The following is a 59,881-nucleotide window of genomic DNA, read 5'->3' on the forward strand; positions in this document are numbered from 1 at the left end:
AAGCACATGAATGAATCGTATTGATAAACGCTACGGCAGCTCGGTGCTGCTCGTATTTAGCTCCAGTGGAGCTGCTCAGTGGCCAGCAGGTCAGACTGGTTGTACTGGGCAGCTTCCAGGTGTGGATGTGTGTAACTGTGCGAATGTGGTCAGGGCGTTCCTGCAAAAAGAGAGCAGCGAAACCTTCCTGACTAAATAAAGGCTCAAAATAAATCGACTGTATGTGTAGAAATCGCTGGCGCTGTTTTTCAAAGAGATCAAACGGCTGAACGTCTGAACAATCACATCCCATTCCTTCCATCTCGGATGCTTCTTGGATGCATTTACACTTTTTGTGAGATCAGAAAGTTTTCTGATCCGCCCGAGACGCAGGAAGTGACTAAATGTAAACAGGGTCCAAGTAAATCAAATCTTCATTGGTTATAAACGAAGTCACGTATTATTTTATGTAAAATGTTAAAAACAGAAAAGGTTTGCTCTCAACAAACAGTTTGTTTTGGGATAGATCTTTGCATGAAAATGTCCATTATTGCTCTTAATAATCAATGACGCACACAAACATACGAACATGTAGTTTATATCACATTACGACATGTTTTCTACCCTTCAGTGACTAATGGATGTTTATTCATTCATTCAAGTTAATGTAAATTCAAACTGTCTCTATTTTTGAAACTTGTATTACTTTAGCTGTTTTTGTGGTTGTTGAATGAATTCTTGCGTTTGTGTACTGCAGCAAAAGCACTGTTGGAACAAACAAAGTGCTGATTATTTTCTAATTTTTTATCTAGTGTTTATAGTCGCTGCTCGCCTTGCAGGCGAATCTGATTCACACTCACTGTTCCTCTCCACGAAGACCTTGCCGACCGGCTGGCTGTGTCCGTGGGGAGCGGAGAACAGGGAATGCTGGGGGATGGGGGACTGGGCGTCTGTGACGATATCGTCGTCTTCGGCTCCCAGGTCATTGCTGTAGTGCTCCGTCGTCTTCGCCTTCCTGATGTGTGATATAAGAAAGAGGATTTTGTCCAAAGCTATTGACGTTTTTTAGCCACGCTGTGTGGCAACGGGACGGCAACATCGATGAAGACTGAAACATCTGAGGAAACGTGCTTCATCGTTCATGCTCCCCTCAGGATGAACTGTAATAACTCTGCTGATCCTCTGACTTTCCATCTAGCGCCACCATCAGGTCGACATGTTAATGTTTCAAATCATTAGTTTACATAATGCTCACCTCTTCCTTTTCGTCTTTCTGGTTACCGCGACAGGCATGTCGTCTCCGTCCATGACTGGCTCGTCCTCCATGTTACCGTTTGGCATGTCAGCATGCTCAGCTTCCTGATCTGCTTTGAAGATGAAGGTTTATTGTCATTATACAGTTTGATAAAACTTTGTCGCTTGTTAAAAGTCAGAACTACACTCCTCACCTACGCCTTTCTGAATAAAATACGCAGACGTGTTCACGAGGAAGAACGGAGCAACACAGCGACATGAAGCGCCTGAAACGCTCGCTGTAACCTGATTCTTTTAGAGGCTCTTTCTCAGTTTACCTTCTCGTTCATTGATGTCTCCATAATGTGTTTAAAGTAAACTCTAATCTTCAAAGTTATTTTCTCTAAATTTAAAGAGTTCTGGAAATTCTGCGTTGACGTACAGTCAAAGGACATCTCCAGTGTTTGGTCCAGACTGAAATATCTCGACAACCACCGGATGGATTACCGTGATATTTTCTGCGGACATTCATGTTCCACAGAGAAGGAATCCTAATGACCTGGTGATCCCCCGACGTAATCTAGCGCCACATTACTAACAAAACTATTCCCATCAGCCTCAGCTGCACTTTGTGTTTTGTACTAATTAGCTAATGTTAGCATGCTAACACGCTAAACTAAGCTGGTGAACATTACACCTGCTAAACATCAGCATGTTAGCATTGTCATTATGGCCATGTTAGCATGCTGATGCATTTAGCTATAAGCCTCAGTACAGCATCACAGTCGCTAGCACGGCTGCAGACATGGGCGAGGTTAGCATGGCTAGCGTGCTAACGACATCAGTCCACAAAGTTGTAAATGAAATGCAGTTTTATCAAACACTGTACTGTCATTAACGTCTGTCACTGTCCTCACACTCACTACAGCCAATCAGCAGCCTTGCATTATTTCACCGTGCAGTTATAAAACAAGAATATAAACAAATACTATTTCCTGAATGAGAGGTCAGGCCCACCCGCTCTCTCAATCAGTTCAACCAGACTGAACTCAGAAGAGAAGAAGCCACACAGACGTGAATTTTGGTCTGACTGCACCACGAGTCTCGTTGCATATTTTCCCCTCTTTCTTCCCCAGTTTGGATGCAAAATGTCCACTGCGGTCGTTGTCACTGCACTGAGCTACTCTGCACTGGGAACCCTTGTCGGCTTCCCACCAGCCAAGAAGGCCAGTTGTGTTGGAGCAGACAACAAAGCTGCAGGTACAGGTATGAGAATGAAACTCCCCCAGCTGGTCATCTAACAGCAAACGCGGGTTTCTCTCAGGTGGTGTAAAAGGTAGCATGAATGACGGTGCTACCGATAGTAGTCGCCTTCTTCTTTTTCTTCTTCTTCTGTGGTGCTGGGTCCTGCGGCTCTGGGGTCGAAGGGTCTCTGCTCTCAGAGTGGCTCCTATTGGTCACTTCCTCCATCTCCACCTCCACACCCACTGTAAAGGAACATAATAGAATAAAATAGAAGAGGACAGAATAGTGCCGTGTATAGACTCTGTCACGTCTTACCTTCTCCCTGCTCCTCTCCATCGTTGACCTCCTTCTTCGGCTTCTTCTTCTTGCTCTTGACGGTTGGCATGGTGACGTTTCTCTGCGAGAGAACAGTTCAAAATGGCCGTCGTGTGAATAAAATCAATGACGAGGAGCTTTCCGCATGTAGCGGACTATTTGCCTTTTGAGAGTTTTTTATTTAGGTTTTCTATTTAGGTCAGTTAATTAACGTTTAGCGGGGATGTTGCAGTGGCCGGATGGTGATGCCTGTTCAAGATAACTGGATTAGCCTGAGCTTTGGAGACAGGTGATGATGACACTTTTATCCAAAGCTTACTTACTTTGGGGTAATTCAGTGTCTTGCTCTTAACAGACCAAAGCTACAGTCTCACATGTTTTTACTGAGGTTTGTTTGTCCAGGTGAGAATAAACTTTGCTTAAAGAAAAACAAAGACGTCTTTGTCAGAGTTGCACAATTTTTTTTTACGTGCTGTCATCTGTGTTTAACGCTCTTGAGATGAGGCCAAAGACAAATTTCCAGCTCTTGGCTGGTAAAGCTACCAGAGAACATTAGAGCAATAGTTCCACATATTGGAAAATACACTTATATGCTTTCTTGCCGAGAGTTAGATGAGAAGACTGATACCGCTCTCATGTGAAGCTACAACCAGCAGCCAGTTAGCTTAGCATAAAGACTGGAAACAGGGGGAAACAGCTAGCACATAACCCCCCTGTAAAACCACTCACTACAATTAATGATCTTTAGAGGTGCTGTTAGGTGGAGTTTGTTACCTTTATACAGAGCCAGGTTAGCTGTTTCCCCTGTTTCCAGTCTTTATGCTAAGCTAAGCTAACTGGCTGCAGAATGCACCACAAGTGTGGTATCAATCTTCTCATCCGACTCTCAGCAAGAAAGCCAATGAGCTTATTTCTGACAGAGGTTAATATCTTCCCCCATATACGACCACATTTGTTTACATCCAAGTGACAAAGTCATATAGCGGCCGCATGACTTATGACGGGGGAAACGGAGGAAGTCAGCGACAAAGTCCACAAAGGGAGGAGGTTCTGGTGGATGGATGAATCAACTACACGTCGAACTTTAACACGGGAGAGCGTTGTTTGTTCAACACTGGAAATCATTTTATAGTCACATGTTCCATGCACCCTCCAATCACGTGTGTCCATGACCTGCAGTATCTCCCACAGTAGGCGGTCCATATAAACATTTGGCGCTCATTCGGTCTGCGTCCTCGCTGCTGCCCCGCTCCCTCCACCTCCCCAGCCTCCTCCTATACTGGCATTTAACTGTACATGAATTTTGAGTGCTTCTTTTAATAAATAGCTAAAACCTTGGCACGAATGTCCCGACTGAACTAACCTTAATGAAGTATTGATTTTAAGCAAAAACCACAATGTTTCCCTAAATCGAACTGTTTTTGTGCCTGACCAAACCCTAACCACAGCGCTGTCACATCCTGAAACACATTTATTTTCCAATGGGCTTTGGTCCTGCTGGCGAAAGTGATGGAAAAACAACTTATTTTGTTGTTTTTTGGAGAACTTTCCATGGCAACTGAACTCCATCCACTGAGGAAGACTGCAGTTAAAAATACCAGAAAAAGCTAATAAGTGAACCTTGAGTTTAGTTTTTTTCTGTCAAGAATGTTAAAAATGCTTTAACGCCTTTTCAGGATGATCCACCTAAATTACTATTTTTGACTATTAGACCAAGTTTAAGTTTTTAAGGATTTATTACACCGTTGGACTGCTTCGAAGGTAAGAAGGAAACTCTGATTATTTCTACAACAGCATATTCTTTCTGTAAATGACCACAATGACCGAAAAGATGATCGATCAATACATACATCAAATGTTCATATTCATCAAGGATGCACAGATTGTGAAATTCTGGGCCGATACCAATGTTTAAAATAACAATTTGGCAGAAAACCCGTGTTTTTCGTTGTTATTTATTCCCCTTTTGTGCCGAGGAAACAAAGAAACTTTCATTATAAAAAAATAACTGAACTGTTTTAAAGTCATTCAGCCCTTCATTACACAATCTTTCTCATATGAAAAAGATATATATATATTTTTAAATAACAGCTTCAAAAGCCTTTTTAGCTCCTATACAACTAAAATAACCAACACAACATTTAACCAGCGTAAAACTGATGCGACACAACAGACAAACATCACTGCCATCGGTGAATGTCATCCTGTTTGCTGATAGGCCGACTGCAGTCAACAAGGAGAATATCGGCTGATGTATCGGTGCATCCCTAATATTCATGTAACTTGTAGTGCTAGCAGTGATGCTGTGGCAGCATCCCACAGGAGCAACAGTGGATGGTAAAAGGCTGAAAAACACATTTTCATAAATCTTTTCACAGTTCTTAGTTAACACAGTTTCCCTTCAAACTGAATACATTTTATCACAAAGTACAAATCTCACCAAAATGCACAAAACGTGGAATGCTGCAGCATGAAAGACTGGCTGTTTAAACTCAGAGAAATGAAAGAAGACAAAATATTAATATTAAATGTGCTAAATTCTAACTTCACTTTGGCTCTGTTACTCTGGCTCGATGCTTTTTAAAGGACGACCTACTCAAAAGTCTTTGTTGTTCTAATCGTACAGCTTGTTTCTGTCATAAAGAGGAACTATTTCTGCACCAAGCGCATTCTTTAAACGGGTATTTACAGGTGTATTTCAGTGAATCAGTATCAGTGCTCACCTGTGCAGCTGACTCGGTCTGCGGCTGTGAAAAACACTACAGACAATCACCGCCTCCCCTTCTGTCTCTGATCTTATCAAGCTGAGGGGAAGTGTCTTAGGGTGAGCCTCAGTATGAAACTCACCCTCCTTCCCTTTATTTCTCTGTCTTCTGCTCTTGTTTAGTCCCGAAAGGTGGATTCAAAATGACTTCTGGACTTTAAAATCTTTAAATGGAAAACCTGAAGCATGAATCCAAAGTGAGGAGAAAAGCTAAAGCAGAAAGGAGGAACAGAGAGGGGGGGGAGGAGGCTCATTTGCAGGTTTGAGACTCGTCCCGGGGTTTAGACTGGCAGGTGGATCATGTGCTGAGCCCCGACAGCCTCTGGGAGCTTTGTGATTGGTTGATCAGCTGTGATGTCACCTGCTGGCAGAGCTACAAAGTAGCCATGGATGCTAATAATCCCTCAGCCTGCCTTTTCTTCAGCAGATCCAATCACTCTTCACTCTGCAGCTCAGTCATCGAGACACAAAATCAGGTCAGTCTGAGGTCGGACTCTTCTGTCTCCTGAACCGGACGTTACGGCAATAACAAAGAATTATTTGACTCGTGTCTTTTCTTTCATAAATAATGTTTTGGTGGTAAAATCAGAACTGATCCCTGAATGTTGTAGACATTCATGTAGTTTTTGGTTAAGAAATGTGATTGACTGTTCACTGGCCTCCACGTGAGAATTCATTATTGTTATTTGGACATTATTAGTACCTGTATTTAATCAGATACTCGCATCCGGATCAAGACCTCTTTTGCAAGACAGACCTGAGAACAGCAGAACAACAGCATCAGAAATAATCCCAAACATCTCTAAACAAGTTCGAAGTGGAAAGTTTAAATTCCTCCAATGGGGTGAGACCTTCGAGGTTTAATGTCCTTTGAAGTTTGTTCCATTTACAGTGTAAATGAACTAACTATGTGAGTTTGCTGGTCCTGCTCTGATGAACAGATGTTTTAAATCTGAGAAGAGACGTGATATAGTGAGGCAGCGTGAGTACAATACTGTCACTCCAACAGACTTATAATATCCTTTTTTATGCGGATGACAGTGTCTTTTATGTATTGGGCTCCTCTTCACCTCAAACTATATCAAGATTACTTTAATGTCTCTGCAGAATCAATACCTGAGCAGTCTGAGCGTGAGGAGCATCTGGCTCAGACACTACAGATCAAATGTGTTTCTTATGTCAGAATAAAGCACGTTTGTGTCTTGAGGACAGGAAATGATCTTACAGTCATCATGTCTGTCTTTGACCGTGCAGATTTCTCCACCTTAAAACACCTCGATGCAGTTTATCATTGTACTCTGTGTTTCAATTACAGGAGATAAATATCGTCACTGTGAAGCTACAGTCCGTCATCTGTATTTATAAAGGTCTCCTCAGTTCATCACTTCTCTTCTCACGTTTAAAACCAGCAGATCTCAGGCCTGTTTAACTCTCAGGTAAGTATCGAACCAGGACAGACTGCCTTCCACTACTTTGCACCTTATAAATAAAGTGAATTATAGAGGATTTAAAGCTTGAAGACTTTTAACTTTTAACTTCAAATCTATTCAGTGACGTCTGCAATCGTCTCTGATGCTGTTTGTGCTTTTCATTACGTCTGGCTGTTTGTTTTTCCTTCTCTCTGCTGAACTCAGGTCTCTCTCGCAGGTTATATATATATATAGTAGGAGACTTTTGTAGACCAAGTGATAGACTGTAGTGCTCTGTGGCAGAAACCGAGCAGGTGTGTTGGTTCTGTCTGAGGTTAACGGGTCAAAGGTAAAACCTTCACACCACAGAAACCAGGTCAACACAGCGAATCCTCCAACACACACACACACACTGTACATATGGAGCCCGCAGTTTGCAACTTGAATAATTATGCATTTATTTAATAATAGCAATTAGTGATTAACTAATGTGTTTTTGCATTAAACCCACTGCTCTGCTTCAATATTCAAACGGTTTTCACAGTTTACTTATATTAATCCATGTGGACGTAACCCTTTAATCCACACCAACAGCTCTCCTGTTTCGGCTGCTGTTATTTCACCTCATGAAGAACATGTCAATTTATAAACACAATAAAGCTGTAGACCTCCATCCACTCACTGTCTTCTGTTATCTGTTGTGTTGCGCTGACCGCCACCCGCTGCCGTTTGTATAGATGACAGTAAAGCTGGATGATGCAGCGAGGAGACACTAATCCTCCTGTTAAATCGTCTGAGCTACATCTGCCCTGCAGAGGATTAACCTGACAGACGGAGAGGGTGGGGGTGGGTGCAGTAGGTTTACAGTAACCTTTGGAAGAGAAGCAGACGCATGATTTTTCTTGATCTTTAATTAGCACACATATGTACATGTTCACTTTCGTCCAGGATAAAACAAACGTGATGCAGCCAGTCTGTGATGATCACTGGGGAAGTCTTCAGAAGCCTGCTGACTGAGAAGGTGTCTAATGTGGTGGAGTCTGAGAGCAGAGAGGTGGAAAGTGACAAGTACTGCACTTAAAGCAGCTATAATGGATATTTTTATAAAGATGTATGAAATGACAACATGCGAGGTGTCTCCGGTGGTGATGAACCTACAGAATTATCAGCTGAATCTGGAGTTTTTGTCCAAAGTTAACAGCACAGAACTCGACTAAAGATTCACTGTTTATGAATTATTCGCTGTATTTTAACGGCACTGATGATATTTCCAACATGTAAGCAGCTCCACAGGATCCTCTGGACAGATTTCGCTTCAAGAATCCTTTGCATACAGCACAGGGTTATAGGAGCAGTAACTGGTCTACTTCCACCTACAATTCATCTATAGAGAGCTAATTAAAAATCTGAATACACTGAATTCCTGAAAAAAGGTCAACCGTGAGTTGCGTCTAAACAAGGTTTGATTACATGAAAATCTGAAGGATTCTAACTTTAAAGTGCAGCTTTCAACAGAAGACACGAGTTAACGTGCGATCAGTTTCAGTCTCGGTGTTGGTTTTGGTGCTGAAGCTGGTTGGTCGGCACTAATACTGAGCCTGATATCCTGCCGACACCGAGAACGAATAAAAACAGAATTTAGAGGTCTTCATACTTTCCTGCCTTCTTTGTCATTCAGCTCTGAAAAACATGCTTCTTTGCTTCCTCAGAAAAAATACTCGTACAGCTAAAACTGCAGACAAACAGGAAAAACTGTATTTTTACCGTCTGCTCCTCTCCATCATGTCATAACGTTGTTCCCTCTCCTCTCATTTGTCTCCATACAAAGGTCTTTTCTCTTTCTCCCATTTCCTCCTCCATCTCCCGCCCGTCTCTGTCCTCTGTCTGTTACTTTCACCAGTTCTTTATATTCTTTTATCCAACACTTCTTTTTCCTCTCCTTATTCTCGCGTTCTTTCCCATCCTAATCTCTCTGTCCTCATCTCGTCATTTTGTCTTCTTCCGTCTCGCCTGCGTTACTCCTGCGTCCGGCTCCAGCTGACCGGTATCCACTGTGGTTCGTCCTGAGCCTCCTGGATGACGGAGCAGAGCTGCATGCAGGCGTCCTGCAGGTCGTCGTTCACCAGCACGCAGTCGAAAAGCTGTTTGTACTTCGCCTCCATCACCCGGGACGCCTCCTCCAGCTCCACAAAGTCATCCTCCTGCAGCAGGAGAAACACCAGGCTGCGTTTGTGTTTTCACAACCACAATAAACAGATACTCCTGCTGTTCTTTCACTGTCAGTTTTCTGCGCTTCAGACTTTCTCTCACTGCTTCTAGGAATCGGAGCTTTAGTATCTTGTGCTCTTACTGTGAACGCCCTGTTGACGGTGTAGTTGGTGATGATTCGGGCGTCTCTCCGAGTTTGTCGCAGTCTGTCTGGGCTGGGAGCTTTGATGAAGATCACGTAGGGCTTCAGTTTCCTCGTCCGCAGCGGCTGGACGCTCTGACAATAAAACAAACATATCTGGGATTACTGGATTCATCCGCCGCTGAAAGTAGTCCCCAACAAACGCACTGTTTCCTCCTTTAGTCTGATAAAAACTGCAGCGAGCAGCTGTTTGAGGAAACTACTGAGCCTTTTTAAACAGGAAACTATAGATCTGTGTTTTTAAAGATTTACGTCTTCAGCAGGAACCAATGGGCTCAGAGGTGAGCGCCGCAGACAGGAAGTGAGACGGTACTGAGAGACGGACCGACATGTTGCTGGTTTTGGTCTTTTCATGGGCAGCTGTGTCCTTTAACATGAGTGTTTTTGTTAAATGAGCCTGCTAGCTAGTTATCTTTCATTGTGTCTAACAGCACTTTAATGTAACACCATGTTTTGGAAAATTATGAAATTAATCTATTAACTGTTCAACACTGCTGTAAAGTAACCAGTTAGCACTCACCTGGGACCAAGAGCTCATTTAAAGTCGCCCTGTCCAGTTTTCTTGTAAACAAACAAAGATTCGGTTTCATTCTCACCAAAACACACGTGCGTATCCTCAAAGTCTGACAAATGTGTTCAATGCATTTCCTTCCTTATAAACATTTTCAAAGCTGGTTTAAAAAAAACAAACATTTTAAATTGTTTTGTTTCCATCCATGTTTGCTAGCTTGCAGTCTTCTTCCAAGGGTTTCTGAGGGTTCAACAAGTAAAACTCAGAATACAGTTCGATACCTGTTTCACCATCATGCCGGCCAAAGTACGAGAGTATGATGGAAAACCAGCAGCATGTTAGCGATGACTGGCTTCTTAATGAAACTCACATGTGGTTCAACATCGATGATGCACATCCGTCCTCGTTTTAGCACCTCATCAATAGCATCAGTGCTGGTCCCATACAGGTGTCCCTTAGACTCCCCGTACTCCACGAACCTGAACGCACATGAACACACACATAACAGGGCTACAAATAAAGCCCAGACAGTATGCAGCAAAGTCAAGTCTGAATCTACGGGAGAATGAAATAAAATCATTCGAAAAACAAAACAAAAAGTGGAAATAGTCAGAAGTAAAGAACAGAGACCTGTGGTTGCAGACCATGTACTCAAACAGCTCTTTGGTGACAAAGTGGTACTCTCTTCCCGTCTGCTCCCCTGCTCTGATTGGCCGAGTGGTGTCTGGAGGAACAGGGCGACAGCCAATCAAAACCGGTGTGTAATTATTCACTGATGTTTTTCAGTAAATCCTCTTCGGACCCCACCGGGCCTGTCGGCCTCCTGCGGCTTTTTACCTTCTTCACCAACAATCGCTGAACTACATGACTTTTACTTTGCTGGTCTGGAATCTGATTTATTAACACGAATTAAAACAATGTAAAATATGATCTATATTTTATTGGTAACATGATTTTGGAATAATTAGCTTGCTGCACAGTAATAAGCTCACGTCGCAGATAACTCTAACCGGACGAGTCTCCGCTGCGACTCTGAGTTCAGGATGAAGAAGCATCATATTGTTATAAACACGTAATAAAAGACAAACACACTGTGATATTATAACATGGGAGCGGCTGATCCCAGAGCTGTGCAGGAGATCTGACGCAATGATCGCCTCCGTCAGGATGAACTGTAATAACTCTGCTGATCCTCTGACTTTCCATCTAGCGCCACCATCAGGTCGACATGTTAACACTTTGGTTTCTGACCTGCAGAGCTGCTGACGCTCCCATCAGCCTCAGCTGCACTCTGTGTTTACTGCTAACTAGCTGCTAATTAGCTTAAATATTTTCATAATACTGCTCTGTCCTGTATTTATGCACATGCTTTATATCCTGCTCTTCTGGTTCAACCTGAACTGCATTTCGTTGCCTTGTACTTGTACATGTGCAATGACAATAAAGTTGAATCTAATGTAATCTAATCTAATCTAATGTTAGCATGCTAACACGCTAAACTAAGACAGCGAACACGGTAAACTGCTAGACTCTTGGCTTAGACTCTTAGTCTTGTTATAATTTATGTGGAAACTAAAACACAATTATTTCCCCAGGAAATCTAAAAATATGCATTTTGTTTTAATATACTGTCCTTTTCCCCTTTAATTCATGTTATTTTACGTAACACATAATAATTTATGTGAACTTTAAACTTTAAACTTTACTGAATACACATGTGGATAATATGTGGAATATGAGCAATATGAAAACACACCACCACAGTGTCTTTTCTGTCATTTAGATTCCCCTTTATCACCATGTGACACACAATGTAAAACACTAAACTTATTTTAACCGACGTGGAAACGCTTTGAATGCATGTGTCGGGTTTGTGGAGGGCACATACGAGGTACGGGTCCCTGGAAGGTGGAAGGGTTCAGTTTGATGAGTCTTTTCCTCAGTTCGTTAACTCCAACTCCTGAAGCTCCTGTCCAGAGGGAACAAAACGATCAATCAGTATTATGTACTGATAGCAGGATGGTCTCGATCAATAGCTAACAAAGGAATACAGGGACACTAACAGACAATATGAACAGGGTTTTACGCAGCAGGCGACAGGCGACTTGTGAGAGACCAGTTCAAGAAAGAACATTTCGAACTACAAAGGCTGTAACTTTGGAAGATGTCCACGTGATTTGAGTCCTCAATATGCAGAATGTACTATCAGATTGGATTATAATTATTGATTCATTAATGTGTAAGCATTGCCAGTGTTGTCTCTGGTAAAGGCGGAGCTCATTTTAACCGCTCTATTTACTGCCGGGTAGCTAATCTATAATAATACATCATCATTTATGTGTTGAATGTTGCTGAATATTCGTTATATTTTGTATTAATCTGAGCTACCTCAAAGCTGTGCTTAAGTACTGTAGCTACTTTAAGTAAATGTACTTAAATGTTGTGTGTAAATGCTTCGTTGCACCACTGCACCGAAGAGTAAAAGAGGTGATCTGGAGTTCGGCGTCGGTCTGGAGGATTTTAAATTCCATTTCACTGAAATAACACAACAATAACGTCAGTTAGCTTAGCATAAGCAGATATTTCCTCTCATTATAAACTGAATAAATACTGCTGACTCTGTTTTCTTCGTGTCTGCAGACAGAAATAAATAAAACACCTACATTTACAAAGATTTCTCTTTGAGCCTCTGAAGCTCTCATGTTTGGAAGTTATGCTAGCTCCTGATGCTACAGTGACTTCCTGTTTACATAGTTGATCGCTCCTGATTGGACGGCGCTACAGATGTTTCCTAGCAACAGATTTACACATCACTGAAGTCTTTACTCGCTGAGGAGTTTTAACGGTGCCACCTGATTTAGTGAATCACTAGTTAGTCGTTACTGAGAACTCAGGAAGGACATTTTGAAAGTCTTTCTGGGGGGGCGGAGGGTGTCATACGGCCTGCTGTACACATTGTAAAGCCCCTTGAGGCAATTTTGTGATATTGGGCTTAAAACTGACTTGAGAGCTGCTGCAGCCCAGTCCAGGTGATCAGCTCGCTTCAGGAAGTAATATAAACATCCCTCTCTCACCGACGAGGATGATGAGGCGGTGGTTCTCCTGCGGGGGGCGCTGGTACAAAGCCACTTCCTCGTAGGGCGTGGACAGAGCGCTGCTGTTGGGTGAGCAGGACGTGCAGGACTGCCGCCTCCTCCTGTAGGACGTCCTCCTCCAGAGACGGAAACTCCGACGGAAACCAGCTGATGAGGGTGAAGAACGCAATTCATTCATTCATTTACTGCACCTCCAGAGGATTACACTGAGAAACCGAGATACACTAGTACAAGGTTTAGGCCGCAAGAGCACTTTGGTTAGGGTTAGGGAAAACCAAGTAACTTTGGACTTTCTCAATAGTTTTCCAAGACCACGACCGAAACAGAACCACAAAGAGGCTCAGTGATGCTTTAGTTGCTCTCAGCGGTCACTGTAGGAAAACAAATGAAATACACTGTCGGCGAACATTTTGCTGAAACGTTCAATATCAACGTTTCGCGACTTGTCAGGAAGCCTACGTTCATTAAAAACCTTTCCTCACCACGCTGATAAAACGCGCGGCCTAATCCGAGCCATAAGCCTTCGTCGATCTGTTCATTCAGTTATTTCTACTGTTAAATTCACGACTCATCCATCAACATGCTCATTCACTCCTTCACGATGATCTGTGACTTAGTGTGTTAACTGACTGATTAACTGCGTCTTACCCAGGTAGATTCCATCAGTAACATCAGAGTCAGCCTCACCTGAAGGAAGAACACATGCACACTCTTCACTTGATTATCACTTTACACTTGATTTTGCTGCATTTTATTAAGCACGCAACTAAATTGTTAACACAGACAACCATTCTACTGTGGAAGATATAAAATGCCTAAATAAAACTAATCAAACAAAGAAATAAAGCGAATGTTCCTTTTTATGCATTAAGTGTGTCTTAATTAAGTTAAACACATTTGTTAAACAGTGAGGAGGTGTATCATGCTTCAGGTTTGTCCAGCAGAGGGCAGCACAGACCTGCCAACACTAAATACAAAGCACTGTCACAGTGTCATTAAACACAATGTTTTTCATTGAATTATGACTCAATACATGCATACATAAGGAAATAATAGAACAATGTGTGTTGTATTTTACTTTATTTCTTTGCTTGATTTGTTTTTATTTAGGTATTTAAAATTTTGTGATTCCGTGGTTCCCAACCTTTTTTGCTTGTGACCTCTCACAAAAAACACAGCGTCTAATTCTCATGTTTCAGAGAGATATTCCTCCTCTAAACTCCCATGGTTTCATTTCAATAACTGTTCAAATTATCCAATATTTCACTAAAATAAAGAAATAAAAAAGATCAGAGTTCAAAAACTGAAAACAGATTTGTGTTTCTTCTCCTTTCCTCTCCCATCAATCATCTCACGACCCCTCAGATTTATCTGGTGACCCTTTGGAGGGGCCCGACCCCTAGGTTGGGAACCACTGGACTGAACTTGCTAACTGTATATAAAGTAGTTAAAACTAGCTAACTGTGTATAAAGCAGTTAAACTAGCTAACTGTGTATAAAGCAGTTAAAACTAGCTAACTGTATATAAAGTAGTTAAAACTAGCTAACTGTATATAAAGTAGTTAAAACTAGCTAACTGTATATAAAGCAGGTAAAACTAGCTAACTGTGTATAAAGCAGTTAAAACTAGCTAACTGTGTATAAAGCAGTTAAAACTAGCTAACTGTATATAAAGTAGTTAAAACTAGCTAACTGTATATAAAGCAGGTAAAACTAGCTAACTGTATATAAAGTAGTTAAAACTAGCTAACTGTATATAAAGCAGGTAAAACTAGCTAACTGTGTATAAAGCAGTTAAAACTAGCTAACTGTATATAAAGCAGTTAAAACTAGCTAACTGTATATAAAGCAGGTAAAACTAGCTAACTGTGTATAAAGCAGTTAAAACTAGCTAACTGTATATAAAGCAGTTAAAACTAGCTAACTGTATATAAAGCAGTTAAAACTAGCTAACTGTGTATAAAGCAGTTAAAACTAGCTAACTGTGTATAAAGCAGTTAAAACTAGCTAACTGTATATAAAGCAGGTAAAACTAGCTAACTGTGTATAAAGCAGTTAAAACTAGCTAACTGTGTATAAAGCAGTTAAAACTAGCTAACTGTATATAAAGCAGTTAAAACTAGCTAACTGTATATAAAGTAGTTAAAACTAGCTAACTGTGTATAAAGCAGTTAAAACTAGCTAACTGTATATAAAGCAGGTAAAACTAGCTAACTGTGTATAAAGCAGTTAAAACTAGCTAACTGTGTATAAAGCAGTTAAAACTAGCTAACTGTATATAAAGCAGTTAAAACTAGCTAACTGTATATAAAGCAGGTAAAACTAGCTAACTGTGTATAAAGCAGGTAAAACTAGCTAACTGTGTATAAAGCAGTTAAACTGTGAGACATTTTACTGCACAACTAGTACTTTTACTACATGAAGCTAATAATACTTCTGTACTTTTACTCAAGTAGGAATTTGAATGCATAACTAATGGAGTATTTTTACATTGTTGTATTGGTATCTGAATATACTTCTTCCACCTGTCATTTAGTAAAACAACAAGTCTAAAAATGTGCAACCTTGAACTGCTGAGGAGGTGCACCTGCCTTCATGGTGATATAATATGACTCACTTATCTAACGATGCCCACCTCACTGTGCTATTCTGGCGGTTATGCTGCGAAGCCTTCAGTATGTTTGTTCTATGTTGTTTTTTAATAGAGTGGATAAAGCTCATGGCAGATCACTGAGAGACTCCAAAGTCTTTGTGTACAATCTTGAATTTTAGAAAGCAGCACAAAGAATCAAAAACTAATCAATCAACACGCAACTTCAGTGTTTTTCATCTGCATGTTGAACATGAGTCTGAACACCTACCAAACTGTGTTTCTTCCAGCTCTGTGAAAAGGAGAAAGACAGAAGTCACTTGTGGCGATTCATTTCATTTTGTATCACGTATTTATCATGGTGTCAGGCATGTGTTACCTGTCACGGTGCGTTTGTCATCAGTTCGATCGTCCTCTGGAACAGACAAAAAAAGCACTTTATTTAAGTTAAAGCTTGTTTCCACACAGTCAGGCTTCAGTACGGCAACAAATGTGTGATAAAAGGCTGCACAGAGTCTGATTTCCTGATGTCGGACAGGAACAATGTGAAGACCGAGCGCTGCTCTGCTGTGAAAGGACGCGACAGCAGCAGGACGTGAACGTGTTAAGACACATTTGCGATCAGCAGCCGAAGCAGCTCAGTTTAAGTCGCGCTGCGCGCGAGTCGTGCCGTCTTTAACAGCTCGGAAAACATACCGCATCGTTTTTATCAGCCTCGCGACTGAAAAACATCTCAAAGTTGCTCTCTATGCCTGCGATTAAGCGTCCGATCAGAACCGTCACAGCCGCTGTTTCTTAGCTTAGGGGTTAAATCACAAAGTCGGTCACTTCCACTTAAACTCGTTGCCACACTCCGTATTACACTATTAGTATAAGCACAAGTCGTGGGTACTGTGTGTATGTAACTTTGAGATTAATTGCTCTTGTATAGTGTCTATTTTATATACTTCTAATGATTTTTATTTGATGCATGAGAGCTGTAAGACCGTGGTGAGGTGTGCTGTAGGTGTGACAGAGGAGTTCAAGGTGGAGGTGGGCCTGCATCAAGGATCGGCTCTGAGCCCCTTCTTGTTTGCTCTGGTGATGGACGGGCTGACAGGTGAGGTTAGACAGGAATCTCCCTGGACTATGATGTTTGCGGATGACATTGTGATTTGTAGTGAGAGCAGGGAGCAGGTGGAGGAAAATCTAGAGAGATGGAGGTCTGCTCTGGAAAACAGAGGAATGAAGCTCAGCCGCAGTAAGACAGAATACAGGTGTGTCAATGAGAGGGACCCAGGTGGGACGGTGAGGTTACAGGGAGCAGAGGTGAAGAAGGTGCAGGACTTTAAGTACTTAGGGTCAGCGGTTCAGAGCGATGGAGACTGTGGAGAAGAGGTGAAGAGGCGAGTGCAAGCAGGTTGGAGCGGGTGGAGGAAAGTGTCAGGTGTGTTGTGTGATAAAAGAGTATCAGCAGAATGAAAGGAAAGGTGTTGGAGACGGAGGTGAGACCAGCGATGTTGGACAGCTTAGAGACAGCGGCGCTGCTGAAGACAAGAGGCAGAGCTGGAGGCAGCAGAGCTGAAGATGCTGAGGTCCTCTTTGGGAGAGACGAGGACGGACAGGATCAGGAACGAGGACATCAGAGGGACAGCTCATGTTAGACGTTTCGGAGATAAAGTCAGAGAGGACAGATCGAGGTGGTTTGGACGTGTTCAGAGGAGAGACTGTGAATATATTGGTAGAAGGATGCTGAGGCTGGAGCTGCCAGGCAGGAGGTCTAGAGGAAGACCAGAGAGGAGGTTTATGGATGTAGTGAGAGAGGACATGAAGCTAACTGGTGTGAGTGAAGAGGACGCAGAGGACAGGGTTAGATGGAGGCGCGTGATTCGCTGTGGCGACCCCTGAAAGGGAACAGCCGAGAGGAAAAGAAGAAGAATGATTTTTATTTGACTTTTCTCTTTTTATCTGTCCTTATTTCTGTCATCGCGCTGCTGCAGCACCTGAATTTCCCCTCCGAGGATCAATAAAGGTTTGTGTCATCGTGTCTGATCTGATGTGTCAGGATAGCAGGTGGGTGCGTCATGTAAAACAGCAAATAATAAAAGGCCTTAGCTCAACGCCGAGCTGCAAGTGGCGACACCTGCACCTGTCACACAGCGCCCCGCCTCATTATTCACAGTGCATGATGGTAGTTTAATGCAGTCGCAGCATCAGCATCTTCCCACAGCCACTGACGTCACACGAAAACACACCGAACTACCGGATCAAACAGGTGAATAAAAGCTACCTGACGCAGCAGGCGGCGTAACGCGCTCTGCTGCGTCAGGTGTGCCACCCACCGTTTTCAGCCAGGGTCACTGAGGCCGGCAGGTTAACAGAGAGAGAGAAGAAACAGCTGTTAAAGGTGATTCCTGCTGTCTGTGAGTCACATTCAGAGACTAACACACAGGTGGGGGAGAGCGGGAGCACCTGTGGGACACGACAGGACCACAGCGACACAACATGAAGCAACTCAGTGTTAGGGTTCACACTCACAGCTACACCTGTCCACTACAACGGGTTCACACTCACAGCTACACCTGTCCAGTACACTCACAGCTACACCTGTCCACTACAACGGGTTCACACTCACAGCTACACCTGTCCAGTACACTCACAGCTACACCTGTCCACTACAACGGGTTCACACTCACAGGTGTCACACTCACAGCTACACCTGTCCACTACAGTACACTCACACAGTACACTCACAGCTACACCTGTCCACTACAACGGGTTCACACTCACAGCTACACCTGTCCAGTACACTCACAGCTACACCTGTCCACTACAACGGGTTCACACTCACAGCTACACCTGTCCAGTACAACGGGTTCACACTCACAGCTACACCTGCCCAGTACACTCACAGCTACACCTGCCCAGTGCAACGGGTTCACACTCACAGCTACACCTGTCCAGTACACTCACAGCTACACCTGTCCACTACAACGGGTTCACACTCACAGCTACACCTGTCCAGTACACTCACAGCTACACCTGTCCACTACAACGGGTTCACACTCACAGCTACACCTGTCCAGTACAACGGGTTCACACTCACAGCTACACCTGCCCAGTACACTCACAGCTACACCTGCCCAGTACAACGGGTTCACACTCACAGCTACACCTGTCCAGTACAACGGGTTCACACTCACACTCACAGCTACACCTGTCCAGTACACTCACAGCTACACCTGTCCACTACAACGGGTTCACACTCACAGCTACACCTGTCCAGTACAACGGGTTCACACTCACACTCACAGCTACACCTGTCCAGTACAACGGGTTCACACTCACAGCTACACCTGTCCAGCGCAACGGGTTCACACTCACAGCTACACCTGCCCAGACAAAGGGTTCACACTCACAGCTACACCTGTCCAGTACACTCACAGCTACACCTGTCCAGTACAACGGGTTCACACTCACAGCTACACCTGTCCAGTACACTCACAGCTACACCTGTCCACTACAACGGGTTCACACTCACAGCTACACCTGTCCAGTACAACGGGTTCACACTCACAGCTACACCTGTCCACTACAACGGGTTCACACTCACAGCTACACCTGTCCAGTGCAACGGGTTCACACTCACAGCTACACCTGCCCAGTACACTCACAGCTACACCTGCCCAGTGCAACGGGTTCACACTCACAGCTACACCTGCCCAGTACACTCACAGCTACACCTGTCCAGTGCAACGGGTTCACACTCACAGCTACACCTGCCCAGTGCAACGGGTTCACACTCACAGCTACACCTGCCCAGTACACTCACAGCTACACCTGCCCAGTACAACGGGTTCACACTCACAGCTACACCTGCCCAGTGCAACGGGTTCACACTCACACTCACAGCTACACCTGCCCAGTGCAACAGGTTCACACTCACAGCTACACCTGCCCAGACAAAGGGTTCACACTCACAGCTACACCTGTCCAGTGCAACGGGTTCACACTCACAGCTACACCTGCCCACTACAACGGGTTCACACTCACAGCTACACCTGTCCAGCACAACGGGTTCACACTCACAGCTACACCTGCCCAGCGCAACGGGTTCACACTCACAGCTACACCTGCCCAGACAAAGGGTTCACACTCACAGCTACACCTGCCCAGTGCAACGGGTTCACACTCACAGCTACACCTGTCCACTGCAACGGGTTCACACTCACAGCTACACCTGTCCAGTGCAACGGGTTCACACTCACAGCTACACCTGTCCACTGCAACGGGTTCACACTCACAGCTACACCTGTCCAGTACACTCACAGCTACACCTGTCCACTACAACGGGTTCACACTCACAGCTACACCTGTCCAGTACACTCACAGCTACACCTGTCCAGTACAACGGGTTCACACTCACAGCTACACCTGCCCAGTGCAACGGGTTCACACTCACAGCTACACCTGTCCAGTACAACGGGTTCACACTCACAGCTACGCCTGCCCACTACAACGGGTTCACACTCACAGCTACACCTGCCCAGTGCAACGGGTTCACACTCACAGCTACACCTGCCCAGTACACTCACAGCTACACCTGTCCAGACAAAGGGTTCACACTCACAGCTACACCTGCCCACTACAACGGGTTCACACTCACAGCTACACCTGTCCACTGCAACGGGTTCACACTCACAGCTACACCTGTCCACTGCAACGGGTTCACACTCACAGCTACACCTGCCCAGTACAACGGGTTCACACTCACAGCTACACCTGCCCAGTACAATGGGTTCACACTCACAGCTACACCTGCTCAGTACAACGGGTTCACACTCACAGCTACACCTGCCCAGACAAAGGGTTCACACTCACAGCTACACCTGCCCAGGGACAGTCTGCTCTGTTGGCCTTGCTCATGGGCAGCCCAGTGGTGGTCGTGATGTAAATGTCTTGTGTACAAGGTTTCACGTGGACGCTAAGACAGTTTATCAACATAGAAACAACTGCATACCAGTTTACTCCGTGTTCCTTTAAAGAGTGACACGTACTGTTTATTTATAGCTCATTTAAAGAAATGGTTAATCAGCTCTGCCATCTTTATAAATCATAGTGTCCTGCTGTCGCCAGTCTGTCCTCAGGTACCTGCATGCAAGTCTTTCACTGTGGCAGAGTGACTTATGTATTTTATATTCTGTACGTGCTTTTTATTAGTGTCTAATGATGCAGCACAGTGTCGTCTTATTTAGTGCATGTTTCTATTAAAATTAATATTTCCCATTTCATTGCTTTGCATCTTGTATTGTGCGCCTGTGTTGCATGTTTTAATTAGTGCCTGATAATGTAATATAACATCCTGTCACATCTATATTCTCTCTTTTTATTATTGCTCTGCATGCATATAAACTATTTCTATAAATAGCTGTACCAGTCAATAACTGTAGATTCACACCAATGCACATTCAGGTTAGTGATAATAATGATGAGTCCTCACAGGGTCTGATGCAGGTATGCACCTGTAATGGCTGACACCACCACTGTTCCCTCTGTTTACTGCAGAGAGAGAAGAGAGGGAGATGATAAATGAACCGAAAACACTAGAAAACAGACAGTTTAGCTACTTCAAATGATGCCTGTGTGGCTTTTCAAGGAGAAATGCCAGAAATCTGCTGGTTCCAGATTCTCAGAAGTTTGGATTTTTCTGCTTTCATTTGTCATATGTGATAAATATAAGTTAATCTCGTATCTCTTAATTAAAATGGGTTTTGGACGGTTGGTCAGACAGAACAACACATCTGAAGACATCATCTTGGATTCTGGGAAACTTAATACTAATTTACAGATTTATAATAATCAATAATTAAAATAATAGCCCTACAGAACTGTTGCAAAATGTTCACTGAAAACGTTATAACACCCACTCATGGTAACTAAAGCGTGATTACCGTTTCTCACACTTTCAATATTCTCAAGTTTAACATTCATTTTTCACACAAAAATGTCTTAACAGCATGCCTTAATAAATGATAAAATATATATAGAACAATAAATAAAACAGAGAAAACATCTAGAATTGAACATGTAGGTATAGAAATGATTAACACGTTATGACTAAATCGGTCACAGCGACAGACACAGAGACTTAAAGCAAGACAATATTATAGCTTCTCCAATCACAACAAACACAACATGTATAGATTTAACATCAAAGACTACAGTATTTCATATTGTCACCAGCGGTCAGTTATTTTATCCATAACATTCAGCTTTCTCAACGCTTCTTGTCGTTGAGAGAAGGGTAGTTTCTGTTTTCCTTCGGAGCAGTTTTTACAGCTTCCTGCCAGCTCCACCAATCAGATGGCTAGGACAGCCTGCACTGAGGAAGTGATGCCTTAGAGACAAAACTCGGGACCAAGAAATGTCACCACAGACTTACAGGTGCGTTGCCATGAAATGAAAACACAAGTTTGACAAGACGTTCGCAGCGATGGATTATTTAACTCAATTAATCGAACATGCTGAAATGTTAAAGCTGGAAATCTGTGAATTTGACATGGAGCTATTTTGTTATATCACCACAGTATATGATATTTGTATTATATTGAGCAGAGGATGACGTCACACCAGGCTGTGTTGTTAACGCAGCCTCTCTGTGCTTTGATCATACAGCCGGTGAATTCAACTCCGTGAATTAAGGATTAACTTCGACCAAACCAGAGCTGGTGACTGAGGGAACAGTGGAAAGACTAACAGAGACGGTTTTGGTGAGTCCTATTTTGTTTCTGTCCAGTTTGAATGTAGTGTGTTTTTGTGATGGTCTGCAAGCTAAAATTATTGTTTTTTTCAATGGAGTCTTGTGGCGGGTGAGAGTGATATAACGGCTGGATCTTTAATAATGTTGTCAGACACTTGGAACAACAACCTGAGCCTGTCGGTGGCAAAAACAAAAACAGCAGCCATTGTAGCTCGAGCCAGAATTTTATCAAACGCGGTGAATCAAGGGCTGATTGCGACCAAACCAGAGTGGGTGAATGCTGGAACAGTGACCGTTTTGGTGAGTTTTATTTTGTTTCTGTCCAGTTTGAATGAAGTGTGCTTTATGATGATCTGCAAGGTAAACTGATGATTTTTCAATGGAGTCTGGTGCACAGTAGTGGGCATTTGTTTTGTGACATTTAGTGGCAGTGACTGTCGCTTACGGCTCCTTTAAGTTCACAGTGTCAGGTGTTAAACTGGGTCTCTGCAGCAGATCTTCACTGGGAGGATCTAAACTAACTGCAGCCTGTGAGAGGCATCACCTCTTCAGCATGCTGGCAGAGGGAATCAGACCCGCGCAGGACACAGTACAGGGCAGCTTCCTGGCCTGCCACCACTGTCCGTCCGACTGGTCGACCACCTCCAGCAGGTCTCCTCTGCTGAATGCCATTCCTGCATTCGGACAGGGGATGGAGGAGTCCTGCAGGGGGCAGTAGTCCACCATCGCCTTCATATACACCTGACAGACAGAGAGAGGGATTAGAGGAACTTATTAAAAGAAATCTTCCAAATGCCAGTTTAAACATCTGCCCACAAAACTGATTTCTAGAGACATTTATTAAAGACTGTAATCATTTTAAATACAACTTTATTGATCCCTCCAGGGGCAACTGCATGCAGCCACCCAGGTCAACAAACACACACTCAAAAAAACCAGGAGAATAGAAAACACAAAGCTAAAATGACAGTGGTACTTTATTTCAGTATTTTGATTTCATGCTACTTTAAACTTCTACGCCACTACAGTTATTTCACAGCTGAAGTTACTTTTCAGATCAAGATTTCACAAACATGTTATCAGTGTATAGAATATGATGCTTGATGTTTGAGATTTAACCACTCAAACGTACATAAAGCATTTAAAATGAGCTCCACCTCAACTGGCTACTTAATTAAAATGCTGTTTACATGTTAAAACATCAATAATAATTCTCCAGTAATTTAATGATATAACACTGACACAAACCATTCTGACAAACGAATACTTTTGATACTTTGAGTAGATATTGCTGATGATACAAAATGTACTTTCTGTTTTACTTTCACTTAAGTGACATTTTGAATTCAGGACTTTTACCTTTAATTTCTATCGTGTGCTGTCACTTCTTTTACTTAAGTCAATTACTTGAATACTTCTTCCACCGCTGTAAAACAATGCAAGTGATGCCTTGACGGCAGCAGTGAGAACACGCTTGCTAAAATGTGCCCAGGTGAGTTAAATTATTGATTTCGTCCCTTTTCACTCCAATAATCTTTGATCTCAACAATACTGTCAAGACTGTTTCTTCACTGAACTCTTTGCTGATCTCGCTTAGTGTTTACATCCCACTTTAGCTGGTTTTCAAACACTGGACCAAAGTACTTGTAAAGACTGACAATGTCAACGCTCTGATATTATTTCTGATACGTCTAAAATCACTAATTATTAGTTTAGGAAACATTGAACTCCAAAAACTTGTCAGGCAGCAGTTGAGACTCTGAGGAATGTAGAGAATAAGAGAAGCAGCGCTGTCTTTTTGCAAAGTGTCAGTTTATAAGATCAATACTAAATATAAACCCTCCTCTGTGTTTTTCACAAGTATACATTCTTCTTGTTCGTCCGTTTTCTATAAATAAATTGTGGCTCCAGACCACAATTACGATCTGTTGTCAATGAAACCACAAATTCTAGTTTTTACACTTTTTTGTACAGATTAAACAAACAACATACGACGTGTTAATCAGTGAACTTTAGAGGAGCTGGTAGGTGGATTTTGTTACATTTGGCCAGAGCCAGGCTAGCTGTTTCCCCCTGTTTCCAGTCTTTATGCTAAGCTAAGCTAACCTGCTGTTGGCTGCAGCTTCATATTTAAGAGACAGATATGAGAGTGGTATCGATCATCATCTAACTCGCGGCAAGAAAGCGAATACCGGTAAGTTTATTTCCAAAACTGATGAACTGTTTCTTTAAAGCTGCTGTAGCCAAAATAAGATGCACTAAACACCAAAGTGATATACTAGCCTATAGTAGCATAATTGCTATATTTTAATAGTAAATAGATGTCTTTGCGTTGAGGAGATAGGTTGCCAGTTTAAACGAGTATTTTTTAAGATAGGTGTTACCTTTAAATAGAATTTTGCACATTAAGTTTCCAGTATATGTATTACTCATAACGAGATACTGGCAGCTCCTAAATTTTTACATTTTTATGTGATTCAAGATGTATTTAGTTGTGATATCATTATGAGAGGGCAGTAGAGAGACAGAATCCTTCACCTGAGGATGTTTGGTGGATGTTTCTTACCGACGTCTGGCTGCTGCTGCTCTGAGCTGCATTTGGAATGACTTTAAACAGGATAGTTCCCCGGGAATTGATCTGACAGGAAGAAAAACACAACTAGTAAATAACTGATAAATCGTCTTAATATTCAGATCACAAGTACGAACACCTGCGGTCACCACACAACTTGAAATCCCACAAACACTTTGCAAACAAAATTAGCTATTTTATATTTACGTATCTTTCTTAAATGTGCTTAATATTGTTTTGTGTCACCACTAGAAATATTTATTTAGTGATTTTTATTTATTTATTTTTCAGGTGACCTACCAGTATCTGGATGACCTGTTCTGGCTCCAGACCCACCACAGGATTTCCGTTCACCTCCACTAACAGATCACCAGGATGGAGGAGTCCTGGGACACACACACACACACACACACACGTTTAATACATCATTTGGATCTCGGGTATTGTACCTTCTATACACACATATGCACACACACACACATATATAGTTAATACAGTTTTATCTCACCGCTGCGGTCGGCCAGTCCTCCATGAATCACCCTGGCGATGTAGATCTCTCCCGTCTCCTCGTCCCTCCTTATAGTCGCCCCCTATAAGACAGACAGACAGACAGTTACTCCAGATTTAACAACCTTCAATGGCTACAGTAGCAGTAACTACCATCTTTCGTATAAATAGAGGGGAAACAGATGGGAATGTAAATTGGGAAGGGATACAAATGGAGGATCGGATGAAAGCATCTGATGACGGAAGTCCTTAAACCGTGAGCTGATATCCGTTAAAGCTAGGATAGGTAATGTATTTCAGAATCCTTTTTTGTTATATTTGTTGAAATTTTCTTTACATCCCGACAGCAAACAATAAATCAAATGCTCTGAAAAAAATTTAGAAAAAAATCTGGTATCTCTGGCTGTTGCAGGCCTGTGATAAGTCCAACCAATCATTTAATTTGGTCTGAATGAAATGATTGGCTGGCCTACTGTACCTACCTGCCTACCTACCTACCTACCTGCGCTCTCTGCCCGCGCACTCATTGGACATGAAAATGTGTTTTGGAGGAGTGGCTTTGGAGGCCTGAAGGGAGGGGGTGGGAGTTCAAAATCTGCTGTCTCTTGCTGGTTTCTCTAAAGTTACCCTAGCTTTAAAGGTCACAGCCAGAAGTGGAACACTTTGGTTATATACAGTCTTTAGTTCATGCCTAGTCTTGGTCCCTATTGGCCACCATACACACTCTCAGTCAGCCAATCAAATCAAAGCAAAAAAAAAAAATAAAAAAAGACCTTTTGCCTTCATGTGCTCCTCATAAGTTTATAAGCAAAGACAACAGAATATCAGCATTGAGTAAACAAAACTATCAGCATGCTAACATGTTGATGTTTAGTAGTTATATTGTTTACCATGTTCTTCGTTTACTGTGTTAGCATGCTAACATTAGCTAATTAGCACAAAACACAAAGTACAGCTGAGGCTGATGGGAGCGTCATCAGTTCTGCAGGCATTTGGCCATGAACCAAAGTGTTGGACACATTAACATGTCGACCTGATGGTGGCGCTAGATGGAAAGTCAGAGGATCAGCAGAGTTATTACAGTTCATCCTGAGGGGAGCATGAATGTCTGAACAAAACATGAGTGGTAATTTAAAAAAAAATTCTGCATATACTTGTAATGCAATACTAGTTTGGGTGACACATTAATATTGTTCGTTACTAAAAATATTGCTTCGTGACACATCGCTGCTAGCACAGTGGCTAAGTACCACCACAGCTCTGCTCTCATTACAGCTTGTAATGATATTAGAGAGACTGGGCTGGACCTTTTGACAGTCAATAATTTGCTCAAGTCTTTCTAACTCCACACCACCAGATTATTTCATTTACAAACTTGTCGTCTTCAGCCCCAACCAACGCTGACTCAAGTGACATCACTTGAGGACATTTATCAGACTTTTTACAGCTCCCTCTGGAGACACTAAAGACTTTATACTACTTGTTTCACATATGCAGTAGCACTCCCCAACACCTGGAAACACACACTGAGGTGGAAAATCAGTGGAGGTCCCCTTTGCATCATAATTATGCAGATGACACCCAAATTTACCTTGCTCTGTCACTAAGCAACTACTGTCCCATTGATGTGTCATTAAGCCACTCAATGATCTAATAGGCCTAGACTTCCTTTAACTAATTAAAGACAAATTAAGATAACTGTCATTTCTGCAAAATAAAAAGGCTTAGACTAAGCGCTCATCTTGACCATGTGTATTGATTGAATGTGAGTAGTGTATTATAATATATTTCCATTTGGATTTTTGTACCAGCCTTAACTTATGGGCAGACTGTGTGACAAGAGAAACTCCAAAGAATGAAAGAGCGACGATGACGAGGGTCACAATTTTAAGGATAGCTGGATGAAATGGGAGATGTAGGTTGAGAAAATGAAATTTTTTGTACCTTTAAATATTTGTTTTTTCCCCCTTCGAGTGATAAATCCAGAGATGAAAAAACAACTAACAAGTGTTGTCCAAGAATTGATATCAGTCTGCTTCTGGTAAATGGTTAAACTTAAACTAATAATTGGGATCCAATTGCTGATGTAGATCTACATTAGAATAAAAAGAACTAGTTGTATTTTAGTCAGTTTCAGAGTCCATTTTCAATGCCAGAGCAGACAAATGGAAGACAGTTTGGATTTAGCCTATTTATTCTTTTTCTTCTTCTTGGTTGTCAAGCAGCCTGTGTTGTTACAGTCTTGTTGGTCCTCCAGAGAAGCTCTAGAAACCGTTCCATTGTTGAGCCTCACCTGTCCAATACTACCACTTGCCCTGTGGGTGGCACCAAAGGTCACAACCGTCCTTTTGGAGCCTCCGTTCATTCGTTTTGGACTCCTAGATGTTGCAAAACCATCCACACAGGAACTGACAGATGTGGACGAAGAGGATGAGGAGCAAGAAGAAGAGGAAAACGAGAGGCGGCGTGGGTAGGGTGTGGGAGGTTTGCGGACCACTTTGGGAGACATTGAGGAGACCCTTGGAGGAGGAGGGGGAGGAAGGCGCTGTTTCGGCCTGCGTGGAGGTGACAACTCGGGGTGTTTGCTGGCCACAATGAGCCCCTGGAGCTTGTCAACCACCTCAGCCAGCAGGTTGAGCGCCTGGGCGTTCTCTTCCACGCTATCTGTGATCATATCTGTCGCTGCCGTCATCTTCTGGCCAAGATGGCGAATGTCCTGAGTGCCATGCTCAATACTGCTGGCCACCGTCTGAACAGTGGACCTGAGCTCCTCCACGCTGCATTGTTTGGTGAACTCAGGAGGCTGAGGATGTTGACGGAGTTTTTGTTGTTGCTGCTCTTTTCTTGTCTGTTTTGGTTGGTTCTGGCATCCATTGTGACGAGGAGCAGCAGAGTACTGGACCATCAAGGGATGATTTAGAGGCTCTTCTTGGCGTTTGTTATGAGATCCAGTTTGACACCCACGTTGCCTGCCAGGGGTGGGGAGAGTGCTAACCCCCTGCTGCCGAGTGGAGGGATGAGCCGCTGGACTAGAAGGTGCTGTGTGGGCTCTAAGAGGGTTCATCCCAGTACAAGTGGGGGTTCTGCCGGGTGTAGGGATGTTCCTTGAGTGTCCCCCTGTAGCCCTCTTTTTGTATAGGACGGGGGAGTTGGGAAGGCTGAGACTGTAAGCTGGGACTGGAGGAGGAGGGTAGGCGTAGTCATCACTGCTCCCTCCAGTAGAGGCACCTTCTCTCTCGTTGTGTTTAGGTTTCTCTGAAAATGAACCTCCATGTAGGGAGGCGGAAGAAGAAGACAACAAAGAAAGTTGGCAAAATCAGTGCCAACATTAACGTGAAATACACATTGTTGAAAAGGAACGGCAATGCAGGAAAAACTAAAAAAGGAGCAGAATGATGGTAAGATTTCTTTTGACTTTGTGATGACTGAGGGATGGTGAGGATGATAGTAAGTTTGTGAGTTGCAAGATACACAATGGATGAACTGATAGACGAAATGTTTGTCGCCTTCCAACACATTTGCTGGATGGATCAAAAGACGGACTTTTGGACAAAGGAATGGGCAAATGCAGAAATGGATGAATGAATGAATGAAGGGATGGACAGAAAGTATTAAATACTGGGCCTGTATTTATCAAACACCTCAGATAGGATGGACAGGAATCAGTCCTACTTTTAGGACTAGGAGCATTTTATCAACTTTCCTAACCCTTACCGTTAGGAAATCACTCCTATCTCTTTAGAGGAGCTTTAATCTATTTTTAATCCTGATTGTCCATACTGTAATTTTCTATTTTGGTCTATTCTGTACACACAACATCTATTTCCTGTCTGTCCTGAAGAGGGATCCTTCCTCTGCTGCTCTTCATCAACTATGTTTTCCCATTAAAGGGTTTTTTGGGGGGGGGGGAGTTTTTCCTTATCCGAATCGAGGGTCTAAGGACAGAGTATGCTGTACAGATTGTAAAACCCCTCAAAGCAAATTTGTGATTTGTGATATTGGTGATATGATATGATTGTTTTTGATAGGTCAATAAATCAAACTTTGAATTCACTAACTTCCCCAAGCATGAAGTTATGGAAAAACAAGCTGCATTAATGCAAATCGTGGATTTATTCATTTAATCCCTGTATAACATTTCTGAAATCGTAGCTATATACAAGAGATGTGTTCATATTACAACTGTTACAACCGTTGATGGTACTGTGTATTTCCCTACACTGGGTGACATTACAAACGTGTTAACAGGCGGTGTAGCCGAAAGGTGAGTTGGAAAGTGGAAGAGAAGATAAATTTCATGTTTTCAGCATCAACGCAATGTGTGCAATATGCACAATAGATGCAAGACGCAGTGCTAACACAGGAAGTGTTAATGATGTAATTGGATGAGTAGGTTATGTCATGCAGCTGAATCGAATTAGCTATTTTAAAAGTGTTTATGTTTGTTTACAGCCTATTGAGATGTTGGGAAATATTGTGAGATTTATGCTTTTTATTAATTTTGGTGTCTTATTTTTAGCATATTAAACCGAGCCAGCTTAGTCAAGTATAACATTTTCCTATACACATTAAAAAGTAGTTCTATTTTCTGTATTTTGTATTTGAACTTTGCGACTGAGACTGTACTGATGTACAGTTGTGTGTCGGCGGTTATTTCTCTTCATTTAATCTTCAAACAACTTCAGGAGCGATTCTGAGAAACTGTTCTTCACTGTCGCTCCTTCGGTGATTGGATCGGACAAAGAATGACTGAATGAAAAAAGAGACAGATGATTGGTGATTGGATAGATTGACTGTCTTCCTCCTCTTACCAGTGCAGGGGGCGGGACTAAAGACAGAGGGAGCTGATTGGTTGAGCCCTTTCTTCCAAAGCTCTGCAGTTTGCGGACACAAACAGCAGCTTCCTGTTGACTCATAGCGGGGGAGGAAGGGACGAGACTGTGCTCCCCTGGGGAGGGGCAAAGGCCTGGCTTCACTTTCAGTTGCTCTAAGCTCCTCCCCCGACCACGCCCTCCTCACAGGGACGAGACGCTCCAACGTGAGGCGATGAAGGCTGCTCCAGCGACTGCGAATCACTCCTACTCCGTCTCCTACAATTCCTCTGCGCTCTTCTCCATTCTTGGTGAACAAAAGATAAAAAACTGAAATGTTTATGGTTTAAAAAGGAAGATCTTTTCTCACAGCTTGAAATTAAAACGAATATCTGTAAGGCAGTGATTGATCAATGACCTAATGGTTACTTGGTGGGCTGCTGAGGCTTCATTCTTTCAGCCCCCAGCCAGATTACTACAATGACTGATGACATGTTTCACACATGCTTTGGCAATGTTAACATCTGTTTCCCGGCCCAGTTGAATTGAAAATTGAATTGAATAGATTCTAACTGGTCAGTGCGATCAATTATTCAACCCTGCCTCCTAGAAATTCTGTTTATATACTACTGATTTGTTTTGAGGATTAGATTTTGTAGGGAAATGTAATTGCTGCCAGGACTATGTTTTATGTAGTGTAGGAAGTTCTACATGTATGCACACAAGTAAATGTGTAGAAGCAGAGGACTTTAGCACCGGAGACCAGGGTCCACATCCTGAGTCCTGCGTGTGGTTCTGTTCAGGCAACAAAAACCCTTTGGTTAAAGCAATAGTTTCACAACTTAGGAAATATGCTTATTTGCTTACCTGCCCAGAGTTAGATGAGACGGTAAATATGAAGCTCAACAGCAGCCGGTTAGCTTAGCTTAGCATAAAGACTGGAAACAGGGGAAGCAGCTAGCCCGGCTCTGTCCAAAGGTAGCAAAATCCACCCACCAGCAGCTCTAAAACTCACTGATTAACACGTTATATCTCGCTGTTTAATCTAGTGTTTAGTTTAATCAGTGAAAATGTCGCAGATACGTTCAGTAGTAGTTAGTAGAATATCAATGGGATTTCCAGGAGACAAGGTTCAGATATTAGTTATAGATCAACAAACTGTTACTTCAGAGAGAGTATTGGTCTTGAATGCTCCACTGACAAACAGAAAAATTCCTCCTTTGGAATAAGGAAGAATAAATAACGTAATGTTTTCAGGTTTGACCGGTTTTAGCATTTTATAACTTCTCTTGTAGATTTAGAGGAAATTGCAAATAACAGACATCCTTAAAGACCCTTTTTGTCAGATTTGGGCTACTCCTCGACACCGTAGCAGTCAGAGACGCCACTGCAGCCCATTGATCAACCCCGGGACACTGACAACGACAGTTACACCAGGAGAGCTTCACTTCCCTCCAAACAAAAGCTTATACCGTTAGAACAATTTACTACTACTAAGAAACTACAATCACACACATTCTACTCATTGGGGCTTCATGTGAACAAATGAATCAGTGTTTCCTTATAGAACTAAACTGTAGAGTAAACTAAACTGGGAAATAAAAAAAATGCTTCTGTCTCACCAGCGGCTGGTTGTTCTTCACCAGACAAATGATCCTCATGGCCTCCTCGTCCTCAGGCAACTCATCGGGCAGAGGGGGTAAAACAGGTCCGTAGTCTGACCGGGCTACGCTGTCGTGGGCTGACAGGAGGGCCTGAGAGACGGGTAACAGGTGTTGTAACAGAGCATCAAATCTGAGTCATGCAAGACTAAATGAGTGCACAGACCTGGACGTGCGGCGAGCTGAGGAGGCTGTGGAGCTCTCGAGCTTCAGCCGAGGGACGGTGGACCTTCTGTACTGCAGCCATGATCTGATGGACAGACAGAAAGACAGACAGGAGTACAGATGCCACCACTCGCTCTAAAGACAGTATAAGAGATTTGAACTGTCAGGCTGTTTTCCTGAAACTGGCTGCAGGGACATCGGTGTGACTTATAATCAGCAGGTGAAGCTGGTTTGCTTTTAAAAGCAGGAGGAACGTCCGGGCCGGCTTCTCAGAGGAGAAAACTGCAGTATTTACATTCAAGCATATAGGTGTAGATCTGGGACATGTCCCTACTGATGTCAGGGCGGGGCCAACTTGTCCCTACAGATATTTTTACAGATCTAGGCGTTTAAACTCCACACAGTGTTACTCATAAGCTGCCAGGTTTGTGTGTTTTCTGCACAAAGTGGGCTCTATATTGATGAAGAGATACGGGGGGAGACCTGACCTGATGATCTGGCAACCTCGCTGTACTACGCTTGTTTGTGAATGTCATGCATCACCTGATCAGCGGACAGGTGAGCTCTGACGTCACAGTGGAATACCTGACTTTAAGGTCATGAGCTGATTAAAAACTAAATACAAGTGGAAGTTTCTGAGATGTTTGAAAGGTAATGTTGATGTTTGAGAACCATTTTATTAGCCGCAGGAAGCTTTGAGTTACAGAGAAGCACACATGCTGCATTAGCTACAGGTTATTCTCCATTTACTTTCTTGAAAAATGTATTGTGAAACTCTATCCTACGTACATTTGTAATTATTAATTTTAGTCTCAGATTTTTATGAATAACAAATAAAATATATATGCTATCTGTGCACATGGAAGAGAAAATGAGTTGTAGAGCACACACACAGAACTGTGCACATTACCCACCCGACAAAAGAAGTCCCTACAAAGTTAAAACCAAATCTACGCCCTCGCGTTTAAGACAAAGACTTTGTGTTCGAGTCGCTGATCCGCGGTGTTGTTCGGCTACATCCTGAGACATTTCTGAAGTCGCGTTTGCTGCATTGCCCTTCTTTCTCTCCTACTGATGGAAAATGACGACATTTGAACAAGAAATGCTGGACATCAGTGTGTGGCTCGTATTTCCACTGTTAGGTCATTGTGTTTTTATATTGTTAGAATAAATTAAAGAGAAAGAGCAGCTTAACCACAGCGGGGTGTATCATGACGCCCCCAGTGAACACAGACTGAACAGCGCCTCACATTTAAGAGTTACAACATTTAATCTAACTGACAGCTTCTGAACACATGGGTAGAATATGGTGAGAGGAGAGTGATGCTAATCCTAGTGTGCACAAGATACATTAGCAAGTCTGCTAACCTTATCTAATGTGTGTGTGTGTGTGTGTGCTTTAACCTCATGTGAGAGTCCTGAGGCATAAGGCAGAAAGGGGCTGGGTGTCAACCTCTGGAACTGCAACAGGCGCTCGTGCATCTGCAGAGACAAAACAGGAAATGACGCCATTGCTCGACAGCTTCGTGGTGCGCGTGCAGGGCTGTCGAGCCGGGCCGTACCTTCAGCAGAGCGCGCAGCCACGGTGCACTCAGCAGTTCCTGCAGGAGCTGAGCGCCGCTAATGTTTCTGCGGACAGCGAGACCGACGTCCTCCATCACACTGGACAGCACTTCACTTAAACCTGCACACACACACACACACACACACACACACACACACACACACAGAGAAACAACACAATGAAAAATGCAGAAAGAAATTGGCTTTACAGATGGATGTCGGTCCAACACTCGAGCAGCGATGTGTCAGGAAGCAATATTTCTGGTAACGATCAACGTTAATGTGTCACACAAACCAGTATTTGGGGGAAATTCATGCAGAATATTTTCAAAAACCATGAAAATATCAGGGTCAAAACTTTCGTGATCTCATGAATTTCCACTTTTTAGCTCAGTTTTTAGCCATCAGTCAGTCAGTCAGGTGGTCGGTCACACACTCTGGTCTCAACAACTACTGGATGGACTGCCGTGAAACGTTCATGCTCCTCAGAGGATGAGTGACTCTGGTGATCCCCTGACTTTTCATCCAGACCCAGAAACAGTTCAGACTGTCCCCTTGTCCTCTTCAGCTAATCACAGGATGCCTCTAAAACCAAAGACTGAATTCCCGACTTTATTTTAAGTTTTGCAAACACAACATGCTAACACGCTGAATATGTTTTATTTTCCTCAGGTCACCCCACTAACAGTAATGATCTAAGAACAGCTGCAAGTTGCATTTTTTTGTTTTCTGGAGTGTAATGAGCACGGCTGGAGGCTTTTCTTCGCTTCCCTACGGGGCAGCGAAGGATTAAGATTTAATCAAACTGTGCCGTCTCAAGGTTATTTCCTCAGATGTGTCTCAGAAAATGTTTGCAGGGTTGTCGTGTCGTGCATGATGTCAGGTGAACTCATAGATGAACAGTGAGATTCTACGCAGATAAAGGGGAGCAATTCATGTAATATAAATGTAGGTGTATCAAATATGATAAACGCTGCCACAAAGAAGTGAAAGACGTAAGAAGCCGAAGCCTCACAATGTTAAACACCAGATTCCAATATATTAAATATTGTAATATCACCGCGGATGTTTGAGGCTGGAGGTTTCTCCTGAGCAGACGTGTTTGGGATTAACACGAGGAGCCCCCCCCCCGCAGAGAGACACTAATAAATTAAATGGAAATCAAGCCCAGGTCCGGATTTAGACTCGAGTTCAGGGTTAAGACTTAACTCAAGTAAGACAGAAAACAATGAACGCAGTCAGTGAAGGTCAGATATATGATGTGTGTGTGTGTGTGTGTGTGTGTGTGTGTGTTTCTCACCATCCTCCATGGCTTGTCTCATGGTGACTGTCCAGACTCGCCACAGAGGAAAAAAGACTTATTCCACTGAAAATAGAAATAAAAAACAGCTCTGAGGCAACGGTCTCATAACCTGACACACTGAACGACATTTAAAAACCTTTTATTAAATAATACCAATGTCATCACTTACTATTACTCAACTACAAAATATGTTCATGTAAAGATCTCCCGGCAGAAAGTGTGAAACGCGGCGGTGTTACGTTTGTTACCATCATCATGCTTTCATACAGCGCCTTCAAAACAAGGGGCCGCACTTCACCTCGGGTTAGCAGCTGCTGTAAGCCACTCGCAGGTGACACAGGAAGCGAGCGCTTGTTAGAACTCAGATTAGCTAACGTTTGCCTGTTTTCTCTTTCTGAAAAGCGTGTGTGTGAGTTACACCTGCATATTAAATGTTCTTACACCTGACTGCAGTGACGGGCAGGAAAGTAAGATGTGCAAACACAAACTTTTGCTTTTCCATTCCAGCATTTTCCTCTCCGTGTTTGCTTCACTGACGGGCGTGTTAGCCATCTGAGTTTACCCTCCACCCTCCACCCTCCACCCTCCTCCCTCCCAAAATGGGGCTTTTCTGGCTCATAATGTCAGCGTTTCTCTTAAAGCTGTAATATGGATCATATTTTCACCTCATTAAATTGACTACACGTTGACTGACTGAAGTGTCGCTGATAATCCCTCACTGAACAGACACACTGTGATGTGTGGGTGGGTCTGTCAGCTGTGATGGAGGTTTACAGCAGACAGTTGGGGTCATAATTTAACAGCTTTGTTTCCTCTCTGCTCGTGTTTCTCGTCTGACTTGTTTCTGGTGACGTCACCGTGTCCCCAGATCTCGGTGATGTTATCGTAAGTGACAGGAGCAGTGACCGAGAGTACGACAACACGTTTTAAGAAACCGTAATTATTCTTCAGTGTGGAATGTGCTGTGCATGAACTGGTTTTATTCCTGTTTAAGTGAAGAAGACGTGTGAGAGCGAGGCCCACTGTACCGCTCTGCGGCTGTGGATGCTGGTGCTGAAGCCGGCTGATTCTTTGAGGCTACTTGGTTAAACCTGTAATAACGATGTTTTCGGCAACTTTGGGAAACAGAAACAAGCTGCGAACACAACACTGACATATCGTCTGCTTCTAAAGTTCATTTGATGAACTTGTGATCAAACAGCTGCTCGTTTCCACCTCCAGCAGCTGCAGAGTCACGTGACGCTTCATCAGGAGGCGTGTCAGAGTCACGTGACGCTTCATCAGGAGGCGTGTCAGAGTCACACGACGCTTCATCAGGAGGCGTGTCAGAGTCACACGATGCTTCATCAGGAGGCGTGTCAGAGTCACGTGACGCTTCGTCAGGAGGCGTGTCAGAGTCACATGACGCTTCATCAGGAGGCGTGTCTGTGTCTCCTGATGGACGTCAGTCCGGTCTTCTCTCTGTCAGCTCTGTGTTTGGTCTCCAGCAGCTGCTGAGGGAAACATCTGGCTCTTTAGCTGCTAGATGCTCCGCTACGTCCAGCAGCTGCTCTCTGACTGCGTCTGGCTGCTGTTTGCTGCTGAGCCGCTCGTGTTCAGCGGCTTCGTCAGAGCTTGTTTGATGGAAACAGCTGCTGCTGCTGCTGGAACAACTGGGACTGAATCAGACAGGAAACGTGCTGCAAAACCAAAGCGAGGAGCTAAAAGAGGCTAAAAAGCTCCGTAAAGCTGAGGGAAACATCAGAGTTGGGTAATGCTTCTCTGTGGGTTCATGATTATGAGTGAAACCTCATCTTTTGATCCATTGTTAATATGAATTACGGATTACTGCAGCTTTAAGTCTAAAAATACTCCGTGAACTGCGGCTTTCTTGATATCATGTATTTTATTACTTTTAGATTAAAACTGTTATCTAACATATTCACATTATTCTGCCGATCATCTCCAAGTCCTGTGTCCCATTCCCCACAACAGCAGCACACAGAGAAAAAGCTCAGTGTTTGAAAGACATCCCGTGTCCTTTGGTGCGTCCTCTCACAGCAGCAGGTTACCGAACGTGGGCTAATTTCAGGTTACGTCTCCTCTTTAGCTTCTTATCTCGGCTCAGCTTCCGTTTCCACTCGCACTGTCCAGGAAGAGCTTCCGTTAATGCACCTGAAAGGCATCGAAAGTCAGCTGAGCACATCTCGCAGCCTCGCAGAGCCTCTGCACAAACTCAGACACTGTTTCTCACTGATGCTGTGGTGAAAATGGGGAAGAGGTTCAGGTTCAGCCCTGAACCCTTCCACATTTCAAAGTTTACTTTTAGTTTTGAAGTTTTTGTAATTTCCCGGCGTGTTTCACCAGCGTTCCTGATTATTCACGTTTTCCCCTCAGTTTAGTTTCTCAGATGAGACAAAATGCTCCAATATTCATGAACAGTTGTGTTTGTGGACATTTGTGAAATCGCCCTCCAAAGCTTACTCAGAACGCTTCAGCTGCAGAAACAAAACGCTGCACCGCAGCTGAGACCTGAGAGCAAAACTGATCGAAACTCAGTCTGCTAAAGTTTTCCATGTTGTTCAACAAAGCTGCAGCTCAACGCAGCAAAACAACGTTTCAAAGGTTCAGACGGAGAATTTAAGCTAATTTTTCATGACATGAAAAGTTTGCTCTGCGTGAGCGGAAATGTCTTAAATGAACTGAAAGGTTGATTTTCTTGAAAGTGCACAGACTGAAGTGAGGGCAGGCTGTGCAGACAGGTGAGCACAACAACAAACTCACCGTGCACAGAGCCAGCGTGTGTGTGTGTGTGTGTGTGTGAGTGAGTGTGTGCGTGTGTGCGGTGTTAACGTGTTTGTGGGCTGCAGCTGCTGTGGTGTTTACATTGTTTTTATATCGATAAGTCCATCCATCCATCCATTTTCTACCGCTTGGTCCCGTTAGGGGTCGCGGGTGACTGGAGCCTATCCCAGTGACTTTGGGCCTTAGGCAGGGTACACCCTGGACAGTGGCCAACTCGTCGCAGGGCTAACACAGACACAGACAAGGACAGACAACCATTCACTCTCACATTCATTCAATACGGGCAATTTAGAGTTATCAATTAACCTACACATGCATGTCTTTGGACGGTGGGAGGAAGCCGGAGAACCCGGAGAGAACCCGAGAACCCGGAGAGAACCCGAGAACCCGGAGAGAACCCACGGTAACACGGGGGAGGACATGCAGACTCCACCCAGAGAGATTGTGTGATGTTGGTCTGGTCCGGGAATCGATCCCACGAACCCACGATCTCCTTATTGGGAGGCAGGAGCTTTAGCCGCTCTGCCACCGTGCACCGTATCGATAAGTCATGATTCCTTATTCTGTTAATTCTGCGAGGAGTGGCAGGTTGTTGAATGTGTGTAGCTTGACGTTGCTCAGCCGCCGTGTCGCAGCCTTTCTGTTGAACTGTGTGAGTTTTGTCCTCTTTCCTGGTTAATCCTGGCAGGGCTACGCTGAGGAGGCAGCTGTATATTTATTATTGATTTTGGGAATTTATAATCGGTTTGGACACAACAGGACAAAATCACTGCATCACAGAGACAGCTGCAGTAGTGCAGAGTGACATCACTCGGCGTTGTGTTGTTCCACAAGTGCAAATGTTGGATGGGTCGCCACGACGATATATTGTAATAACTCTGCTGATCCTCTGACTTTCCATCTAGCGCCACCATCAGGTCGACATGTTAACGTGTCCGACACTTTGGTTTCTGACCTGCAGAACTGATGGCGCTCCCATCAGCCTCAGCTGCACTTGTTGTTGCTGTGTTTGTGCTAATTAGCAATTGCTAGCATGCTAACATGCTAAACTAAGATGGTGAACGTGGTGAACATAACAACATGTTAGCATTGTGACTGTGAGAATGTTAGCATGCTGACGTTAGCACTTAGCCTCTCAGAGCTGCTAGCGTGGCTGTAGCCTCACGTAGCATCACAACTCTTTCAAGTAGAACTCTTGGTCAGAATAACAGCTCACACACACACACACACACACAGTCAAACCACCTGAGTAAAATAAGACCAGCTTACCTCCTCTTCGTCCTCCTCTTCCTCTGGTCCAGTTTGATGTCTCAGTGTGTGAACTCAGCAGCAGCCAGTGGTGACTGACAGGGATGTGATTCTACAACCAAACCAACATGGACACTAATCCTCTCTAACCCGACTTAATCCCCCCTCTCTCCTGCCCCCCCTTCTCTGCTTGTCTTTGCTTTCTTCTGGGATTTAATAAAATCTTTTTCTGTCCCAGCCTGCCGCCTTCCTGTCAGTCCATCTGTCTCTCTGGTGCGTCTCTGCGTCTCTTCACCTTCTCACCCTTTCATTGTGTAGCTTCCTCATTCGATCATTTTCTCGCTCTGTCACTCACTTTAAATACTTCAGCAGATCACAAAGCTTCTTAACTCTTTGCTGCTTTTAGCCGCACACACACACACGCACACGCACACGCACACACACACACACACGCACACACACGGCAGGTCAGACATGCTCAGCAGCAGGCAACACAGTGTTAACACACAAACACACAACAACTGTGGCTGTGATGCATTAAATCCTGCTGCAACATCTGGGTCTTCAAGAGGCCGGCCGTTATCAGCTGCACGTGTGTGTGTGTGTGTGTGTGTGTGTGTGTGTGTGTGTGTGTGTGTGTGTGTGTGTCGGGGTTATCACAGGGTAATGGTCGTTTTCACGGGGTAATGGTCAGTGGTTTACCTCCTCGGAGATCAACACTGATCCTTCAGAAAGAGAGACTGCGAGAGCCCATAGAAACAGGCAGATAGAAGAAAACATGGCTGCCACAAGAGGAGCCTTGTTTTCATGCTGCCAGTCTCACATCACGGAGCAGCTGCGTAACACAGCTGAATAATAATAATAATAATAATAAAACTTTATTTATAGAGCACTTATCAAAACAAAGTACAAAGTGCTTCACAACAAGAAAAATAAAATAACACAGTGAATGACGAAATATAAAGAAATAAAACACATGAAATACAGAAAAGCAATAAAATAAACAGTAAAATAAACAGCCAGTTCAGGTAAAATCAGGGTCTGCTTTCAGATAAAAATGTGTTTTGAGACGAGATTTAAACGAAGACACTGACTCAGACAACCTAATTTCTTAATAAAACACAACTTTATTGTCCACCAGGGTGGAAACAATCTTCAGCTCATCGGACCACGTGTCACACACAGGAGGCACAACAGTACACCTTTGCATCTGTTTGTGTCCGTGTTGGTGTTTGGATCCTTCTTTCATGTTGTTTTTACGTTTGAGTTTCTTTATTTATGGTATTTATTTCTTGTGCTTCGGTCATCAGCGACGAGGATGGGACTGTCAGTACCATATTTTTATGGGTGATTAAGTTGCATCTTGAACCTCGAATGCATGTATATATAAGAACAGATAAAAGTAACAGAACAGCATCCAAACACAGGACACTGTGGATGCTGAAAACAGCATTAAAAAATGAAGACAAAATATTTAAATACTGTTTTTTAATGTATTTTGCATACATAGTATCTGTAGTCAGTAGATTTCATAAAGGTGTGAATTCTCTGATGGTTCATTTTAGTCAGTGCATGCAAAACTCCTGAGACAAGCAGAAACATCAGGTGAAGCTGTGTATTAAAGGTTTGTTGCTCACAAAATGCAGAAGTTACAAATATAATGTAATGAAACCTGCAGTGTGTAAAGCTCAATCTGATTTCTGTTTTAGAATAAAATAAATGATTCTTTTTAAGATGAAGACCTAATATGTTTAAAATATTGTGTATGTGTTTACTTTGGTAACACTTTATTCAGATAGTCGGCCTGCAGAGAGTTTATACAGTGTTTGTAACATTTCAACTGTTTCGCTTTGTTCAACATATTATCTATATATATCTATATATATATATACATACAGTATATATAGATATATATATATATCTATATATATATATATACAGTATATATGTGACAGTTCATGAACAAACCCTGGCCGACATGGTTTTGTGCCTGAACCTAAACAAACCTAGAAAACGGTTTTATTTGTGTTACAGATACTCTGGAAACTATCTGTAGGCGGACTATCCACAGAAAGTATTTATTCTGCACAAATAGTATTTTAAGATTCCCAACTCTTCAGATTTCATAAAGGTGTAAAAACACATTCAGTCAGTGTGAGTTGCTGTGTTCAGCACAGTATTATGTAGACGCATTGTGCATTATTTTATATCTTATTCACTTTTATTATTTGTTTTTACTGTAAAGCAGGTTGTAACTTTGTTTTTGAAAGGTGCTGTATGAATAAAGTTATTATTATAATTATTCATGATGAGAAAAGTGACTATGTATTACTGATCACTGTGTTGCCTCTGTACATGTGTATTAAAGGCTACAGACACTGAAAAGGAAAGAAGTTTCCTGTATTTGTAAAATTAATAACGAATAACGTTCACAAAATACAGAAAATATAAATATTACGTAAAGTCATCTGCAGGTATGAAGCTTCAGTCTGGCCTCTATTGTAGAATAAAATAAATTAGTCATTGTAAGATAATGAGTGATAAACAGTGTGGACATTGCATTTGCTTATGACAGAGACGATAAAGACTGAAGATAAAACAGGTCATTTTTGTATCACATGAAGCAAAACAAGAATTCTACTGCGGATTTTGGTCAGTTTGAATCCGTACAGTAGAGGATTCATAACTGGAGGAACAAAGAGAACAGCTATAGCAACAAAGTTTTGAAAGCTTTGAGGTAATTCTTTCGAGGCATATCGCATGTGCATCAAATCAGACACCACGATGACGAAGAACGTGACTAAAGAGATCAACTGGGGCAAAGATGTCTGCACAAACTTCGCCCTGTCCTCTTTGGACTGCACGCACGTTTTCACAAGATATATGTAAGTCCAAACAATAAAGAACCAATGACAAATATAAATAGATAGTGTCGTGAATGCAAATGCATTATTTACAAAAGTGTCCATGTTGGGGCAAGCCAGTTTAACGATGAGCCAGTTAACACAGAAGAGCCTCTGAATGTCTGCGCCACAGAACGTCAGTCTGACTGTCAGCAGGATGTTAATGGAGAAAATGCAGAAAGGCGTCAACCAAGAGAGAAACACCAGCTGAGCGAGCCTCTTCCTCGTCATCACAGAGTGGTACCGCAGGGGCCGGCATATGGCCAGATACCGGTCATAAGCCATAACTGCCAGAATAGAAGTGTCACTGCAAACGAACGAATACATTACAAACGCCTGGCAGAGACAACCCCCGTACGAGACGGCCTGAGAAGACGACAGGAGGTCGACGAGGAACTTTGGGTAGAAACCTGCCGTCCCATAAAGTCCATTGATGCAAGAAACACATATCAAAATGTACATGGGCTCGTGGAACTTTTCGTCTAAGACAATGGTCATGACGAGCGAGACATTAAGGAACAGAATCACACAGTAACACAGCAAAGTGAGAGAAAAGATAGTGCCTCTGTGATGCAGCGTCTCACTGAATGCAGAGAGAGTGAAAACTCTCACCGCAGAAACATTATAAACCTGATCCATCAGATGCTGCTACTCAAGTTCATTTCAAACATCCAGGAGAGGTAAAGAGGCCCCTTTCCGGAGAACGGCAGCTGCATCTCTGCAGCAGTCTGTTCTCCGTCAGCACCGTGTGTTGATATCTCTGAGTGAAACAACACAAGCACTGGGAATTCGGATCACATGTTTGTTTGTTGCCACTATGACAACAGTAAGTTCATCAGATGAATCCTCAGCGGTCCCATGTCGATGGGACACTCAGCCTTATAGAAAATATTGATAATGCAACATGAACATTTTTTACATTAATGGGTTTTAGTTAAACTCCTGTTATTATTTTATGTCTTTCTTCTGTTTGTGGAATAATCATCCTCTAAGTTTTCAAACTACAGTTCCCATATTTTGGGGGCCGTAAACAGGAAGTTGTCATGTCCTGTTCTGCTTCTTAGTTTTGGTTTCATGTTTTCTATCCATGTTTCCTGTTTTATTTTGTAATACTCACTTCTCATGTATTTTGTACTTTACTTCCTCTTTGTTTAGACTTAGATTTGACTGAGTTATGACTCAGCTGCTGACAGTGTTGGTGAGCCGTCAAATCAGCAGCCAAACTACAGTAACTAACTTCCTGTTGCTTTTACAACACTGCCGGCATCCGTCCCTTTCACCTCTCTTTGCTTCGCGACTCTCCCTGCCGCCTTACTCCCCCCACAGTTTGAAAACCTCTGCTCTAAATTAAACGACAGTGCGTTGTTTGTAGTCGTGCTCCAGGACGACACCCGTGCTTTCTGATCTGATGCCCCTGTTGGCAGGACGACATTGTTTGTCAGAACAAATCCCCATTGCACAAATAAAAGCCTTTTTCAATCTGACACTGCTATGGTTAAGGTTTGTTTAGGTTTAGGCACAAAAACAACCGTAGGGTTATGGTAAAGGGAAAGATCACGGTTAATAAGTACTTGGTTAAGGTTAGGGAGCCATTGTGGTTTGGCTTTAAAGTTGTACTTCGTTACAGGGCTAAATAAAACACTGGCCTCCGCAATGTGCGACCAATAGAAGTCAGAGATTCACAGGAGGTGGAAGTTATTTACTGTCGAGAAGAATATCGGAGAAGTTAAAGCTTTTTGACCCCTAGTAGTGCCATGGAGGAGTTTTTTAAAGAGTGTGCACAGTCCTGCCAATGGTCCCACGCTCTTCCACTGGTCTGCAGGAGGCTGGGAGTAACACAGGTTTCAAAATGCCCAAAACAATCAGTTTAGCAAATGTTTCGTGAGGAAAGAAATGCATTCAGCATGTTCAAACAGTATTTTTCAGTTTTCCAAGAGAAACGACTTTAAGGCTGAGGACAAACGGTTAACCGCCCCGTCTCCGTTCAATAACAGCACACAGCTGCTTCCCCGAGCTTTTCTCCGGGACTTTCTGCGACTGTCTCCCACGCAGTGAGTAAAACCACATTATCAGCTGAATCTGTCAAAAACAACTTTGCCTCCAGAAACGGCAGGAAACAGATTCTGAGGAGAAAGTGGGACGTTGAGGTGGTTTGTAAAAGGAAGAGATGAGAAGAGTAAAAGTCTAAATTTAAGTTGTTTATTTTTGCACATCTGTACATAGTTTTAAAAAATATATTTATTCAGCTTTATGTTTTATTCTTGAACCATTATTGTTGTTACAGCTTCCTCTGTTCATTCTATGCCATTATTTAATTTATTTTATATTGTCAGTTTTTTACATTTGCATTTATTTGTTATTATTATTATTATTATTATTATTATTTATTTGATTTTAATTGTAGCTGATTGTTGTTCTGCACTTTTGCATTTTGCACATTTTTTAAACCAAAAGCAATTAAAGTGGTTAACTTGTTTCCAGCGAATGCGTTGTCTTCTGGTTAATTTGTTACTAATAATGTATTTCTTGTAATACAAGAAAACAATATAATAAGTGAATAAAATAATCAGAATAAATTCAAGTAACCAGTCGTAATCAAAAGCCTGGCTGAAGAGGCAGGTTTCAGTTTTTCACTTCCAGCTGTTGCAGCTGCTCGGGCCACTGCCAGGATCCCCTGTCGGGACTACGAGCCTTTATCAGCGATCGTTCAGATGAGCTCACTTTCAGTTTGACCTCCAAATACAGTGGAGTCTGAATATCAGCCTGTAAAGAATCTGGTTCATTCACAATCTGTCGGATCAGTTGTTAAGTCCCTCGATGGGGTCAGTTATTATAACCAAGAGAAACCATGGATTAACATTATAAGTTCTAATAATAAACTGGAATGATCCTGAGTGATTTAAAACAAATGGTGGCACCAACAAAGGCCTTTGAATGCACAGACAACACTGTGAGTTCATCAACGTTTGTCTGTCTCAGGAGCCAATACGTGCCTCATCATCGTCGTCTGGGTTACCAAATATATCTGTAACTTATCATTTTATGATACACAGTATCATCCCCTTCGAAAATAATTCATGCCACTTCACTGATATACGTTTCAATGCACCCACTGCAACACAAACCAAGTAGTTAATGGTTTCATGGTGGCAAAAGAATAGTTTGTCCTTCATCTGATTTATCACAGGAAATTCAAAAATTCTTTTGTGCAGCGGTGGAAAGTAACTAAGGACATTTACTAAAGTACCGCACTGAAGTTTGAGGTACTTGTACTTTACTTGAGTATTTCAGTTTTATGCTGCTTTCTACTTCTGCTCCGCTACGTCTCAGAGGGAAATGTTGTACTTATTATTCCACTACGTTTATTTGCTAACTTTAGTTACTTTTACAGATTCAGATTATTAATATAAAATATAATCAAAAATAATTATGATGTCTTTTCATATATTAAGCTACCCAGCAGTATATAAAGTAGTTAGAATTAGCCCCACTGTTACCAGCTGCAACATTAAAACGATGCTTAAGCATTAATGCATCACTAAGTTTAATGCATTAATATAATCATTTTCATTTGTAGGAGAGCGAGTATGTCATTGCAGATTAAAGGCACCTATCAGATTTCTGAGTTGTTCAACAACACTAACCACAAAAAGCCTGATTCTTTTCAAAATAAAGGCAGTGACATTCACTTCATTGATTTAACTTTGTAGATTGTTATCAGTAATTAATGTATTTTATTCAGCCATGTGGTCAAGTGAACTGTATCATGCTTCCAAGTGTATCATTATATTATATTATTATTATTACCTTGCTGTTGTTAGCGTGTGCTGGCTAAAGGTCATGTTTGTGGGGTTCACAGGCTGGAGTTGTGTTAATGTGTTTAATTACTCTCAAAGGACAAAAGAGATAATGACCTGTTGACCACCTCTAACATAATTAGTGTGATAGTTACTTCACCTAACTTTGCTACTTATTGCACAAGCAGTTAAAGTGAAACTGTTGTGGTGCCAGGAGCCATGTAATATTACAGCATGTTGGATCATTTTGACAGTTGTTTGTACCTACAGAGGTGAGAGGTATTTTTCTTACCGGGACATCCCCTGAGGCCGGCACACTGTGGCCACTGGGTCGTAATTAGCTGTTTCCAGACTGGCTGCAGTCAGGCCTGTCCCCTGAGCTCTGGCCTGTTGTTCGCCACGGTGGAGGCACATGGGAGGTCACAGCAGAGGACACTAATGACACTCATTACAGTATCCTTACATGAGCTGTGGGCTTCTGTGACTTAACATTGGTGTTATCTAAATAAACTGTATCATACTAATTGGAAATCGCTTCTTTCTTTCAACCCACTCGGAGACACACACACACACACACACACACACACACAGTAAAAAGCTGACATCACTTTTAGGATGCACTGTCTGTTCACTTTGTTACCATATTGTGACCTCTTTGACCTTCTGTAAAAGTGTAAAAGTGTTTTGGGTCACTTAACCTCACATCCTGGCTCCTCATGAATAACCCTGACATTCGTATCGATTCCCCACTGACGATAGTCACCGGCTCAACTTTGATTCGTATTGTTGTTTTGTCGTCAGTCAAGTCAAATGTCTGGAAACTGCACTTCTGCAGGGAAGAGGAAAGTAGATCAAACGCATCAACAGACGGGGGCGGACAAATGTGTTGCAGCAGACTATCGGGCACAGCAGAGCATGTGTGTGAATTGGAAAATAAGATGTGATAGTTTTTTCTTGCAAATGTATGACTTTAACCTCGGAAATTCAGTTTTTATATTACCCCCCGTCCCCGGCTTTTTTTCAACCTACAATGGCCCTAATCTGTATCTTTGACCATGTGTAATAAAATCTGAAAAAACAAAACACAACAAAGTGCACAAAAATGATAGATTTCTACATATGTTACATTTAATTCAGCATCCATCAAGGTTCTCAAAAAACAAAATGTTAATCAAAAGGCAGGCAGATCATATAACAGGCCCTCATAAATAAACATTGAAAAAACAAGTTTCCCTTTGTATGTATCCCTTCGACCTTGTGTAATAAACTCCACTCCAAAAGTGCACAAAAATATGTGGATATTTATTCCTGTAGCCTTAATTATGGAAGTGCAGTTGACAAACTAGCCTTTCTTCGAGGCGATGAACAAGCTCTGTGGCAGAGGGAGTCCATCAAGCCTCTTAACATCATCGCCGCAGCAGCTGACTCCTCATCAGATATTGCAGAGGAGCCTGATGAGGCGCCCAGTACCTCTGCTCCAGGGCCATCCACTACCAAACCGACTGTCTGGGGCTCCCAAAAGGCCAAAGACAAAAAAATAAACAAACCTGAATACCCTTATTGGTGTCTTTGGGAAGTTGGTGGAGAAACACAAGTAGCCTTTTCATTTTTTGGGTTTAAATATTTTAATATATTTTTCTAAACCCTATGGATTTGTTTAATTAGATTTTTTTGTAAGTATGTGTGGCTATAAATTACACAGGTTTCCTTAAATCAAATGATTCCTCAGTTAAAAGCTGTATGACATTAAACATGAGCTGCTTTTCATCCGTCTCAGTGCAGAGTTCTTTGAGCAGTGGTGGAAGACGTATTCAGTTCCTTTACTTAGTAAAAGTACTAACACCACACATTTGAAAATACTCCACTACAAGAAAAAGTCTTGCATTCAAAACCTTACTGAAGTGAAAGTATGAAGTATAATCAGCTAAATGTAGTTAAAGTGTGACAGTGAAAGTCGTCCCTGTGCAGTAAAACGCTTCCTGTCAGTGTTTATTATATTCCTGCTGCATTCATGTGTGTGTTGCATTTTACTGCTGCAGATGTTTCAGGTTGAGCTCATTTTAACTGCTTTATATCCTGTTGGGTAGTTTCATCTGCAGCAATGCATCATGGTCTATAAGGTCATCACGTGTTTGCAGCGTCGCTGTCCTGTGAGAACCACGTATCAGAGAAACAGCCTGTTTTCAGCTCTGTGACGATGCGTTTCCCAGCTGATCCGAGGAGGGGTTAAAGAGTTTATTCAGCTTCAGGAGGAGGAGAGTTTCCTCAGCACGTGAAGGAAACTCTTCATCCTTCAGCTCGTCACAAACACCTGGAGATACGAGGTTTCCACTGGACAGGAAGGGGATGAAGAACTGTGATCTGTAAAGTAAGTGAAGCCGTCAGACAAACATGGGGAAGTAAAAAGTACAATATCTGCCTGTGAGACGTGGTGGAGTAGAAGTATAAAGTAGCATAAAATGGAAATTCTCAAGTATCTCAAAACTGTACTTTGTAAAGTACTTTATACTTTGTGCTTGAGTAAATGTACTTAGTTACATTCTACCACTGGAATCGAGATTTCCAACATGAATATTGAAAGAGTTTGCTTTAAGGGAGATTTGTGGGTGCAAAACAGAATGGGAGTTGAAATGTCATTCTGGAGTAAAAACTTTTAGATCAATAACAAACAAAAATCACAGAAGGCTGTATTGTAGTTATTTAAAGCTCTATGACCACAAAATTAAATGATTTCAACAAGTTGGACAGAAATTTTTTAATGGTAAAACAGGGTTGTGGTAGCTGGTATTAATGTAAACTGAAGGGGATTTGACTCAGCCCAACATTAATTTCAATGTACAACAAAAAATCATCTGCTCACATATCTAATGAGGCCTAATGAGGCCTGAAGGTGCTAGGGTGTCGATATGGGTGCACATAGCCTGTCCCCTATGTGGGCCCCACTCTTCTCCTGGATCTTATGTCGGTCAAGTGGAGCAGGGGGACCAGGTTCTTCAGACATCTCCATGTGTGAGGCTCACATTGTGGGGGAATGCACAGGCCAGGGCAAGTTCTGAACAGAAATTGGGCATAACCTCCTGTGTTCCATAAGGTGGCCCACCACAGTGCCATGAGCCCAAATGTCCTCTCAATTATAGAACGGGCGCTGCCATGGGTGTCTGAAAGGGGTTATAATTCCTTGTAAGACAAGGGTGGCCTCCATTTCCCAGGAGAAAAAAAAGGTTGGGAGCACAGGAAATTGAAATAAACAGGGCGGTTTCTCAAATGTATATGAGAAACGTATATCAGTGAAGTGGCATGAATTATTTTTGAAGGGGATGATACTGTGGTTGATTTCCATCAACGGTCATATGAAGATGATAAGTTAGATATATTTGGTAACCCAGATGACGATATTGAGGCAAGTATTGGCTCCTGAGACAGACAAACGTTGATGAACTCACAGTGTTATCATGTACTGAACCTCCAGAAATCTCCCAGAGGAGTCACAGATGCCTTGAAGTTAGAGTGAAACTGTAGTTAAAATAATCTAACTGGTTATTTTTGGTTTAATTCGTATGTCGCCCCCACAGCCTTATTGAAGGCCTCATGCTGTGCCAGCTGTCCAAATCCTCATCTTCCTCCAAGGTGTTTGGACTGGGGAAGAAAATTACCTTAGACTTGCATCTGTGATTCTCCTTGGCAATCCTCTGCACAACTCTAAAAATGGTTGACTTTGGCACATCAAAAGCCCGTGCTGTCACCCGGTAAGACAACCCATGGGCCAGCCAAAAAACAAAAATAAGGACCTCCAAATGATGTCCCCAGCCATGATCGCTCTCCTGGTGCAAAATGTTTAGAAGACTGTTGAAAGCCAATCCTCATGTCTCGCTCCACATCCATGTACATGCTGAGGATTGGCACATGGTTGTTCAGCCCCCTATCATGTTTTGCGGTTGTCAAGGTAACGTGATATGCCACAAAGTGCTGTCCCATTCCCAGTTTATACCATTTCGAGCCCTTGCAGCCTCTCGCACTCAAGCACTTACCAGGTGACTTCAATAAAATCTGCGAGGGTTCAGGCCTTAGGCTTTAGGGGGGTCATTGGGCTTGGGCTCTTGTCTTCTCATCAGATTCTCATTGTGAGACTGTCCTTGCAAGATAAGCCTCAGAACAGAGGAATGTCAGCAAGTGCCCCGAAACGACATGTGTTTACGTTCAAGTGACAAAGCCCTGTAGTGCCTGTAGGAATCATGACGAAAGCAAAAAGGAAGTAGTCAGGTGACAGCAGGTTGGGGTAGATGGATGGGTCAACAAAACGTCTGTTTAACACGGGAGACATCTGTTTGTTGCCTGTTTCCTACTGTGAGTCAACGTTGTCTTGTTAAACAATGTATATTGTCTTTCCCAAACCTTAAGCACTTGGTTATTGCAGTTGAAGTTGAAGAGAATGGCTTCATACAATAGCGTTTGTATTGCTGACTATTTGACAGGATATTTGTTTGTGGTTAAAAATGTAGATATATTAATTACAACAGAGACGGATGCTATACTGTAGGTGACAAATGCAAATAATAACACTCATATATTTCCTACAGCTACCATTAAATATTGAAACAAGGCAATTAAGCTTATAAATATCACATCAGGAATAGAAATAATAACAATTTCCAAGAAAGCAAAAAAATAAATAAATCAAGGATTAAAACTAGCAATAGGAACATACATGAAATACTAAGCAAATAAATAAACAAAAACTACATCACACCACTTGGTCATAGATTAAAGAAATGCCAACAGCTCGGCGCAAGCAAACATCGGCCTTTAATTAGCTAAATAAATTAAGTGATACTGGAAAACGGAACATCAAACCACTACAAGAAAACAAATACAAGGCCCATCTGCATGATAACAACAAAATTAAGATATACATACTTAATCCACATGGACGCACAAACTGAATGATTAAAAAGAGGAGCCGACTTTTCATGCCCATCTGTTGGATTCCACACTGCCCATCTACAGCAGTTAAACATTTAGAACAATGTTTCAATTTGACTGCAAGAGATTAGAGATTTGAAACTGTTTTGGGAGGCAAGAATAAAATGATGTCGTCCCTCCGTTAGTGGCATCACATCAGAAAACACTTGTCATTCTGGACTGCAAGGACAAACAACGTATTTTGGTGTTACATTTGGAGGACTTGTTGGCACTGCCCTTCCTGCCCTATGATTATCATGGCAAAAGACCCTTATTCTATCTGTTACACCTGTTCAGGAATGTAACAGGCTTACAACTGTCATCCAGGTGTGTACGAGGCAACAACGGAAAGGACCCAAATGCAGACAACTGGGTAAAAGGAACCGTTCAGTGATTTATTGGTAAAATTAAGATACATGAGCTTACTGGCATGGGTAGCAAGTCCAAATGGAAGTAACTGAGAATGCAACAGATTCCCAGGAATGGGGCAGGAAAAACTGCAGGCAGGTACAAGTGCAGGTACAGGTTCAGGTTCAGGTTCAGGTGGCTGGAAAGCAAAGGCATGAAGCAACATTGACAGTCTGGCCATGAGCAGGTGGAGATGGGCTGACATTAATACTGCGGAGGGTAATTGGGGAATGAGGAACAGGTTAGCAGGTGGATGTAGAAGTCAGGTGACTGGGACAGGTGGGACAGGTCTGGAGTGCAGGAGCGTCTTCGGTGGCTGTGGCTCAGGGCAGACCGATGACTGAAGGGCAGAGGTGGCTGCAAGGGGTTCTGGCAGCTGAGGCTCTGTGGCGCTGTGCAGTGGAGAGAGGCCGAGGAGCTGGACAGTAAGAACGTCGATGGCCTTGGAAGCCATGGGGACCACGCCTTCTTCTTTTTAGCCCCAAGTGGCTTGGAGGCAAGGAAAAGGAACAGATAGGGTAGGGAAGTTGGACACTAATGAAAGATTGACTAATGGTTTGGTCTTTTCATGGGATTTGTTTGACAATAGTCAAGGTGGATGGTTGTATGTTTATAAGGAGAACCTTGATTGAAAAGCACATATTCAGCCCATTTCAACAGAGGTGAAGATTATATGGTAATATTGGTACATCAGTCCCAGGAAACAGTCTTTTCAACCATCTCAAGTGAAACAGTATCACCAAATGGTGCAACAAATATATTTTGTCCATTCCCATAGCTATTTGAATAAAGTTATAGTACTGTACCATTGTTGTTGAATGGGGCACAGAACACATTACATGCCGCAGTAAAGCAGGTGAAACAAGGCTTCCAGAGTTTGACAAAGTTGGTCACATGTTATTGCCTCTATTGGCAAAGAGTTTAATGAGATCCATGGAGGGTGAAGCAGCCTGATAAAAACATTTCACAAACTCAAACTGTGCACTTTCTTAACTATAGAGATGATGTCATTCTACCTGCATTTTAAAGTCAGATAACTGAATGAATAAGACATTCAAATACAGATTATACGGTAAATCCATTTACAAAGTGAGACTGTAATTTCAGTATGTCTGTAATATTATCCTCCTGCTTAATTGATTAATGCTCATTTTTGACAACCTTAATGGATGAAGAATCAAATGTAACATATATAACTCTAAGTGGGTATGTAGAAGTAGAAAAATACAGATATGTTTATTTTGTGATTATGTTCACAGTATATATTCTAATAATCTGCTGTAATTCCACTATTGTATGCCTCATTGTGATTCACCGAAACCTCCATGAGCCTATGTACATTTTCATTGCAGCTTTGCTAATCAACTCTGTTCTTTACAGCACTGCTATCTACCCAAAGCTTTTGATTGACTTTTTATCAGAAAAACAGATCATATCACATTCAGTTTGTCACTTGCAATATTTTTCATTTTACACTTTAGGTGGTTCAGAATTCTTACTGTTGGCAGCCATGGCTTATGACAGGTATGTGTCTATATGTAAACCTCTGCAATATCCAACTATCATGAGAAAAACCACTGTCAGTATTTTCTTGGTTTTGGCTTGGCTTGTGCCTGCTTGTCAAGTCGCAGGGTCAACTACATTGAGTGCTAACAGAAAAATCTGTAACTTTACATTGAAAGGAATCTTTTGTAACAATTCAATTTACAAACTTCACTGTGTGAGTTCAAGAGCACTATCTGTGTATGGTGTGATTGTTTTGTTGAATATTGTATTTTTTCCAATGCTCTACATATTTTTCACGTACACAAAGATATTCATAATATCCTATCGAAGTTGTAGAGAAGTCAGGACAAAAGCTGCACAGACCTGTTTACCCCACCTGTTGGTTCTAATCAACTTTTCATTGTTGTGTACATATGATATTATTATACTTAGACTGGAATCAGATATTCCAAAAACTGCACGTTTAATAATGACTTTACAAGTGGTTTTGTATCATCCTCTGTTCAATCCAATCATATATGGCCTAAAAATGAAAGAAATTTCTAAACACCTAAAGAGGTTGTTCTATCAAGTAAATCAAGTAAAATGATCTGTTGTATTAATGCTGACAAATAATGTACAGTCATTTATTCTTTTTTTCTTTGACAGTTATTCAAAGTCTATTTTATTCTATCAGGTAATCATAAGTTTCATTACTCATTTATCATTTTCCCTTCAATTAGCCGTACCGAAACAGAACCTTGTTACTAATAATGATTCCTATGAGTAACATTATCTCTAGTTGTATTGATGAAGTTCGTAATGGCCATAAAGTGAAGATGAGAACATTTTAAATATTGAAAAGTAAAGACTTTAAGATAAATTAATGCTGTTGGTTAATATTTAAACTCTGAAGCCTTGAACACAAAAGCACTTGACCGTGTTTCACTGATTTTTCTCTTGTAATTTGTTAATATATGGAATTGACCCCAACAGGAGGCACAAAACTAACTGGAGAGTTTGTAGTTTGTACATGCCCACACAGTCATAATTAGGCAAGATAAGTTAAAATAAAAAACACTGAGGGCACTATAAGGCAGACTTTGAATTGTGAAGGATCAGGAAGATCTGTGAAATTTAAATATAACAAATAAATGGCAGAAAATAGCTGCAGCTTCTTCTCGTTACAGTAAAGCTAAATATAAGACAAAGCTAAGTAAATGTGATTCAAGCTACCTATCAACAATAACCACAATTTTATATTTTCCTGTACATGGTACTTTTTTGTTTAAATTGAGACAGTTATGATAAATAAAAAGGTTAAAGTCCACTGTTAAGACTTGAGGGGAGCGATCTTAAATTGGTACCAATACACAACAGAATACACAGCTGGGGGCCTAACATTAACCAAGTTGGGTAATTGATTATAAGCTACCGGCAACAGCAGTTTGAGCTCTACCAGAAAGATATCATTTGAACCAGCTGTAAGCAGAATTAAACCCATTGAAGTCTTGAAGTCATTATAATGTCCAGTGCTACCTTTAGTCATCAGGGGCTGCAGTACTGAAACTTCCTAACTTGCAGATCTTATCTTAACTGTTTGGTAACCATGGTAATTAGAGTTAGGACCTGATTTAGGAAAAAAGCCATTACAGATGAACAGTTCCTGTCGTATGACCGGTTTTAGGGCCCAAACGCAGAACACACGGGACAGAACACGATAAGTTGAACGCAGTCTTTATTGAACAGATAGTAGCTGGGGAGGGAGTAGTTTGCCGTAGTTGGTGGCCGCCTCGACCCGGCCCGGTCGAGTATGGAACTGGTGGCGCTCCGGATGGAGACGAGGCGAGCTGGCTCTGGACTGGTGGGCGTAGTGGAAGTGGCTGAACCGACCAGGCGGAGGGCTAGTGACAGCCGGCAGGCTCTGGAGGCGGGATCGGCTGGATGGCGGGACTGACGTGGTGACAGATCTCTGACTGATCCGATGAGCAGTCTGGAGCGTTGATCACTGGCAGCGAGTGTGTCTAAGGCGGAGAGAAATCAGAATTGCTGACTGGCAAATAAGAAACACTTTTAATTGTGCCTTACTTGTGGCCGTTGCGAAAGTGGCGTACACATGTACGGGGACGATCTGGCGGCGGTGGAGTGGAAGTGCCTGGTATGTGAACGGTAGAGACTGATGAAGATGGGATGCAGGTGTGCCGGTGATGGGATGCAGGTGTGCCGGTGATCAGCTGCAGTCAGGTGACCAGGAAGCCAGGCCAGAACACAGACACGCAAACATAAAACAATGACAGACAGGGGAGAGCCAGGAGACATAAGGTAGGGTAGAAACACCGGGTTACATGAGGATCAGAGGGGCATCAGTGGCTAGCTATGACAGTTCCTAAGTCAATGTTCCTATCCTAACTTAAAGGCGGGGTCAGCGATTCTAATCCAACACAACCCTTTTTGTCAGATTCAGCAAATATCTCCTCACGGTCCGCTAGCTGTCCGTTCAGTGTGTGCGTTGAAAAAAAACTCTGGTGTTTGTACTCAGCCCTGGCTCTGTAAATGGGAAACAAACAAAAAACACTGTTCCAGCCATGATTTGTGTGTCAGGTGACGTTAAACGACTTGCCCACAAACACTCAGCTGATTCTCTAGTTTGCTGCTGTTATGCTGCTGTTGTGATGTTAGCTGTAGCAGCAGGAGAGTTGTGAGCGTCGCTGTCTGGAGCTGCTGTGCTGCTCTGGGAAACCATCTCTCTGTCCGTCCTCTCTGGCTGTTAGCTTCGCAGCAGCAACTGTAGGGACAGTTTGCTAACCCACAACCTAGCTAACGTTAGTTACATTACTTGATGTGTTGATGTTCGCTCGATAACTAATATTTGTCATGGTATTGGATTTCTCCAGAATCACATACACCACCTTTAAGACAGAAAAAGTGTATTACACAAGCTTCCTAACTTCCCAAAATCTTAAATAAACTGTCATAACTTAACTGTTAAGCTGTCCTAACTTAAATTTTTCTACCAGGTAGTGTTAGCTAACTTGTTTAATCTGTATGACTGTTCTTTTATTGTTTTTACACAACCAACGAAATGTTAACAGGCAGAAAATATTCACTGAGAGGCTTGTGGCATAGCCCACTCTCTTCTTTTAATCTCCCAAGTTAGTCTTGTTGTAAATTTCCCAAAAAGAACATATTTGGATTTCTGTATAGAAGTTACCAACACTTCTAATTCATCTGTCTTGAAGTTAAATGCGAGTCTTTGTTTTTGCTCCACTTTCTTTTGTATATTTCAGTGCTTGTTTCAGAATGTTTCACTGAGAAAAACCAATGGTTGTTTAGCTCGGCGAGATGAGAAAAGTAGCGTTGGTTGCTAGGTAACAGACATAAAAGTTGAAAAGCGATGTTGGATTGAATATTTAGGATTTCTTAACCTGACATAAGATAGGATTCTTAAAGTTAGTTAGGATTTGTTTCTGTAATACCAAATTGGGAAAAATCCTATCTTAGACTCTTCCAGTCTTAACTTAAGACCTAAGATAGGAAGTTTCTGTAGTATGGCGCCAGATCTCACCACAAAGTTCAGTATTAATTTTCATGCTGTGAACTATGTCTCTCCATGATTCATACTGAAGTATTCTGACACTAGAGCTTGAATATTTAATTACTCTAACTCTTTTGTCAAAGTTGTGTGGACTAGAGCATTGTGCAAACATAATATTAAATGCACTGGTAGTGTGAAACATAAGACATTGTGGGGGGCACCAATATAATTGCAACAAAAATATTTTATTAGTTTCAATTCCATATATTAACAAATATAGTTTAAACATATAAAAGTCTTGACTTTTCAACATTTAAAATGTTTATCTTCACTTTATGGCCATTATGAACTTGCAGTTTGGGCATGCCCACAGTCGTAATTAGGTAACATAAGTGAAAACTCCTCTCTGTGGGACTATGGGTCTGAAGGGACTTTAAAACTGAATTTCGACATCTGTGGAATTTAAATATAACAAATAAATGGAAACATATAGCTGTAGCCTTTTCATCCTACAGAAAAAGATAACGCTAAGTAAATGTGAGCCAAGATGTTTGTAATTAAATGTGTTTCAACAAAAAACACAATTTTATATTTTCCTGTACATGGTACTTTTTTGTTTAAATTGAGACAGTTATAAAAATTAAAAAGTCCACTGGTAAGACTTGAGTAAAGATGGGTACAGAGGCCCGGTCTTAAATTGGTACCCATTCCTGAACCAACATACATTTGTGCTGCTATCAGTATTTGCAGTATTTGAACATCATTCATTTAATTCAATTTAATTTATATAGCACCAATTCATAATAGAAGTTATCTCATTGCACTTTTCCTATACAGCAGGTCTAGACGGTACTCTTTATAAGTACTCTTTAACAGTAGGCATTTTAGCTTGCCTAATGTTAAATAAACTATTTCTCCATTTCCCATCTGCTAATGACGTGTTTGTGAGACACATTTCAGTATTGAGTTGGAAAATAAATATTATTTATGGATAGAATGAATAGCAGGGGAACTAATATTGGCCCTTAACAAGTTGGGGACTTGATTTTAAGCAATCGGCAACAACAGTTTAAGCTCTACCAGAAAGATATACAGTATTTGAACCGGCTGTAAGCAGAATGATCAAAACCCATGGAAAGCAACTTATTTAACAACATGTGATCAAAATAGTGCAACACAATGTTACTTTTTACAAAGCTAGTTTACAATGTCAGTGTCATAGACAAAACTTTGATTCGATTACTTAGAAAAATGTCATGTTATGACGGCTTATATAAGTCTTATAAGTCACTCAAACTTTTTTTGGATCCTACTTGTTCCAGTTCTGCCTAGTCATCAGATCTCACCCCAGTCCAGTATTCCAGTCCACCACATTCTGACACAAGATGTTGAATATTTAATTATTCTTTTATCAGAGCTGTGTGGACTCGAGCATTGTGCAAACATAACATTGAACGCACTGAATGAATAAGCAGTTAAATGAATATAAGACATCAGTGGGGGGCACCAAGATCATTGCTACTAAAAATATTTTGTTAGTTTGAATTCCATATATAAAAAAATTACGAGATAAATATGTGTTCAAAGCTTCAAAGTGTTGACTTTTCAATATTTAAAATGTTCTCATCTTCAATTTTGAACTTCATTAATATAACCAGAGATAATGTTACTCATAGGAATCATTATTAGTAACAAAGTTCTGTTTCGGTACGACTAATTGAAGGGAAAATTATAAATGAGTAATGAAACTTATGATTACCTGATAGAATAAAATAGACTTTTGAATAACTGTCAAATTGATCCATCATTACATTGATGAAGCTGACTCTTTACTGTATGTTAGTTATCAAAACAAAACATTAAAAATACTTTTCAAGGACCATACAAATCATATCTCTACAACACATTATTAAGAATAAATGACTGTACATTATTTGTCAGCATTTATACAGCAGATCATTTTACTTGATTTACTTTACAGAACAACCTCTTTAGATGTTTAGAGATTTCTTTCATTTTTAGGCCATATATGATTGGATTGAAGAGAGGATGATACAAAACCACCTGTAAAGTCATTATTAAATGTGCAGTTTTTGGAATATCTGATTCCAGTCTAAGTATAATAATATCATATGTACACAACAATGAAAAGTTGATTAGAACCAACAGGTGGGGTAAACAGGTCTGTGCAGCTTTTGTCCTGACTTCTCTACAACTTCGATAGGATATTATGAATATCTTTGTGTACGTGAAAAATATGTAGAGCATTGGAAAAAATACAATATTCAACAAAATAATCACACCATACGCAGATAGCGCTCTTGAACTCACACAGTGAAGTTTGTAAATTGAATTGTTACAAAAGATTCCTTTCAATGTAAAGTTACAGATTTTTCTGTTAGCACTCAATGTAGTTGACCCTGCGACTTGACAAGCAGGCACAAGCCAAGCCAAAACCAAGAAAATACTGACAGTGGTTTTTCTCATGATAGTTGGATATTGCAGAGGTTTACATATAGACACATACCTGTCATAAGCCATGGCTGCCAACAGTAAGAATTCTGAACCGCCTAAAGTGTAAAATGAAAAAAATTGCAAGTGACAAACTGAATGTGATATGATCTGTTTTTCTGATAAAAAGTCAATCAAAAGCTTTGGGTAGATAGCAGTGCTGTAAAGAACAGAGTTGATTAGCAAAGCTGCAATGAAAATATACATAGGCTCATGTAGGTTTCGGTGAATCACAATGAGGCATACAATAGTGGAATTACAGCAGATTATTAGAATATATACTGTGAACATAATCACAAAATAAACATATCTGTATTTTTCTACTTCTACATACCCACTTAGAGTTATATATGTTACATTTGATTCTTCATCCATTGGGAATGTCAAAAATTAACAATCAAACAGGCAGACAATATAACAGACATACCGAAATTACAATTGAGTCAAGAAGTCTCACTTTGTAAATGGATTTACCGTATAATCTGTATTTGAATGTCTTATTCATTCAGTTACCTGACTTTAAAATGCAGGTAGAATGACATCATCTCTATAGTTCAGAAAGTGCACAGTTTGAGTTCGTGAAATGTTTTTATCAGGCTGCTTCACCCTCCATGGATCTCATTAAATTCTTTGCCAATAGAGACAATAACATATGACCAACTTTGTCAAACTCTGGAACCAAAAGCCTTGTTTCACCTGCTTTACTGTGGCATGTACCCCCCTAATGTGTTCTGTGCCCCATTCAACAACAATGGTACAGTACTATAACTTTATTCAAATAGCTATGGGAATGGACAAAATATATTTGTTGCACCATTTGGTGATACTGTTTCACTTAGCACTGTTTCATTTGAGATGGTTGAAAAGACTGTTACCTGGGACTGATGTACCAATATTACCATATAATCTTCACCTCTGTAGAAATGAAAAGAATACATGATATTTGACACAAGGTTCTCCTTGTAACAGTATTCTGAAGTGTTAATTCTACCTGAAGAATTAAATCAGTTGCTGGCTGACAACCAAATGTCCATTTAGAACACAGAAGCAATGTCCACTTCTCATTTCAAAAGTCAAGACGTTTTCATGTGGTTACTCAACTGCATGCACAAACTCTTTCAGTAACAAAGAGAAGACAAAAAGAGGAAAGAACACAGTGCTCACACTTACTTGAATGTAGCTGGCCTCAGCTCTGCTTTCAAAAAATGTCCAGCAGATGGCACTGAATCACGTCTCAACGATTACTGGAACTTTAAACACCTACCACCAGATATGTCTAGACAGATTTGTCTCTATTTAGGCCAGCTCAGAGTCCTTCACATCCTTAGTCGTATGAGGAAAGCGACACGCCTGGTGAAAATATTTTGTCCAAGAATCTA

At 41.8% G+C, this 59,881-nt stretch overlaps 5 protein-coding genes across 23 annotated transcripts in view; 1 reads left to right on the forward strand and 4 right to left on the reverse strand.

Moving 5' to 3' along the window:
• LOC122885143 (transmembrane protein 237A-like) overlaps nucleotides 1–5,757 on the reverse strand; it is a 10,380-nt gene extending 4,623 nt beyond the window's left edge. Inside the window, exons 1-5 of one of the 2 annotated variants that reach the window (XM_044215859.1) lie at nucleotides 5,496–5,757; nucleotides 2,773–2,854; nucleotides 2,571–2,699; nucleotides 1,235–1,346; nucleotides 840–994 (exon numbers count right to left, since the gene is read on the reverse strand). In XM_044215859.1, the coding sequence (XP_044071794.1) occupies nucleotides 840–994; nucleotides 1,235–1,346; nucleotides 2,571–2,699; nucleotides 2,773–2,842 (466 nt within the window). In that variant the 5' untranslated portion in view covers nucleotides 2,843–2,854; nucleotides 5,496–5,757. The remainder of the gene's footprint in view (nucleotides 1–839; nucleotides 995–1,234; nucleotides 1,347–2,570; nucleotides 2,700–2,772; nucleotides 2,855–5,495) is intronic. The other variant, XM_044215860.1, reaches the window with a different exon arrangement.
• Nucleotides 5,758–7,838: 2,081 nt separating this feature from the next.
• On the reverse strand, nucleotides 7,839–39,248 carry LOC122885134 (MAGUK p55 subfamily member 4-like). Of its 13 annotated transcripts, XM_044215835.1 has the most exons (23): nucleotides 38,926–39,144; nucleotides 34,870–34,935; nucleotides 33,569–33,690; nucleotides 33,411–33,488; nucleotides 32,008–32,091; nucleotides 31,803–31,934; nucleotides 30,181–30,487; nucleotides 27,663–28,636; nucleotides 25,371–25,452; nucleotides 25,163–25,248; nucleotides 24,857–24,928; nucleotides 22,835–23,031; nucleotides 21,031–21,089; nucleotides 17,873–17,890; nucleotides 15,931–15,966; nucleotides 15,823–15,843; nucleotides 13,610–13,648; nucleotides 12,941–13,108; nucleotides 11,755–11,835; nucleotides 10,497–10,590; nucleotides 10,237–10,345; nucleotides 9,296–9,430; nucleotides 7,839–9,146 (listed from the first exon to the last, which is right to left on the reverse strand). In XM_044215835.1, the coding sequence occupies exons 2-23, from the start codon at nucleotides 34,889–34,891 to the stop codon at nucleotides 8,961–8,963; spliced, it is 3,102 nt and encodes a 1,033-aa protein (XP_044071770.1). In that variant the 5' UTR covers nucleotides 34,892–34,935; nucleotides 38,926–39,144; the 3' UTR covers nucleotides 7,839–8,960. The 13 variants fall into 13 exon arrangements, 5 of the variants coding, with proteins under 5 accessions (XP_044071770.1, XP_044071775.1, XP_044071776.1 ...); XM_044215840.1 differs by lacking the exons at nucleotides 27,663–28,636; nucleotides 30,181–30,487 and having other exon boundaries at nucleotides 38,926–39,088; XM_044215836.1 differs by lacking the exons at nucleotides 7,839–9,146; nucleotides 9,296–9,430; nucleotides 10,237–10,345; nucleotides 10,497–10,590 and having other exon boundaries at nucleotides 12,870–13,108; nucleotides 38,926–39,222.
• A 1,129-nt stretch (nucleotides 39,249–40,377) lies between these two features.
• LOC122885153 (olfactory receptor 52D1-like) lies at nucleotides 40,378–42,499 on the reverse strand. Its single transcript, XM_044215872.1, has one exon. It carries the CDS (start codon nucleotides 42,444–42,446, stop codon nucleotides 41,508–41,510), a length of 939 nt encoding a protein of 312 aa, XP_044071807.1. The 5' UTR covers nucleotides 42,447–42,499; the 3' UTR covers nucleotides 40,378–41,507.
• A 9,496-nt stretch (nucleotides 42,500–51,995) lies between these two features.
• On the forward strand, nucleotides 51,996–53,066 carry LOC122885155 (olfactory receptor 10AG1-like). Its single transcript, XM_044215880.1, has one exon. It carries the CDS (start codon nucleotides 52,137–52,139, stop codon nucleotides 53,064–53,066), a length of 930 nt encoding a protein of 309 aa, XP_044071815.1. The 5' UTR covers nucleotides 51,996–52,136.
• Nucleotides 53,067–54,139: 1,073 nt separating this feature from the next.
• LOC122885154 (olfactory receptor 52E8-like) lies at nucleotides 54,140–59,059 on the reverse strand. Of its 6 annotated transcripts, none has more exons than XM_044215875.1 (4): nucleotides 58,977–59,059; nucleotides 58,519–58,561; nucleotides 54,571–54,632; nucleotides 54,140–54,480 (listed from the first exon to the last, which is right to left on the reverse strand). In XM_044215875.1, exons 1-4 carry the CDS (start codon nucleotides 59,005–59,007, stop codon nucleotides 54,140–54,142), a joined length of 477 nt encoding a protein of 158 aa, XP_044071810.1. In that variant the 5' UTR covers nucleotides 59,008–59,059. The 6 variants fall into 6 exon arrangements, with proteins under 6 accessions (XP_044071810.1, XP_044071813.1, XP_044071811.1 ...); XM_044215878.1 differs by having other exon boundaries at nucleotides 58,930–59,036; XM_044215876.1 differs by having other exon boundaries at nucleotides 58,837–59,036.
• Between the last annotated feature and the right edge of the window lie 822 nt (nucleotides 59,060–59,881).

This window comes from Siniperca chuatsi, linkage group LG12 (assembly GCF_020085105.1).
Source record: "Siniperca chuatsi isolate FFG_IHB_CAS linkage group LG12, ASM2008510v1, whole genome shotgun sequence".
NCBI lineage: Eukaryota > Metazoa > Chordata > Actinopteri > Centrarchiformes > Sinipercidae > Siniperca > Siniperca chuatsi.

Excerpts from the sequence above, each read along its gene's own strand:
- LOC122885134 (XM_044215835.1), bottom strand. The coding sequence starts at position 34,891 with ATGAGACAAGCCATGGAGGATG. Across the intron at positions 25,249-25,370 it reads AGGACTGGCCGACCGCAGCG|GACTCCTCCATCCTGGTGAT; the intron begins GTGAGATAAAAC and ends TGTGTGTCCCAG. Across the intron at positions 9,147-9,295 it reads CCGTCAACAGGGCGTTCACA|GAGGATGACTTTGTGGAGCT; the intron begins GTAAGAGCACAA and ends CTCCTGCTGCAG.
- LOC122885153 (XM_044215872.1), bottom strand. The coding sequence starts at position 42,446 with ATGGATCAGGTTTATAATGTTTCTGCGGTGAGAGTTTTCACTCTCTCT.
- LOC122885155 (XM_044215880.1), top strand. The coding sequence starts at position 52,137 with ATGGATGAAGAATCAAATGTAACATATATAACTCTAAGTGGGTATGTA.
- LOC122885154 (XM_044215873.1), bottom strand. The coding sequence starts at position 59,007 with ATGAATAAGACATTCAAATACAGATTATACG. Across the intron at positions 58,562-58,976 it reads ATTCAAATACAGATTATACG|GCGGTTCAGAATTCTTACTG; the intron begins GTAAATCCATTT and ends TTTACACTTTAG.